At 39.4% G+C, this 72,089-nt stretch overlaps 1 protein-coding gene across 1 annotated transcript; it reads right to left on the bottom strand.

Moving 5' to 3' along the window:
* Nucleotides 1–11,874: 11,874 nt before the first annotated feature.
* Nucleotides 11,875–51,445, bottom strand: Lhfpl1 (LHFPL tetraspan subfamily member 1). The gene is made up of 3 exons (XM_021153962.2): nucleotides 51,063–51,445; nucleotides 36,548–36,646; nucleotides 11,875–12,090 (listed from the first exon to the last, which is right to left on the bottom strand). Exons 1-3 carry the CDS (start codon nucleotides 51,442–51,444, stop codon nucleotides 11,909–11,911), a joined length of 663 nt encoding a protein of 220 aa, XP_021009621.1. The 5' UTR covers nucleotide 51,445; the 3' UTR covers nucleotides 11,875–11,908.
* Between the last annotated feature and the right edge of the window lie 20,644 nt (nucleotides 51,446–72,089).

Genomic DNA, 72,089 nt, shown 5'->3' with positions numbered 1-72,089 from the left:
CCACTTATCAATGAATACATATTGTGTGAGTTCTTTTGTGATTGTGTTACTTCACTCAAGATGATGCCCTCCAGGTCCATCCATTTGGCTAGGAATTTCATAAATTCATTCTTTTTAATAGCTGAGTAGTACTCCATTGTGTAAATGTACCATAATTTCTGTATCCATTCCTCTGTTGAGGGACATCTGGGTTCTTTCCAGCTTCTGGCTATTATAAATAGGGCTGCTATGAACATAGTGGAGCATGTGTCCTTTTTACCGGTTGGGACATCTTCTGGATATATGCCCAGGAGAGGTATTGCTGGATCCTCCGGTAGTACTATGTCCAATTTTCTGAGGAACCGCCAGACTGATTTCCAGAGTGGTTGTACAAGCTTGCAATCCCACCAACAATGGAGGAGTGTTCCTCTTTCTCCACATCCTCGCCAGCATCTGCTGTCACCTGAATTTTTGATCTTAGCCATTCTGACTGGTGTGAGGTGGAATCTCAGGGTTGTTTTGATTTGCATTTCCCTGATGATTAAGGATGTTGAACATTTTTTCAGGTGCTTCTCTGCCATTCGGTATTCCTCAGGTGAGAATTCTTTGTTCAGTTCTGAGCCCCATTTTTTAATGGGGTTATTTGACTTTCTGGAGTCCACCTTCTTGAGTTCTTTATATATATTGGATATTAGTCCCTTATCTGATTTAGGATAGGTGAAGATCCTTTCCCAATCTGTTGGTGGTTTTTTTGTCTTATTGATGGTGTCTTTAGCCTTGCAGAAGCTTTGTAGTTTCATGAGGTCCCACTTGTCAATTCTCGATCTTACAGCACAAGCTATTCTATTCAGGAATTTTTCCCCTGTGCCCATATCTTCAAGGCTTTTCCCCACTTTCTCCTCTATAAGTTTCAGTGTCTCTGGTTTTATGTGAAGTTCCAAGCAAATGGTATGAAGAAACAAGCTGGAGTAGCCATTCTAATATCTGATAAGATTGACTTCCAACCCAAAGTCATTAAAAAAGACAGGGAGGGACACTTCATACTCATCAAAGGTAAAATCCTCCAAGAGGAACTATCAATCCTGAATATCTATGCTCCAAATACAAAGGCAGCCACATTCATTAAAGAAACTTTAGTAAAGCTCAAAGCACACATTGCACCTCATACAATAATAGTGGGAGACTTCAACACACCACTTTCACCAACGGACAGATCATGGAAACAGAAACTAAACAGGGACACAGTGAAACTAAGAGAAATTATGAATCAAATGGATCTGGCAGATATCTACAGAACATTCTATCCTAAAACAAAAGGATATACCTTCTTCTCAGCACCTCATGGTACCTTCTCCAAAATTGACCACATAATTGGTCACAAAGCAGGCCTCAACAGATATAAAAATATTGAAATTGTCCCATGCATCCTATCGGATCACCATGGACTAAGGCTGATCTTCAATAACAAAATAAATAATAGAAAGCCAACCTTCACGTGGAAACTGAACAACACTCTTCTCAATGATACCTTGGTCAAGGAAGGAATAAAGAAAGAAATTAAGGACTTTTTAGAGTTCAATGAAAATGAAGCCACAACATACCCAAACTTATGGGACGCAATGAAAGCATTTCTAAGAGGAAAACTCATAGCTCTGAGTGCCTCCAAAAGGAAACTAGAGAGAGCACACATTAGCAGCTTGACAACACACCTAAAAGCACTAGAACAAAAGGAAGCAAATTCACCCAAGAGGAGTAGACGGCAGGAAATAATCAAACTCAGGGGTGAAATCAACCAAGTGGAAACAAGAAAAACTATTCAAAGAATCAACCAATCAAGGAGCTGGTTCTTTGAGAAAATCAACAAGATAGATAAACCCTTAGCCAGACTCACTAGAGGGCACAGGGAAAGCATCCTAATTAACAAAATCAGAAATGAAAAAGGAGACATAACAACAGATCCTGAAGACATCCAAAACACCATCAGATCCTTCTACCAAAGGCTATACTCAACAAAACTGGAGAACCTGGATGAAATGGAGAAGTTCCTAGACAGATACCAGGTACCAAAGTTGAATCAAGATCAGGTTAATGATCTAAACAGCCCTATATCCCCCAAAGAAATAGAAGCAGTCATTAATAGTCTCCCAACTAAAAAAAGCCCAGGACCAGATGGGTTTAGTGCAGAGTTCTATCAGACCTTCAAAGAAGATCTAATCCCAGTTCTTCACAAACTATTCCACAAAATAGAAACAGAAGGTACTCTACCCAACTCATTCTATGAAGCCACAATTACTCTGATACCTAAACCACAAAAAGACCCAACAAAGATAGAAAACTTCAGACCAATATCCCTTATGAATATTGATGCAAAAATCCTCAATAAAGTTCTTGCTAACCGAATCCAAGAACACATCAAAACAATCATCCATCCTGACCAAGTAGGTTTCATCCCAGGGATGCAGGGATGGTTCAATATACGGAAATCCATCAACGTAATCCAGTATATAAACAAACTCAAAGACAAAAACCACATGGTCATCTCCTTAGATGGCAATTCTTATTAAGGAAAACTTTTAACTGCAGCTAGCTTGTAGTTTCAGAAGTTTACTCCATTTTCATCATGATAGGAAACATGGCAGTTTGCAGGCAGACATGGTACTAGAGAAGGAGCTGAGAGTTCTACATCTTGATCTGCAAGCAGCAGAAAGAGATAGTGAGCCAATAGTCCTTAGTTGAGCTTCTAAGACCTCAAAGCCTTCCCCCACATTGGCACACTTCCTCCAATAAGGCCACACTTACTCTGGCAAGGCCAAACCTTCTAAAAGTGCCACTCCCTATGGGCCAAGCATTCAGTCACTTGAATCTGTGGAAGCCATTCCTATTCAAACCACAACAAGTTATGGAGAACTAGCCAGTAAGCAGCATTCTTTTATGATATATACTTCAGTTTGTGTCTCCAATTAATTGCTTTACTTGAGTTCTTGTACTGGTTTGCCTCAATGATGGACTGTTATGAGAATATTTAAGCTAAACAAACCCTTTCCTCCCTGACATGGCTTTTGTCAGTGTGTTTAACACATTGACAGGAAGCAAACTGGAACATGGAACAGGACGTGAGTCATCAACATCTTAAAACTATAATTCATATCAGGCACTGGGCATTTTATTTCACAGCCTATGATGTCTACTCCAAACCTATTTTCAGGAATAACTAGTTGAAGGAGGAAGAGAGAAAATTGCTGACATCTTTTAGCACAGATTAATGTAATGTGTTTAAATCACTTCCTAATAAGCATGTAGATGAAATATCCTGAAGATATTTTGTATATCAAAAAGAACTATGTGCATTGGAATATTTCAGTATGAGGATGCTGAACACAGGGTATAGCTCAATGAGACTGTGCATGATTGGCACAAACAGGTCCCTGGATGTGATCATCAGTCCTCTCTGAGAAGAAGTTAAGCATAGACAGAGGAGGAAAAATAGAAATAATGTAGCCTGGAAAAGCAGCCAAGTAAAACCATCTAGTGGAAAAAAAGACAGCATTTTCAACAAATGGTGCTGGCACAACTGGTGGTTATCATGTAGAAGAATGCGAATTGATCCATTCCTATCTCCTTGTACTAAAGTCAAGTCTAAGTCAACCAAAGAACACCACTTAAAACAGAGACACTAAAACTTATAGAGGAGAAAGTGGGGAAAAGCCTCAAAGATATGGGCACAGGGGAAAAATTCCTGAACATAAAAGAAATGGCTTGTGCTGTAAGATCTAGAATCAACAAATGGAACCTCATAAAGTTGCAAAGCTTCTGTAAGGCAAAAGACACCATCAATAAGACAAAAAGGACAACAGATTGGGATCTTGACCAACTCTAAATCTGATAGGGGACTAATTTCCAATATATACAAAGAAAACAAGAAGATAGACTCCAGAAAATCAAATAACCCCATTAAAAATGGGGTACAGAGCTAAACAGAGAATTCTCAACTGAGGAATACCAAATAGCTGAGAAGCACCTGAAAAAAATGTTCAGCATCCTTAATCATCAGGGATATACAAATCAAAACAACCCTGAGATTCTATCTCACATGAGTCAGAATGGCTAAAATCAAAAATTCAGGTGACAGCAGATGTTGGCGAAGAGGTGGAGAAAGAGGGACACTCCTCCATTGTTGGTGGGATTGCAAGCTGGTACAAGCACTTTGGATATCAGTCTGGCGGTTCCTCAGAAAGTTGGATAAAGTACTACTGGAAGATCCAGCAATACCTCTCCTAGGCATATACCCAGATGTTCCAACTTGTAATAAGGACACATGCTCCACTATGTTCATAGTAGCCTTATTTATAATAGCCAGAAGCTGGAAAGAACCCAGATGTCCCTCGGCAGAGGAATGGATACAGAAAATGTGGTACATTTACACAATGGAGTACTACTCAGCTATTAAAAACAATGAACTTATGAAATTCTTAGGCAAATGGATAGATCCTGAGGGAGGTAACCCAATCACAAAAGAACTCACATGATATGCACTCAGTGATAAGTGGATATTAGCTCAGAAACTTAGAATACCCAAGATACAATTTGCAAAATACATGAAACTCAAGAAGAGGGAAGACCAAAGTGTGGATACTTTGTTCCTCCTTAGAATGGGGAACAAAATACCCATGGAAGGAGTGACAGAGACAAAGTTTGGAGCTGAGACAGAAGGAAGGACCATCCAGAGACTTCCCCACCAAGGGATCCATCCCATATACAACCACCAAACCCAGACACTATTGCATATGCCAACAAGATTTTGCTGACAGGAACCTGATATAGCTCTCTCTTGTGAGGCTATACCAGTCCCTGGCAAATACAGAAGTGGATGCTCACAGTAATCCATTGGATGGATCACAGGGCCGCCAATGGAGGAGCTGGAGAAAGTACCCAAGCATCTAAAGGGGTCTGCAACCCTATAGGAGGAACAACAATATGAACTAACCAGTACTCCCCAGAGCTGTGTCTCTAGTTGCAAATTTATCAGAGGATGGCCTAGTCTTCCATCACTGGGAGGAGAGGCCCCTGGTTTTGTGAAGATCATATGCCCTAGTACAGGGGAATGCCAGGGCCAGGAAGTGGGAGTGGGTGGGTTTCAGATCAGGGCGGGGGGGGGAGGGTATAGGAGACTTTCAGGATAGCATTTGAAATATAAATGAAGAAAATAGCTAATAAAAAAACCCTAACACTTCCAGAATGATGGCAAAATAAATAAATAAATAAATAAATAAATAAATAAATAAATAAATAAATAAATTTTAAAAGCAGCTAAGATTCATGCCATTTATTTACAAATATAGCACTAATTAGAGAGTAGTTTTTGAACTGAGCATGGTGATACATGCCTTTAATCTCAGAACATGGTAGGCAGAAGCAAGCATATCTCTGTGAGTTTAAAGCTAGCCTCTGGTCTACAGAATGAATTCCAGGACTCCCAGGGCTACACTGCTAAATCCTGCAGAGAGAAGGAGAGGAAGCTTTAAACAGAGAGGGAGAGGGAGAAAGAGAAGCAGAGAGAAGTTTTAGGTACAAAGGCTTGAATATTTGTAATTTGACATGCCTCATAGACATCCAAATAGACATATGGGGTAGGAAAAGTAGCTAGATACATTAGTCTGGAGCTCAAAGAAAATTTTCCTTGAGGCAATAATTTGGGCATCACCAATATTTTATTCAGTGTTTCTCATTTGTGGGTGCACATTGAAGCACATAACCTATTGCCGAGCTTAATGGCACGCCACTGGGTGAGTAAATCTTTCTAGGACTGCTGGAGTAGCAATCAAGACAATCAATATTTAGCAGCATGTTTTAGAAAGTTTAGAAACTGGAGAAGTTAAGTAAACTATCATAGGACACACAGCTAAGCAATATTTCAGATTAGACAGAGATCTGTCTGATTATAAAACCAGAGCTGCCCTCTGTTTGCCCTGTTGCCTGAGAGGAGAACCCTTTAGCACATACAGTACATAGACATACCTTATTGAGAAAGAGAGCAACACTGTTTTTCTGCAAGGAAGATGTTTAGTTCATTTTTTACCCTATTTTATTTATCTTGATCTTTATACTTCCCATCTATAACTGCCCAGCACCTCTTAAATAGCAGCGGGGCTATACAACAGGGAGCCAATACCAGGGTGCTGTTCACATGCTTGAAGGCTGGCATCCATATTCTCCCTCCCAAGTACTGTTCTTCAGGACTTCCTTTTGAAGAAGGGGAAGCAGCAGCACATAGTGCTGCAGTCAAAATCAGGCAAACATTTTTTTTGTCTCCTCCTACTTCTACCTCTTTACATATCAGCAGCTCCGTATAATGAAAGTCTAAATCATTTGTGTGCACACATAGCAACTGTTTATTTGCTGTTAGCTTTGAGAACTCAGTGGGGGTTTGATGCGTTTAGAAAAGAGATCAACCCTGGGAGAATCTAATTTCATAAGTAGACAAAAAGAAAATTGAAACTGCAAGTGCTTCTCTCTACAACCGAAGGGACAGGCCAGCAATAAATTATCCTTCAGCTCTACCCCCTCCAGTTTTGAAAATATTCTCAAACCAAGGACCTGGGGTGGAGATGACTTCTTGGAAGGCTCCTGCTTACTGGGCCTGGCTGGAGATTGATTGTGAGTTCTAGAAATAGCACACCTTTCCCCCCAGGCCACCAAGTAAGACACCATCCCCCTCTTATAAAATGCATCCACTATTACTTTCTTTGAAGCTTCTTTTTTTCCCCATCACCAAGCTGTCTTGGGATTAAAAAAAAATCAATCTTGAAACTGATTCATGCTTGTATTGCTATGGAGAGTGAATCCTAGACTCTAAAGAAAACATTTGCCCTGGTTTAGCTGTGGTTTTATCTCAACTGAAGGTCCATGAATGGTGAACTTGGCTTAAGGGACACAGACTCTTTTAATGGGATGGACATCGTGGGATGATTTTGAGTGTTGTGATCCATACCCTTAGAAGGTTTAAGATTCAAGCGGTTATCTTGTAGTTTTCATGAAAACAAATTATTATAAAAACCAGAGCCCAAACTAGAGTCTCTAGATTCAGTACCAAGGTATACTCTTTAAGTTTAACTGATGCTATCTGTCTTTAATATGATACCTCCAAAAGAGTCTTGAATAGAGCTAAGCCAATGCATACATCATGGCCTTGAACATCTACAACTGTGAACTAAATAAAGGTCTTTCCTGATAGGCTCATGTGTCTTGCTATAGAGACAAAATGTTATATCCCTGGTACATTCTGAAGAGATCAGATGCTCGTCAATAATGAGGCTTTTTTGGCAATTTAATGTATCTGATTCACAGAAGCATTCTTGCTCAAACTATGGGATATCTGAGGTCTCTTTTTCACTTATTCAGAATCCCACCGGACCATAGTTTCTTTTTCCTTTCCTCACAACTGCAGCCAGAAGAGACAGATTTAGTATTCAAGAATCAATTCCAGACCAGAATAGGTATGGAAAAACTGGGCTACTCCCAACATTTATGACAGAAAAAGACTTGGTAGAAAGCAACCAGGTACATGCATGGAAACTTTCCATTCATGATGAGAATGGAGTTGTTCAGGAATGTCTGCTTCCGATGAAGAAAAATCCTTTTAAAATATGGCTCCATTTACCTAGAAACATTCCGTCTTCTACATACAACTCTTTCTTAAAATTTTTCTTTTTTCCATACATCCTGACCCATTTTCCCTCCCTCCACTCCTCCCAGTCCCTATCCTCTAATATTCCTTCAAATTAGAACCATACTTCTTAGCATCAGTTCCCACCCTCACCCCCATCTCTACCAGTGCACATATTTCACTTTGTTTAGATATCTGGGCTGAAAGGGCAGCTAAATAGATACTTCTCTGAAAGCAATATAATAGGAAACATTAAATTAGGGAAGTACAAACCACTTATAAAATTACTGTTTTCCATTTATGCACATATCACCAAGCACCATTCTTTGATCTTAACCTGCCATACTCTGTAGCAAAGGAAGTTGACCTCAATTGACAATAGCCAAAGATTTCCTTGCCATTTGTCATATGGCTGAGTCTGGCAAATGGTGACCACTGTGTAAATATCAGACAGCAGAAAGATAGGGATATAATCTGTTCATCCTTTGTCACCTTCCCTTTGTGTTTCATTTAGACAAAAACTGGATTATGCTATCTAAAGCCACAGCTCCTACCAGGTCACCCCTTTCCTCCTATTATAGTTATTGCTGCATTCAAATAATGTCATTTCTTTTCTTTGCTTCTCTAGTCTTAAAAATAGGATGGTTACCCTTCTATTCCTAGGATGTTTATGCCTGACAATCTCTTTTGTTTGTTTTTTATTGCTTGTACATGCCCTTTACCTACATGCACCATCATAAGTGGTTCTTTAATTATACTTATCTCATCTAAACTCCTTGAGTATGAATGGTGTTTGCCTCAGGATACCAGTTTATACACTCACCTGTACAGATTCTGTCCCATAGAATTCCAGACAGTTCCATAGCCTGTAAAGTGAGATCACCTAGTTGAATTGACTTTTCTAAGAGTGATCTGCCTTTTCCTGTCTACTGAACATGTTCTTCATATACTGCACTCTCTTAAGACTGTATTAGAGTGTTTAATAAAACAAATAAGATGGTTGAGTTGGTTACAGTTTTGCTTTACCAAAACAGTCATCTTACTTAGGATAAGGGTTTGCAATGGACTCCTCAGATACTTTGCTTTCCAGAATGTCTAATCAGCATGCTTTACCTTAAACATTTAATCAGTTTGTCTTCTAGGAGCAATTCATTTTTGACATGAATATGAACATCACTTGCTTATGGCCTATAATCTCCATCTTGGTATCACCCCTATTCCAGAGTGATCACTGTTAATTTCACTTGGCCTCACCTACATGTGTTGACAAAGAATTGCCTTTCTAGGTACAGAATGGAGCATAAGTGACCCAATTGATTTTTTTCAATTTAAAAAATTATGTAGTAAACAAGCTAAATCCAACTAAAAGTATCCTTCAAAATCCAGCATGATTGGAATCCTTTGGAAATTTAGTCTAATGTTTTAGTGACATGAGGAAAAGTAAACTGAACAGGTATAAGTAATAATAAGCTTGGCACACAACCTTATGGTAAATTCAGAAATAAAAGCATACAACCATATAAATGGTTGAAATAGGAAATCAAAATCTTGCACCGGTGTTTTTTAAACATTACTAGTATACTCTAGTGAAAGCGAAATTACCTGTGTCTAAGAAAATAAACAGCAAGTACATATACCTGTTTAAGGTACCATATTTTATTATGTATCTTTGTTATGTTGTGTTTTGAAACAGATCTTGTGTAGCTCATTCTAGTATTGAACTTACTATACAGCCAAGGCTGGCCTTGAATTTTCAGAGTTCTTTGGATTTGGAATGTTGGCATAGATTATCTAAATTCCTCATTTTTAATCTCAAAAAAAAAAAAAACCCACCAAGTGTGGAACTTCTTTCTGAAGACATCGAACTTAACACTTGGAACTGTTTTGGAGTTGGAATTTTGGACACAGAGAGGCTCAACCTATACCTTTTCTTGTATTCGGTGCTCATTTCCACTCTTTGTTCCCAGCATATTCACTTGGCACATGGGTTATGAAAACGTCTCTAGCCTCTCTCACCTTACCCTCTGTAATTACCCTTGCTGTAGATCTTTGCAAAAGCACAACACACTCACATTACTTGCTTTAGGTGAAAGTGCAGATTCATTGCCGTGTGTTGTACAGATTCTGGCTACTCTTCCCTTTCAGCTTCACTTTGTCAACTTGTTTGTAAGCTTGGTCTATCCCTGTGCCCTTTTTGTCTTTGATGATTAGCTCTTTCTCTTCATCTTTCAACCCCATCTTAGTCATCACTCAGAAAATAATCTTCACCATGACCCCTTAAGTGACTAACTTAGCTTTGTGATTGCTCTTTGATCCTTTAACCCCTCCTCCCCTACTTTAACATTCCCAGCACTTAACACATTGACAACTATTTATTGGCATACCACCAAAAACTCACCACTATTCCTTTTAAGGTGAAAATTTGTTTTCATCATTGCTTAGTATGAGTGTACTTTTTATTTTATTTTTTTCCAGGAATCAATTTATTTATTCACTTTACATCCTGATCACAGCCTTGCTTCTCTCAATCCACATCTCACAAGGCTCCTCCCTCTAGGGAGGGAACTGGGTGGGAGAGGAGATAGGGAAGGAAAGAGAATGGGGAGATCAGGTATGCAGAGAACCAGGAAGGAAGGACCAGGAGAATGAGAGGAAATTAGGGGATGGGGTCTAGGACGTGCCAGAGACCTGGGATGAAAGTCTTTAAGGGTGACACTCGCTGAGATGCATAGCAGTGGGAGATATGGAGCCTGAGGTATCCACCTCCTGTAGCCAGACAGGACTCTCAGTGGAAGGAGACAGACATGAACCCACCCACAAAACCTTCAACCCAAAATTTGTTCTGCCTACAAGATGTGTAGGGATGAAGATGGAGCAGAGACTGTTTTCATCATTTAACCCTTATGGTTGGCACAGAATGTAGATAATTTAAGGATTGGCTCCTAAGCAGATGACTAAACTAATTATGAACGACTATGAATGGAGTATATGTTTGAATTAACTTATATATGTGAGGCAAGTAAAAGGACTCTGACTCTTTATGAGATGATCTATAATTGATGAAGCCAGTATTGTAAGTTTTTTTTCCCCCTCTTGGAGGACCAAATCCATGGTAGAGTGTTTAAGAATAGAAACAGATGAATTAGCCTTTTGAATTCCAGGCCTTCCCTAGTCCCAAAAGCTGGGGTTATGAAATAGTAGCACTGGCCTTAAAGGGGTGAGTCTGATTTTATTTTCTCCAGGAGACACCAAGTTCTACACCATCCATCAGCCTAGATCACTTTAGCCCTAGGTGACATCATGGCTGTATTCTCTCATAATCAAATTTAGCCTAGATGGAGGTGAGATGATTTGAAGAGCAGTAATTAAAGCAGGCAGAGAAACTTACATCACACTACAGATGGTTACCATGACAAACGTCACTGCAGACTTCCTAGTCTCTTATAATAAGCTTGGATAAAACTTTCAAGAATACAGCAAACACATCCTTGCCCCCATCACTGGGAGTTCATATTTATTGAACACCTGACAAATGTTAGACTCAATGAACAACATTCCTCTAGCTAGAATAGTTTAGGGAACACTTGCCACTATATTTTGATACCAGTCACCCAGCAAGAGTAGAAAATTAACTCCTATGAATATTCTAAAGCATAATGTGAAAGCTGCCCCATATTAGATGCACGTGAACATGATTAGTGTTTTCCCCACTGAAAGTTACCTTTCTACCATGCTTTCTCGTGCATAAGGAAAAAAAAAAAGAAATGAAGTATAGGCTTGAGAAATTCACAAATGTTTCAAATAGTAATTCTTGAGATGTGCTTGTGAGGAGCAATAAATATTAGGGGGAGAGCCATGCAAATGAATGGGTGCAAAATAGCTTAGTCTGTCTTCCAGTGCCCCTTGAGTACTACTGCTCCTGAACAGAATCTATGTTTTAAAGTAAGTGGGAAGTATGTGTTATAGAACTCTGAGGAGTTTCTTGGTTATTCGGTATCTTTTCAAGTAAGAATCTTACTTTGCATAAAGGTACTCAGTGTGACTTGGGTGACCAGTAGAAACTTCATTCCCGTGAATGTTTGAATCATTGTGCTGAAAAATTATCTAAATAGCCATGAACTTAGAGTTTTGGGCAAACATGAAAATGAGTGACACGTGTTTAAGGAGCATGCAAGCATTAGGGTATATGACTAGTAGATGGCTGCCTTGGCTTACTTAGTACATCTGTTCAGGTTTCTTTTCCCTCTTTAGTAAATCTTTCAAAGCTTAAGGTTTGAGGCAGTGATCAAGCTCCATGGCATAAGAATTGGTATTCCTCATGATGTTCTCCACCAACATAACTGGCTTGGGATTTCTTCCAGCAAAGCAAGAGAGCCAGGTGCAGATCAACATGGCTGCAGCAGCTCCACCCCCAGCACAGTAATAGGCCCAGCCAAGTCTACAGGTTCCTGTGAAAACAAAGATAGAAGCATAAATGTTGGTTTATGTTCTCATATATCTTCAGGTAATAAACTGTAATCTCTGAAAGTATATTTTTAATTAAGATGTAATTTCCATCTAATATCGTTCTTTTTTTCCCAAGCCCTACTTCCTGGCCTCTTTTCCCCTACTTTCTAGTGATTGTGTGTGTGTGTGTGTGTGTGTGTGTGTGTGTGTGTGTGCGCGCGTGTGCGCGCGCGCGTATGATTTCATAACTGACCACTTGGAACTGGATAGACAATTAGGGGATTCCTCCATGGGGGAAGACTATTTCTCCCCTACTCTCAACATCCCTTAGTTACCTATAGTTCTTTGTCTAGGAATATGGCCTCATGAGATTTTTCCCTTATAAAATAGTATACCTCTGATACATTTGCTTTGGCATAAGATGGTTAACATAAGGACACAAAATAGTGATGTAAGCTGAGTTTTCTAATTCCTCCTTAGTTCTTCGCTCTCCCGTGCCTTAGCAAGACCTTATAAAAGTATATTTACAGTTAGAGTAGGAACCTAAGACTGGTGCAGTGGTGACATTGCTGCAACAGTAATTACAATGACAACAGGAGAAAGCTAATAGTGTATCAAATATTATATTAAGTTCTTTATACATACACCACATTGATCTTGACAGCAACTTCATGAACAAGATACTTTTTTCTTATAAATGATGCAGCAGACAAGGCACAGGCTGGGAATGCTCACACAGCTAGAAAGCGCTAGTGTTGGACTATAGACCATGCTTAACTATTGTTCACAAGCACTACACTTTTAACCAAAGAGCTATACTACCATTCGTGTGCTTCTCTAAGAGATCCTTGTTCTAAAACATCAGGGGATGAGACAGAAAAAAAGCCAGTTCCTTTTTTCTTATGATGTCTCCATTTTACCCTAAGCATTTAATACTTATTAGAAAGTATATATTGGCATCAAAGGTAAGTTTATAAGAGAGTAGCTTCCATTTGAATGGTAGGAAAAAAATGTCACATGCTCAAACACATTCACCTCACCTGGTACCATTTTATAAAAGTAGGTCACCTTCTTTGACAGACCAATGCTTTTAGAAAAAATCTTTAAGGAAACATTAATGGCCAGAGAAAGAGCTGTTACTTAATGAGTTATTAAAGTGTCTAACTGCTATAATGAAATGCTTGAGCACATAGGCTCTGGAAATGTTGGTAGATGCCTAATTATACAAATCTGTAGAGAGGTCCTGGGATGAGAAATAGGCAGTGATACTTCTCTACCCTACATAAAGTCTGCAGAAAGCTAGTGTGACTTAAGTTTCTATTTAAATTGACTAACTAATGTGTCATGGAATGAGTTTAAGACAGGTTCAAGTAACGATACTTTTTCACTCACTCAATTTCCCACCTCAATTGTCCTTACACTCACAACTCATTGCTCATGCTTTCTCTCCTGTAAAAAATACCAACTTCTGTCTTCTTGTTCATTGATTCTTATATTACAAAGAATACTCTTCAGGACATGCCACCTAATGGAAGCTTTCCTTGCTTCATTGCCATAGGCCCAAGTCATCCCAGCCAAGTAGAGAACCCTGAATCCACCTGAGCATCCCATATATGGCTTCTTCTGCTGGAGAAAATGTTGAGAGGTAACTTTACATTTCACATAGTTTTGATCTTCCCGTTCCTCCCTTCCCAGTAAATGATGTCTTTGATACTTTTTTGATGAGGCTTCTAGTTTTTTAATACCATAGTGAGTACAATTTCAAAATGTCAGATCTTCTCTAACCACATTTTGAAGCTGGATGCACTTGAACTTGCAGACACCAACACAAAATACTCTCATCTAAATTTTCAATGACATTGAAAATCCAAAGTAATATTCTATTGATGTTTTAAGTGTCTAACCTTAAACCCTTTTACTCTAAAGCCTATGCACATTGTGTCTCCTCTGACTAAATGTTTCCTTCATATATATATATATATATATATATATATATATATATATATTAAATTTCCCATCATACTCTGTTTGGTCAATGTGCTATAGCTTATAAGATTTCATTAATTACCTCCATGAACTTTCTCTAAGCTACCTAAGTCAAATTCCCTCACAGGAGGCTGTCATACTATCATCTTTCCTTCCTTTTGAGCTTGAATAGCCATTCCCTTATCTCCTGTCTTGACAGGTGCAAAATAGCAGTCATTCTAAGGAATAGTACTTTGTCAATATTCCTAGGCAATCATAAAACTTTTAATAAACTTCTGTGGCCCCAGCCCAAAATAATGAGGAAAACTAGATTACCAATGCTATCAAAGAGATAAAAGTGTGGATTTAAAAAAATACTTTTAAAACTGTTTTTTTTTAATTAGCTATATGGTTTGAATAACATGGCTCTTATATGCTCATGTATTTAAATGTTCAGTCTGTAGTTGGTGAAACTATTCGGGAAAGATTAAGAGGTGTGGCCTTAATGGAGGATGTGAGTGTCACTAGATGGTGGACTTTGAGGTTACAAAAGCCAGTGTCATCCCCAGTTAAGTCCCTGCCTGTGTCATACCTGTGGATCAGATGTAAGGTCTCAGCTATTGCTCTAGCACCATGCCTGCCTGCCTATAGCCATACTTCTCACTGTAATGGTCATGGACTCTAACCCTCTAGAATCATGACCCCATATATTACATGCTTTCTTTTATAGGTTACCTAATAACCAAGACATTCATATACAAGACAATCGACTTTATGATTTTTTTCAATCATCTATATCATTATACTTTGTTATTATTTGTCCACATCAACCACCACCCTTCTCAATGATCCCTGTCTTGCAAAGGCATAGTTTTGCTAGAAATGCCTCCTTAGATGAAGGAGTGTACCTATCCCCAAAGTGGCTTCAACCTGAAAAAGATGGTGGCATATGGGGAGAGTACATTGTAGTCTATTTTGAAGTCATCAGCCAATATTTCTATGTCATTCCTTATCTTATTTCTCCATAAATATGAGAGAGATGTTTTCCTCAATTCATGCACACATTCAAAGCAAATTCTTTGAAATTAGCAAAGCAAACATTCTTCGGTGATCATTAGAAAGAATGTATATGTGTGTGTGTGTATATATATATATATGTGTGTGTATGTGTGTGTGTGTGTGTGTGTGCATGTGCATATATATACATATATATATATATACATGATATTATATTATATTATATTATCCTAACCATTCCAACTGGAATATAAGGCTTAGAAATAAATATGAGGCATATGAAATGTCTCAAATGCAGAAAGGCAGAAGCAGGATTTTGGCCACATCTCTAATACTCAGTCTCATATTGTGCTTCCCTATGGTTTTCTTAGCCTTACTCTGAATCTCTCACAAAGTTACATCTTATGACTTGATCAACTCTATTGATCAGCTCTAAAGTGGAGACAGCTAAATCAATTTACAACATACTCCTGTGAACCACTCCTCTAGCTTCTCCAATTTAAATGCACTAGCATTGTAGAATAGTTAGGAGCCATCTCTGAGATGGAGCCATCCCTGAGGTGTGCTAATTGCTAAGTAACTTCATGCCCCTCAGAATTTCCATTCTGTTTCTTCACTTCCCTGTCAGGTTGTCTCCTCATTACAACAGCAGGGATATTTTTATTAGGCACATGCACTCTGGGGTCAGGAAAAGACTTGCTTCTTTAAATGAAAATAACGTATGTATAGTGTGCCCTTCAGCTCTACTTGGTAAAGATATATCAAGAAAGGACTTGGTAAACTTTTCAAAACAAAGAACTAGTTACTACTGGGTGGTCAGCCAATGTCAAGGTGCTGCTATTGCCATCCCAAGTATACTCTTGAATTTCCTCTCTCAAACAGTCTTGTTAAGCCACTGAATAGCACCGAGTCCCAGCCATCTGCTCCTGTCCAGGATGTTAAAAGGAACAGAAATAGATCTTTGTTCCCACACCCTCATCATACCACATATCCTGCTTGAGGGAACAGGGGAGATGTATATCCGATATTGCAAAAGGAAAACAAACAAAACATTTAGAACTACTGTTCCACTTTGATCATCTCTGCCAGTCAACCTACCAACTGATAAAAGCATCCTCGAGAAAGACCAATGACTTGGCCATCTTAAAAGTCTCTGAGACAAGATATCAAGGGCAGGCTGAATTTAAGCTCAGCATCATGCCTTTTCATTTCACAAGGAGAAAAAATAAGGAGATATAAATTACTGTGATCTAATGTCATTTGACTGGGCCCTAGCTCCCCTACCTCTTGGTGTGTGTGTGTGTGTGTGTAGGCTAAAAGTCAACATGATTTTGATTTCTTCAGTCACTCACCATTGAACCAGGACTTTCCCTCTAACATAGAACATAGGACAATTTCCTATGACAAAAAAAATGGTTTAGCCAAAATATCAGTGTTATCAAGACTGAAAAATCCTCACCTAGGAGAAGAGCAGATGTTTAGAATTTAAATTCTCTTCAAAATACATCTTGATACCTGAAGGATCAGCCCAACAAGATTAAATGTTCATAACTAAAGTATTAGCCCAATAAAATGGGATGATCTCAGTTCTGAAGACTTATGCTTGGCTCTTGCTTAGGAAGTAATTGCCCAAGAAGGAAAACTGAGAAACCCTCACATTAAAAAATTTCTAAATGTTTTGAGGGAAAAATAGCAATTTCCTTAAAGCTTGGAAACTGTAGAATTAGGTGAAAAAGAAACCTGTTAAATACACTGTGTCTAACCCCCTATTAAGATGGGTAAAAGTAAGTAAGTATCTCCCTAAAAATGGGATACTAGAATCAGATCAGTTCTTAGAAATCTCTTGAGAAACAGTGATATTTACTGTTCCTTGCCCTTGAATGGAATGTGCTGCCTCTGAATCTCTGTGCTTCTAGTGCCTGTGTCCTCGGAAAAATAACTGCAGCGAATTGACCTCACACCTAGTGGTTTTCTCCACATCCGTACATGAGTGTCTGCTAAGAGAAAGATTGGGTAGCAGGATAGGGGAAGAGAATAGGCTCTTAAGTGCAAATGAGCTTTATGCAAAGTTTCTGGATGAGCACTGAGCTAAGTCTGTTCCATTTTGTGTGCTTCTGCCTCACTTTTAACACCCTTTCCGAGTCACTCTATTCTAGTGTTGAATTTGCTGTGACAGAATCTCTCATAAAAGTTATTAAATCATCACTCAGCAGTGGGCCTGACATTTAAATCAAGACATGTTGCTTTTATTCCAAGTTGCAAATCAAATTGGATTGGAGTTTGACTGTTTCCTTTGATTCAGCATTAAGTCATTGCCGTCTACTGTGAAAAAAAATGTTTTTAAGTCACTGGTGCCACTTAAGCTGGGCATCTTCTGTAAAGTCCCAGTCCTATGCTCTTTTATAAGTATGATGCCTGGAAGTTGCCTAGGTGTTCTAATGAGCCAGTGGGACAAATTAGATAAAAACTAAAACAATTTACCAGCATTAAGTACACTGTAGATTGTGGCTCCTGTGGCTTACCAGTGGTTACTGTGGATTAGCAGCTGTGTGGGTATCAAACGTTAGAATCAGAACAGGACAGCACCTGAGAGAAAGTCTGCTCTTTCAAGGAGCAATATTCTGAGCATCATCTTAGAAGTAAACAACCCAAAAAAGTGCTCAAGATCTATCTCAAAGAAGGATGTTCTTAGAGGAGGAAGAAACAGTAATGATGGAGGTAGACACACAAATCAAGCATGTCTGTCTTTTGAGCTTTCTTTGTCCTCTTTAAGTAGAAAATAATATGATGCTATTTCAAGGTCCTGAAAGTCTTAAGGAATAGGTGTGGAAGCAGGGATATTGCAAGCACATACCAAGTGACATCTTACAAACTGACTAGGCCTATGAGGTATATGAAACTATCAGACAGTTAAAGGTTTGATGCCACAGACCCTTTTTGGTCCCTGTCTGCATAGAACAGGTCTCTAGTTGCAGGTGGACAAGGAGTCATCGAATAACAAACAGAAGCAACACAAGAGATTGTGTAGAATATGAGTGTAATTTGTCAAGTCAAGCATCAAACTTTTTATACAGAAGAATAACAAGAAACCAGGCAAGATACATCCACCGAGTTACAGTGACACAAAACATAAGGAATGTATACATCAAAAGATGGTGGGGACCAGGCCGTTGCTGCTGCTGCTGCTACTGTTGCTGCTGCTGTTTACCACTAAGAAGGGATCCAGGTGTAATGCTAGTCTAATCTTAAGCCCACCACCAGGAGTTCTTACTAAATGCCTGATTGATGCTGTTTCTTTGGGCCTAGTGAAGAAACCTGTCTCAGGGGGATTCCCTGACTCTTTCATGGTAAACCCACCTATTTGCTAGGCCATTGTGAATTCCCTTGTCTGGGTAAGACTGGCTATTGTCCCAAGTAAACACTCTGCAGACCAGCCCTGAGCTATTCTGCTCCATTCTTTGTAATGCCTAATTAGTTTCACCATCTCTAATAGAAGTAAATTTGAATGTTACAGAATAGATAACCTTCTTACTGAATTCCTACTGAATTCCAAGTTTGTCTGTCAACTTCAAGGATTTTCTATGATGTTGGAACACTGGCCGAGACTTACCTATGTCAGAATTCAATCTTTAAAGGCACTTATAATAAAATAATACTAAAAGAGAGCACGTGGATCCATACACCAGATATCTTGGGGATAGGGTATGAGTATACAGGTTATGAGAATGCCTGGTTCCAGGAGGTTGAGTTTCCTTGAAACTCCCTGCCTCCTGAGTGCTTCCAGGCCTCTTGGCCTGCCAAGCAGACTTCACTGGAGTGTACGTAGCAGTTTGACTTGGAATAAGTGTTACTAAGGGTCTATCTCTGAAAATAACTACTGTTGGTGGGGTGGTCTGATGCTGCTATGTATTCAAATGGTAAAACTGGTCCACAAGATCTGGCTGCCCCCAAGGAGTAAATCCTCACCTACACCAAATGATGCTATGTAAACTTTGCTTCCTTCTTTAAAGCTATCAGTTAAAATAAAGTGACTATGGCAAATTACTGCAGAGAATAGAAGAGAATAGAATAGAGTTTCAGTTAACAGGCTGAAGGTCTCAGGTAGGGACCACAAGGAGGAAGAATAATGAAAGAGAGAGTGAAGGAGGAAGAAGACACAGAGAACAGGAGGTCTCCATTCAATATGATGAACTAGGAGCCCATGCCTGAGTGAAATGCACCCCCAGGACAGACTGATGGAGAGAAGTAGTCTAGATTCAAGCAGCAAGTATTTGGGGAGCACATCTGGGAATTAACATAATAGTCTAGTGAGTAGAAAAATTGATTAGGGGTAATGCCCCTGTAATTGTACATGAGGTGATTAAATAATCCATAGGATTATGCCTCAGTTATTGGGACCTGGCTGAGTCATATTAGTAATTAGTAGAGTATATTAAAATCCATTTACAGACTCCTCTAGGAAAAGACATGATTGTGAGACAGCATCAGTCATAAGGAGGCCTGGATATTGGTGGTTATTAGAGAGGATACCAGAAAGGATAAGGTTGTATAGAAGCTAGAAGCACTAGAATAGGGCAAGAAGGCATAAAGCTGTTTGGAGAATGTGAATAATTCAGAAATACAAAGAGAAATCTGTGTTTCTGTACAAAGAAGAAATCCAGCTCAGTGTGGTGACCCACAACTTTAATCCCAATACTCATGAGTCAGAGGCAAGTGGATCTTTTTGAGTTTGAGGCCAGCCTGAACTACATAGTGAGTTCCAGGCCAGCCAAAGCTATATAGTGAGACCATGTCTCAAAATTCAAAACAACATTAAAAAAAAAAAAAAACTACGAAATCCAAATTGTAAGGGTTCTTGGCATCAGAAGATTGAGGAACAGTTTCAGGAAGAACACGGAGAACAGTTCTGACATCTATTTGTCCCATTTGCTATTAGTCAAAGGACTGGCAAATTGAAGAAAGATGGACCAAAATAGGAGAGGAAGGTATATGATGAAACTGTATGTATCTTCTTCATCTCACCTTCAGTATAAAGAGAGGAGACAGAGAATTTTGTTTGTGAGACAACTCAGGTAGTTTTAGTAGTATTCCCCATGTCAAACTGGTCTGTTAATATTTATCCTAAGAAAAGGACTCAGCATACATAGACACCTAGACTTCCGGCAAAAATTAATGGGGTAGCAAGTGAGAAGGGCTAGAAGGGGATCAAAGACTAGAAAGAGACTATAGGGGGCAAAGGAGGCAAACTTAAGAGGGTTAGAGTATCGTGACCATGGTAAATGAGGACAAAGTTGGAATAACAGAGCTCTATCCCTATTAAGGATACAATTTTTCCAAAGCCAATGGGAATGAGGAAGACAAAGGTTTACAATTTTCTAATTTGTTATAGTTTTGCCAGACAGGCCTGGCTCTTATGGCAACAGAGACAATGGGGGATTATAAAGAAGCCAGTGGTCTCAGCTGTTCCATGATGACTTTCAATTTCAGACTTCAGGGTTTCAATAGGAAGTAACATAAGGAGATTTTTCAATGGAGCAGAAGTTAAATGAGCAGAGAACTTTCTCCAGTAGGTTTGAGCAAACACAGATGAATAATCTTCAAAGAGAAAGCATAGCCGATGAATTCAAAAACAATTGCCAAACATCTTACTTCTCCTACCACAACCTCCAGGAAAAAAGACAGCCACGACTATGAAAACATCTTTCTACTCACATTCCAAGCTGGGTATGCATGTCACCAGCAGCCTAGAGAGGATGCCCAGAACCCAGTGAATATTCCAGAAGTCTGCCAAGCTACCTTGGCAGAGAAGGAAAAAACAAACAAACAAACAAACAAACAAAACAGAGAAAAGAGAATTTCAGTACTTTAGGTAAGCACATTACTACTGGTAGTACTAACTTTGATCCAATCAGATCTGCTAAGGACATTCTAGGTTGGCAAACTCATCATGAGCCAACTGAATGCTCTAAAGGGAAGGAAAGACCAGTTGATGGCACTTGCAAAGAAACCAAATCCTCATGATGACAAAAATGTCCTCCATCTGATTTTCCTCTCCCAGACACACATTTCAACTAAACAAATTGATTCCTATTGAAATCTCCCTTGGCATTCTGTACTTCTTTTTATTGGGTTTCTTGTATAGTTATCATTTTTAGCTGTCTCTGCTCATCTTTTTCTTCAGTGGGGAGAAGCATGCCTCAGACCAATTTAAACTGTGTTTCTCTGTCTTTCTCCAGACTGACCTCCTGGACCCTTAAAAATTGCCCATATCATCATGTTGCCCTTTGTACAGCTCATTAATTCTACCTAGAACAGCTTCTTAGAATAGCTTTGGACATTCTCCCTAAGGAGAGAAGGTAAAAACCAGCTAAGCAAATATTAGACTGCTTTCATTCAGCATGAGCTCTCTAAGACACTTGGCTTCTAAGCAATTGGTCCCTCTCCTCTCATATATACTCAATAGCCCTCTGCTTGCATCGACTTGAACTTTCTTAGCACTAAGCCAATAACTGAAACAGAAGTCGTTATTATTGGTCAAATACTTCCTCATGCCTGGCACTGTGGTAAGCTCTTTCAACAAGCCATTCTCTCATAGGTAAGATTATTAAAATACAAAAAAATAAATAAAAACAGGGATTAGGGTGAGGAGATGTTCTCACTAATATGGCAAGTGCTATGATGCCAAGTCACACAAGGATGAAGATGGGGATCAAATTCATTGTAAAGGGGACAAGGATGTTTTGAAGAAAAATCAGAAATTAAGCAGGCAAGGAAATGAGAAGAGGCAGTCTTATGAAACACAGTGACAGCTGCAAAATTGAGGCAATGGGGAGGAACTTGGGTTTTCTGGATAACTGACATGGCAGAATATGTGTATATCTGAGGTCCCTATAGGCCTTGTTGTGGAGTCTGGACTCCATCCTCAAAGTAATGGGGAATTATACTTGGTAAGACAGAATGGCATCAGATTTGCATTTCATAAATATCACTTTAACCTAAGATGGAGATACCAAGGGACCTGTATGTAGGATCTCTAACAATCTAAAAACAGGAGATAAAGAAGAAGAGGGAAAAGAAAGAAGAAGGGGAATAATGAGATGGAGGGAAGGGAAGCAAGAGATGACTCTAGTAACCCAGGGTAGAGTGCAAATTAAGAGAAGAAAGATAGGATTCTAGAGTTCTCCTTATGTGCCTCCACATTATCACATCTACAGGTGCTGATGTCATCCATTTGGATTAGCATCATTATCAGTTATTTGTTATATAACTGTACAGTTTATCTCTTGAAACAAACTACAATCTCTTTGAACTCTGCATTTTATACTGATTTATTCAATACTTTATAGTGAACATCCAAGATAGAATAATGAGTATTATCTCTATTTTGATAAATTCTTAAATACTAAAAAATGCTAAAGGCTCAGTCCCAGAAACTTAATCTACCCTAGAACTTAGGAGTGAGTGAACCCTCATGCAAATCATTTACTGAGACCTGTACTAACAATGCCAGCTTGAAGCATTTGCTGTTTCTATTCAGACTCCAGTGCCTAACAGATACCTGTCATGGAGGCTTATAAAAAATTGCCCTCAAATACCTCAGAAATAACAAAGTCCCCAAATTATACCATCCAATATGAGAATAGTACTTCACAACTTACAACATACCATTTCTACTTACTCTCCCAGTTAATCCTGTTTCCTGAGTTTTAGCCATTTGTCAAGTTGGAGCTATAGGCAGGAATATTATTCTACAAGAAGGACTTAACAGAGAGATGAAGCATGTCTCGAAGTTCTCCCATTTCATCAGGAGGTGTCTATAGTAGCTGGAATTATTCAACTTTGGACCTAGAGAGTCGACGTGGTATAGGGAGCAGAGCCTGACATGACAGTTACAAAGAACTGCATCTGAAAGCATGTCCTGGCCCTTCCAAACTGGATCCCCAGGAGCAAGCCATTTACCCTTATTGAGCATCTCTTCCTCATGGTAAAAAATAAATGTGACTACTCACTTTACAATACAGCTAAGGGGGTAAATACAATGGTATATTAAACAAGAAATCAGTGCAGAGCCTAGCATGATGAGTACTTTTCAGATCACCTGTCTGCTAATCCTAGTCTCTGCAAATACCTAAAAGAACTTAAGATGCAGATATCTAGGCTTCCCTACAGATCCCTCACATCCATAATTCTGGGGAAGAGTCCAGTAGATTCCTAAGTCCAGCCCAATGGGGCCCGAAGTAAGGTATATCATTTAGCCTATTAAAGAAAAAATGTGGAAAGTTATCTACATTTCTTTAAAATTTCCCTGTGCTTGTTGCCATGCTAGGGGCATTCACTTGAGAGAGATATTTTTATCTTTCTCACCATTTCTTATAATTCATTTAGACGAGGTTTAGTGACTATTGTCTGTAGGAAACCATATGACATAGCTCTAACATATAGGTCTCTCTTCCCTGTAATCCCAACCTCATCAGGGAATTTCTCCTAGGAATGTAGCTGTTGCTTGCTTTGCTCTTTTGCAACAGTTTCACTTTATTATCAAGCCTCTGGGTTAGTCTGACCTATACCAACAACAGCCATAATCATAACAGTTGCCATTCACATTTACAGGGTGTGGGCCCTGAGATGAACATATATTGTATGGTATCTCACGCCATCCTCACTGACTGAGCCTCATGGCTTGGATGCTACACTGTTAATATCTGCTCTTAAAAGTAAACTCTGGCCGGGCGTGGTGGCGCACACCTTTAATCCCAGTACTCGGGAGGCAGAGGCAGGCGGATTTCTGAGTTTGAGGTTAGCCTGGTCTACAAAGTGAGTTCCAGGACAGCCAGGGCTATACAGAGAAACCCTGTCTCAAAAACAAAACAAAACAAAAACAAAAACAAAAAACAAAACAAAACAAGTAAACTCTGAGATTCTGCTTTTAAACAAAAGCTTAAAATTCAGCACCATTTTATAGGGAAAGGACTAACACACAATAAAGGTGAAAGAGGAAGCAGAAATTGGCACTGATGCTTACAGAAGCAACTCCAGGGGAGGAAATGGAAGCAAAGAAATTGTGATTCACATTCTAGAAAGTAAAGAGCAAAAGTGCTAAACCAAATGAATTTGCCTTGCTTTACTGCCATCGTGTGGTTGTGTGGTTGATAGACAACCAGCCCCTAGAACTTTATTTCTGTTCCTGAGCCTGGGAGGCCTCAACAAGACAACAGGAAAATAAGGCCATGCAGTGGACTTGCCCTTGAGGCCTTTGGAAGAACCTTCTCTTCCTCTGGGGTTGCAGAACTGCAACCGTAACAAGCAACTAATTCAGGGTTGAACACCCTTTCTCACGTGGATTATTTCAAGAAAAAGAGAAATGTTTATAAAAGCACCTCTGTTATTTCTTCTAGTCAAAACGAAAATCACTTTATATCCCCTGAGATGTATAGAGTGTCATTACCCTAAATTTCTCACTATTTTTAATCTAGAAGCTGATCAGTGAGAAGATCTAACCAATTAGAGTTCTAATTTCTACCTCTCACAGGCAAGATTATTGTTTCAAAACTTTTTGGTGCACTTCTCTAACACAATAGCAGAACCGGTTCTGAAGATAATTGATTTCTCACATTGCCTATGGGTAAAAGGGTTTAAAGAAGTGAAGTGGATCATCTATGGCCAGACAGTAAGATAGGGATAAAGCTACTGCACAATGTAAAGGTGTGTTAGGCAGCAGACATATGCAGTTGAACAAAGTTGTTTCATGACCCATTAATTTTTTCCGGTCTCCTCCAACTTAGCTCAATTTCTCCTCTGTATGGACCCACATCTCTGTTGTTCATGTACATAACTCTGAGGTTTTCAGCAATGTCTAAGCCCTGAATTTCCCAGGACTGTCAACCTTCCAGCTAATGCTTCCCCAAAAGATAGTGGCTCTGCGCAAGGTCCTTAGCTAAATACATTTTTCTCTCAGACAGCTACCAGCAGTGATTCTCAAACTATTATTGTGTATCAGATGATTATCCTAAGTACATTGCTGTTTTACTGTATATTTTAATGTATAAAAGATGATATTTTGATGTATATGTAATAAAATAATTACTAGTTAAACAAATTAATATATTTGTCTCCTGCTACAGGTATGTGTATGCTAAAACACTTGAAAATATACTTTTTGAGAACAGGGGGGAAAAGACAGATATGAAGATAAATGATTAATGGAGAGCAAGTCATAACAGGGAGCTAAGTAGGTATATAGGACCCTTGGTTTTCTGAAAGTGGAAAAAGATTCACATCTACAGGCAGGCTTTATTACTGGAGCTAGTAACCCGGCTACTCACCCACCTAGTACAGTGCTCTGTACATGAAAACAGAGTAGCCAGGTCTCAGAGTGGGGAAGTGATGTGCCCAAGCAAGCCTAGGAAGACTGAAAGCAGAGTAAGCAGTTTACCCTTGCCAGGCTGACTTCTCCCACACTCTACTGCCCCACTGTGGATGCAAAGATGCTTGCTAAGCCAGCTGTGCTCTGGTGAGCACAGCAGACTATCCACAAAAAGGCTGTTACTTGTATGTGGGATATGTTCTTCTAGCTAAGCTGCCTTGTCTGGCCTCAGTGGGAAAGGAAGTGCCTAGCCTCACAGAGACTTAAAGTGCAAGGATGAGGGATACCCAGAGGCCCCACCTGCTCAGAAGAGTAGTGGAAGGGGATAAGGGAAGGACTGTGGGAGGGGTGACTATGAAGGGAGCAGTGAGCAGGATGTTAAGTGAATAAATAAATAAAATTTTAAAAAGAAAACTGAAAGAAACAAAAGGTAACAGGAAATTCCTGGAAACTGAACCCTGGAAGGTCAAACCCCAAGTCACCATAAAAGGCTTTGAACTGTCTAGAATGGGCGGAAATGTTAAGAGAGCAAGGGAAATGAACCACCAGAGAAAGGAACTACAAGGAACACACACATGACCTTTGGTTATCCTCTATCACCAACCTTGGTCAAGAGGGATGGGCCTTTCCTTTCTTGTCTCCATTAAAGTTTGGGTCATCTCCTCCAAAGGGACTCTGACAATAACAAGTTGTATTAATGCAGCATTGTGCTTTGTATCTAATGGTGACTTTCCTCTATCACCCCAATCCTACAAGAATCAATACTATTAACAATCCCCATTGATGATATACTGAGAAGTTAAGGAGTGTGCCCAGATTTGTACAACTAGTAAGTGGCAGGGCTCACATTTGATGACAAGTCCAGCACTGCTAACCTGTGAATTTATTCTTCATGTTATATAGGCCACAGATTATAAAGCTGTTGGCCACGGTCCTATGGGGTCATGTAACAAAATATGGGAGGGTAATGAAAACCTTAGCAAGAGCAAATGGTTTCTGAAGGCACAACGAACATAAGTTAATTCAAAATCACACTTATAATGAATCTGAGGTGTTTATGGCAGCACCTTGACCAGGCTCCATCATGCAACGTCAGTGCAGTCGTGATTCTGAATTTACAACATGGTGCATTTAGTACTGTACATTCTCTCACCTCACACCATGTGACGGCAATAAACACAACCTGGAACATGGGCTTGGATTCAGTACTGTCGTATATTATAAATTACAAGGATTTTACTATACATGCAAAGTTTGCTGATCTTGCAGAAACGGTGATTCAATAAAGGAAAACAGAATCTTTTAATATTCCCCGACTGTCATTCTTTAGTATGTAAGCATTGAAATAGTATATCTTTGGATTGGATTGTGTTAGTAAAGTTGAATTTTAAAAACTGCTACCTTTATGCACAGGGGCTGCACAAGTCCAAACAGATAGGATCCCAGCACAGAAAGGGGAACTGAACTTGAGGTCCCATTTCTACCACCAAAGCCATCTCCAACTGATAACTGCTCACAAAGGACTAAGCAGTGTTTGTCTGTGAAGCCTCTCTGGGTATACAAATCGCTCTTTAAGGTTAGACCCCAGGATGCGGGGTACATATCCAGCACAAAACAAACTCAGTGGTATTTTTGAAGACCCTTTTTCTTGTGTTTTGTTTAGGCATTTTTTTTGCCCTAACCATCTTTTGTTTATCTATTATAGTTTCCAAGTTTGATTTTTTATGAGTTTTTTTGTGTGTGCATGCGTCTACATGTGTATTGTTTCTAGAGGATTTTTTTCTGTTTGTCTGTTTTATGTTTTATTCTGGTTTGTTTGTAATTTTTATTGGTTTGTTTTTTGTTTAAAGAAAGAGAGTGAGAAGGCATGGAGTTGGATGGGCAGGGTTCTGGGGAGAACCTGGGAGGAGACACAGGAAAGGAAATCCTGGTCAGAACATACTGTAGGAAAAAAAATGTGCCTAATAAATAAATAATATAGCAACAAAGCATAAAAATGAAAACTGCTGTTTGAGTTGATGAATTAAATTTTAGAAAAAGTCAGTGAATTTTGGCTTGACTTTAACACAGCACTTGCGGTAGCTTCTGAAGTGGCCCTAACAGGTTGGTACTCCATATTTATGTGAACTTGTCCTCCCAGCACCGATAATTACAAAAGCAAAATACCAATCAAATGAAAACTATGGAAGATGCTATAAATACTTTCATACTCAATATTCAGCCAATATTTAATTTTCATGTTAAGCAAGCACATCATTTCATTAGCATACCAATTAGCTTTCTTCTTACTAAATGGTAAATAAATAATTGGTACATCAAAGGTTTTTTAAGTAATAAATTGATTTCTTATTTCTTATTAGTTTTTGACATATATCTTTTTTTTATTTCTAAGTGCCTGGGGTTGTTAGAAAATTTGTTCAGATAATTTTTAGAAGTAGAAAATTAAGGAAGTCCTATAGATATAGGATATCTCTATCTCTTAATTGATTCCTTTTCTGAAAACTAAAGCATAAGACATTACATACATGTTTGTCTTTGCTCCAGCCAAATTCCCAAGAGATACAGTCCCTCATGTCGGAGAAAGCATCGCAGCAGGAAGCTTGCTCACAAGTAGGTAGATCAGGACACACATACAAGAATACTGGGATTCATTTGACTGGTTCTTTTTTTTTCTTCTTCTTCTTCTTCTTTTTATTCTGGCTAAAACCCCGGCCTGCGGGAATGACTCTACTACATGCAAAGTGAATATTCCTTCCTCAGTTTAGCCTCTCTGAAACACCCCCATAGACTTGCATAGAGATATATGTCCCCTAGATACTTCTAAAGCTAGTCAAATTGGTAAAAAGGCCTAATCATCACACATGAGAATACTACTTTCATTTTAATACTGGGATCAAGATGAGGAGGAGGAGGAGGAGGATGAAGACGATGAAGATGATATCACACAGCAAACAAGGAATGTGTAATTTCCTCAACTCACTGAATAAACTGCTGAATAACTTTCCATAAACCAATTTACATGTTCCAAGGTTACATCATTATAACAACAGCATGGTATGATCAGCTATGCATATATTTTCCTTCTGTTTGTTGATTGTCATGAAAGTTTAGTACAATTTTGTTTGTCATAAGATGTTTTAAAATAAACATAAATAATAAAGAGTAACCCAAAGGGGTATTATTTATACTTTCATATGGGCTATCATCTTAAAAAACTAAAAGAGTAAGCAAAAAGATATCAGAGTAAACTGGTACTTGCCCTCCTATTTCTACCTCAACTCATCTTTTAAGTCCACTGTAAATCCTACTGGTTTTATAAGCCAATGCTCTGTATCCTTTTGAAGTATGAAACTGTAGTGATATGCTTCATCTCAAGACACTATAGAACTTACCTAAGGATTAAGTGTTCTGGATACCAGTCTTTTCATTAAGAAGTGCTATATTCTAGCCAGTCATGGTGGTGCGTGCCTTTAATCCCAGCACTCGGGAGACAGAGGCAGGCAGATTTCTGAGTTCCAGGCCAGCCTGGTCTACAAAGTGAGTTCCAGGACAGCCAGGGCTACAGAGAAACCCTGTCTTGAAAAACAAACAAAAAACAAACAAACAAAAAAAAACAAAAAAAAACAAAAAATTAAAAAAATAAAAGAGAGAGAGAGCGAGAGAGAGAGCTATATTCTATTAGAAGTATTTAGATTCTGTAACTTCTTACTAGGAACTACTTGTGTGTTTCTGCCTATGGGGCATTGAGAATGGGGAATGGTAGTTCTGAATTTGAGAGGATTTTGAAATTTTTAACAAAGCTGAACTATGTATTAGTTACGTGTTCAAGTCTCTTATCTGGATTTCTTTTTACTATCCTAAAAGAAAAACTCCTCTTCACTGCTCATGTACCATATTCTCTCTAATATAGGATCATTCCCTCCAATGTTCAAGCATTTCACCATTTTAGAAAAAGATTCTCTTCATCCTGTCACCCCAGATACTTCTCAGAATTCTCAGTTCTCCTCCATGGCAGCAGTTTGTCAATTTTTAAGAATGAATTTTTAAACAGAAAACTTCAAGTATGAGTTTGTTTATTTTATAGTAATAGAGATCAAATCCATGTGCAAAAGCACTACCAATGAGCTACAAATGCAGCCAAACAACAAAATATTTTCAAAGAGGTGTCTACACACAGCACCGTCATTTTTCTTATGTCCAACAGCTGTGCTTCTATGAATGTTCTTCTTATAAGTTGCCATTGTCAAACTGTCTATGAATACAAACTTTCAACAGCAATAAAAAATAACCACACCCTTTTGGCATACTCCCCAACTTTCTTAATACTTTTTGAATTTTAACATATATATATATATATATATGTTTTGTCTGTGTGTCTGCGTACCACATGCATGTCTGGTGCAGCCTCCTCTGCAGAGGAACATAGCAATTAAGTTCAGAGAGTCCCAAGTTATGCCTTGCAACATGATCACTACCTGTCACATTGGAGCCTTCACATTTAAATTAATAAAAATAAATTACATTAATAAAATTAAGCATTTATTTAATAAAATTAAAATGAATAATTGAACCCTATATCCCACCAACCCAATTTGTATTGTTCAAGAAAATGAGGTAGTTCAATCATTGGTGAAATGTCAATCGAATATTTCTCCATGGCAACACTCATAGGACTAGAACCACAGCTCTGCTCCTCCACCAGATAAATAACTTTAAGCAAGTTAGTCAGTCTCTCTTAACCTTGTTTTCCATTTCTGTAAAATGAAGATTCTAGTGTACACTACAGGGACTTGAGAGGTGGCTCAGCAGTTAAGAGCAATGGCTGCTCTCCAAAAGGACTTGGATCTAAGTCCCAGCACCAAACTATTGCCTCACAACTGCCTGTAGCTCTAACTTCAAGGTATCCTGGGATCCAAAGTCCTCTTATGCTACAAACACACACACATACACACACACACACATGCACGCGCGCATGCGAACTGTCACAATGAAAGTATTTTATACAGTTATTGCAGGTTAATCAATTTCTATTAGTTCTTTGAAAATTTTGTGCAATGAGTTTTTACCATATTCATTACCTCCAACCCTGTCCAGATCCATACACCCTTTCCTACTCACCCAATGTTGTATAGTCTTTTTTTCCTCACCTGTTAAGTTCAATTTGAGGTTCCCATATATTCACAGTTGTGTAGCCTTTTCACAGGAACATGATCTACCTACCAATGGCAAAAACCTTAAAGACAAACAACTCCCCATTTTTATCAGCTATTAGTTGCCAATAGCCCCTTGGTTAGGGGTGCCACTTTATATCCACCTCCTCTCATACAAAGAATAAGAGCTTTCAGAATGCCCAGCTAAATGCCCTTCTCTCAATATTTAGGGATCATTGCAATAAGGGGTAGGCGGGAAGACTACAATACCTATAGGCAGAGAATGAATACAAAGAATTATTACAGTATGCACAAGACCCATGTGAAAACAAAAAGGCTATTCTGGATACGGTTTGTCCCCCAAGAAAATTATGTGCTGAAAATATGGTCCTCACAGTCAGTGATGAGGTAGTGGGATCTTTAAGAGATGAGGCTTAGTTGGTAATGGCAGCTCCACCAACATAAGTGGGTGGATGCTGTTTTATGTCAGATCTCCAGAGCCCAGACTAGTTACCAAGAATGAGCAGGTTGTCAGAAAAGAGCCATAGTTGCTCTCTTTATCCTTGCACACATACACAAATTTTCTGTACAAACTCAATTCATTTTCTGCTTCCTCACCATGTCTTGATACATTCAGACACTGACGTTATACCAAGTTAAACATTTTGTCTTTATATATTATCCAGTAATGAGTAATCTGTTGTAGGAAGACAAAATATATTAAGACACAGGCTAATTAGCAGATTGATGCCAAGATATAATGGGTTGCTATATGGATAGTAAATGCCACATAGGTATTTTTATTCACTGAAAAGGGGTTTCCCTCTGTAGCCCTGGCTGCCTTGAAATTCACTCTGTAGATCAGGCTGAAACTCAAGAGATTTAACTGCTACCACCTCCTGTGTGATGGGATTAAAGGCATGTACCACCACTGCTCAGTTACATACTCACTAATTTTATGTGCTGGGAATTTCCAAGACTTAGAAGAAGCTTTCTTTTTACTCATTTTCCACAGCTGAGTAGATCTTCACCAGGTTGAAGCTCCATAGGAGGAACAACAATATGAACCAACCAGTACCTGCCAGAGCTCCCAGGGACTAAACCACCAACCAAAGAGTAACCATGGAGGGACCCATGGCTCCAGCTGCATGTGTTGCAGAGGATGGCCTTGTTGGACATCAATAGGAGGAGAGGCCCTTGGTCTTGAGAAGGCTCTATGCCTCAGTGTAGGGGAAAGCCTGGACAGGGAAGCGGGGGTGGGTAGGTTGGTGAGCCGGGGGAGAGGGGAGAGGATAGGGGATTTTCAAAGGTGAAACTAGGAAAAGGGACAATATTTGAAATGTAAATAAAGAAAATATCTAATGAAAATACAATAAATAAAATAAAAACTAAAGCTATCTTGATTGAAAAAAAAAAAGTAACTTCACCTGTTTGTAAACTAGACATTCACAGGGTGCTAGTCATTGTTATCACATTCCTCTTTGTAGCCATATTATACACATGCTAAGAACTCCCAATTTCTCAACTTATGGACAGACTCCTCAGTGAGCCCGATGGTTCGACATTCACATTTAGGCTAATAGACACAACTAACAAATGTCCGAACTGAGATTCCCTTTTCCTCTTCCAGTACCAACCACAGCAACTTCTCTTGTCTTCCCATTTCTAGTCTTCTCCTACCCACACCAATCCTATTATCTTTCACAATGGATGGAACATTTTAAAATGCACTCCTGTCCTTCACAGTCTACTGAAGATTAGGTCTAGCAACTCACACACAACTGACAGATATTCAAATCCCTGATATAAAATGGCATTGGAGCTTGATAGGAATCATACATTCTTTATGTATATTTTAGTCATCTCTAGATTACTTATAATATGTAATTCAATGTAAATTTTATGTAAGCAGTTGCTATACTCCATTATTTATAGATAAATAATGAAAAATGTACATCTGTAATACATGCAGAATTTTTATCAAATTTGTTTTTTCCATACTTGACTGAATCCAAATATAAAGAAACTAACCTGTGGATGCAAGGGACAAATATACTTTTCATTAAAAAAATTACATATATGGCTGTTGTATTCCTATCACCTTCTTCTCCCTCTTCTCCTTCTCCTTCTATATTCCCCATCAAATTCAGGATCTCCTTTTATAATTTTTATTGTTTTATGCATGCTTATATGTGTGTGTAAATATATATATATATATATATATATATATATATATACATACATACAACCTTTCAATGCTTGTGTGTGTATGTATTGTATTGGGAACTGACCACATGGAAATGGACAACCTACTGAGGGCTCACCCCACCAAAAAAATGATGAACTCTCCCTCTCTAGGCAGCCATTAATTGCCTTTACCCCTTCATCTAGGGGTGGAGCATTGTGAAATTTCTCCATCCCTGTTAACATGTCAAATGATGTTGATAAGGAATATTTGTAATCAGTCTACTTTATTCAGATAGCCAGCACCTGGGTTTTTTTTTTTCTGCCTAGTCTAAGACTATCCTCCTAACTGACTCTTCCACTTTTGCCATAACTTTCAAAATGATTCTCTGTAACTCCATCACAAGAACGTTTCGGGGGTGTAAATCACATCTTGTCTCTGTCCTTCATAAAATCGTGCAATGGCTTCCCATTTCAGATAAGATAAAACACAAAACTCTATAAAGTTGGATTGCCACTCACAACCATTTGGTCATCTATTATACTTCTTGTCACTCATTCAGCTTGAGTGAGCAACACTGATCTTCCAGTTCTCCAATATCTAAGTAATTTCCAATATATAGAATATTGTCCTGTCTCTGTGTGTAGAACTCTCTTTTTCCTGAATTTCTCCTGGTTAATTCTACCAATCTCTCAGGTTTCTTCTAAAAATCACAGATTGTTAGGGAGGTCTTCCTAATGTTTTCCCAATTGATGTAAGAATCTCCTCTACTATTATCACTTATAGAAACTGTCCTCCTGAGCTAGAGAAAGGACCCAAGAAGCTAAAGGGGTCGGCACCCCTATAGGAAGAACAACGATATGAAATAACCAGTACCCACCCCCAGAGCTGTGTCTCTAGTTGCACATGTAGCAGAGGATGGCCTAGTAAGCCATCATTGGGAGGAGAGGCCCTTGGTCTTGGAAGATTATATGCCCCAGCACAGGAGAATGCCAGAGCCAGGAAATGGGAGTGAGTGGGTTGAGGAGCAGGGCATGGGGGAGGGTATAGGGGACTTTCAGGATAGCATTTGAAATGTAAATGAAGAAAATATCTAATAAAAAAAGAAAAGAAAAAAATAAACTGTCCTCCTTGTCACAGCAGTGACAACACTATAATTTGGCACCATGATAGTCCCTGTTCCTTCAAGAAGTGATGCAAAACCTTTGAATCCTCACTTGAAAACACAAGAGTGTTAGGTCAGGAAACTTGTATTGTGTGATCAGGTTTTTTGGCCTCTGATTCATTGTCTTTAGCTTGAAGAGGTAAGAGCAGATTTCTTTCAGTGTAAAGTATCATGCAAAAAGCATGATTTGTGTGTGTGTGTGTGTGTGTGTGTGTGTGTGTGCATCCAAAGTCTCTTCCATCACAGCACATCCATCCCAGTAAGGAAAACAGATGGGCAAATATGAACAAATGATTATACATTATGTACTACAAAGGAAACATATATAAATATATGGTAGTGAATGAACTTTGAGGTTTGTGTGTATGTGTATGGCCAGGGTGCTCGGGTGTTGGACTGTCTTCCTCAATCATTCTTCATATTACTTTTCTTGAGACAGTGTTCCTTCTGTGAATCTGGACTTCATCCATTAGCTAAGAATACTGCCCAATAAGCTTTTAAAATATGCCTGGCTCCAGGACTCCCAGTAGAGCGATAGAGACATCAAGCCAACCACAAAACTTTCAACCTAAAACTTATCCTGTATCCAAGTAATGCAGGCACAGGGGATGGAGCAGAGACTGAGGGAATGGCTGACCAATAACCAGCCAAACTTGAGACTCATCCATGGCTAAAAACCAATCCCTGATACTATTAATGATACTCTGTTATGCTTGCAGACAAGAGTCTAGCATGGCTGTCCTCTGAGAGGCTCCACCCAGTAGCTCACTCACACAGATGCAGACAATGACAGCTAAACAGCAGATGGAGCTTGGGGACTCTTATGGAAGAATAGGAGGGAGGATTGCTGGCCCCAAAGAGAATAGGAATTGCACAGGAAGATCAACAGAGTCAACTAACATGGACTCTTGGGGCTCTCAGAGACTGAACCACCAACCAATGATTGTACATGGGCTGGACCTAGGCTTCCCCACACATGTGTAGCAGATCTGCAGCTTGATCTTCATGTGGGTTCTGAACTACTGGAACGAGGCTATCACAAAAGCAGTTGCCTGAAGGTGGGATATGTTCTTCTAGCTGGGCTGTCTTATCTGGCCTCAGTGGGTGAGGAAGCACCTAGCCTTGCAAAGATGAGAAGCAACAGGGTGGGAGAATACCTGGAGGGGGTCACCTGCTCAGAAAGGAGAGGGGGCAGGGGGAAGCATCATGGCGGGGGGGGGGGAGAACATGACAGAAAGGAAGGCAGTGAGTGGCATATAAAGTTAATAAGTAAAAAATAATAATAAAATTAAATTTAAAAAGAGTGGTGTAAGCAGCAAAGGCTGCTCAGGACTGGAGGTTTTCTGGAATGTGGAATTTTCTGTGACAAATTCAGAAAATCTAAAACTACTTGGATTGAGATGGTCACCATTATTTAGAATTAGATTCATTGCAAACCAACAGTATCAATGGACAGCAAGTTGAGAATCACTGCCATAGATTAACTGCCTAATGGGCTCTCTCCATGACTCTCATGATATGAGCTTAAAACTTATTGGAAAGATGAAAATAATGCTACTACATAAAAGAGAATAAAATACAATAATGAATATAATGTTCATATACAATCACCATTTTGAGTGTGTATAACCTTTAAAACATGTAAATTACAGGTAACAGTTTCTTCTGCTGGAGACATAGTGAGATGTATTTAGGGTAGTGTGTGTAAAAATATCAATTGTATTTGAAGTGTTTTTTCTTTTTACTATTTAATATATAGAGCAGTAGATTTCATGGTTACATTTTCTAATGTATATCTATCAATATATTTTATACTTAGTCTCCTCATCCACAATGTTCCTCCTCTCCCTCTCCTTAGTCCTCTTCCTCCCTGACAGTCATTCTGTCTCCTGTCTTCATGTTTCAAACAGTCCACTATCTCTTCTTGCTCTTTTATCATTCTTTTATCTTTAATCATTCATTTAGACTTCCTCCACTCCCAAAGTCCTCTTCTTAGTTTGATGTCCTATTCACACAGACATAGATACCCTTAAATTCAAATTTAGGTTCAACATAAGGGATAAATTTATGATATCTTTCTTTGTATGTATGTGTCTTCTCCAGAAGTTGCTCCTTTACCCATTTCTTCTCTGCTATCCTCACTGGTTGTAATATAATCCATCTTAAGTATTATAAACATTGCATTTCCTCTCTTCTAACCAACACACAGAGGAAAGCAAGAAAATATGAATTCTGTGAATGAATCTCTCTTTTTCTGTCCCATTCTTTTATATTTCTCCTCAGGTAAGTGATAGAAAATAACACATACCAAAAATTTGTCTGCATGCCACATACTTCGAATTACTCTATAGTTACTTCCTCTACACTGACCAAAAGAGCCTGGATAAAAATGTATAAATCACATAGAAAGAGAATTAACAAAGGGGAATTTTAAAGCCATTCCCTACAAGTTTAAAAAAGCAAAAGAACTCGGACGAACATACCACCTCCTACATGCTGACAGCAGGACAATTGCAGACAAGTGCCATTAGTCACAGAGGACTCCACAAGAGGTAAATGTTTGAAGACATTTTTCCCATAAACCATCACTGCCATTCTGGCCATCCAGCCTTACCTAACTGAAATTGATTGGAGACATTCCCGCATGTTTGCATTACCTCCGGGCTGTTCCATCCTAAAGGATATAATGCACAGCCTGCACTTATCAGCAGCCCTGGAAAGAAAAGCACAGGCACATGTAGAAAAATAGAGCAGTTTTCCAGTCATCCTGACATCTACCCTGGGCTGCTTCACATTAATTCTGCCTTCCCAAAGCAGGCCTGACACTTAACTTTTTACTCTAAAATGCTTGATTTCTATCATACTGTCAATTCGACAGAATTCCTGTGTCATACCATAGGTAGTGGAGTGAGATAGATAGATAGATAGATGATAGACAGGAAGAGAGAGAGAGAGAGAGAGATCAACTCAAAGACAGAATAGTATAGGAAACTAAGGTTCATTTTACTCTTATAGCCATTTTTTCTTTGTTTTCATGCAGGGTTTCACTATGAGACCTTCTAGCAAACTCTCCATGAAGCTACTGAGCAGAGCTCCAAACTGCATCCATGTTGAGGAGGCTTCATGTGGTAAACAGGGCCCTATACTCTCTCTTTTTCAAAGTATTATTTCAACCAAAATCCAAGCCTCTTTCCCTCCTTTGACATCTATGTCCCTGCAATGATTAACTTTGACTGTCAATTTGGTGGGACTGAGAGTCACCTAAAAAGTACATTGCTGGGCATATCTGTGTGGGTCTTTCCAGAGAGATAACTGAGATGGGAAGAGACACCGTGGATGTAGATCACAGCATTCCTATGCATCAGTGTGCTGGAGCAAGTAAAGAGGGGAAAGGACGAACAGGAGCATTCATCTCTCTCTGCTTCCTAACAGAGCATGCAATGTGACTTTACACTCCAACCACCACTTGGAGGGGAGTTCTCAGTGCCACTGATTCTCATTGTGAGCAGAAATGAACCTCCTTAAGCTGTTGTAGGCTATTAATACAAACCCATTTGATGATCTCCCATTGGTTTTTTTTTTTTTTTTTTTTTGTCATTATAGGGAAAGCCTATGGAATTTTAATTACAATCTTATTCTAAAAGCCACAGTTATAAGTCTGGGTTTACCTGCCACCATTCTATCCTAGGAGCACCTGATTCACATTTTATAACCCATGTCATGCCAGGCCTTTCACTTCAGTAATTTGGAACAAACACTGTCACATGGCACAAAATTCAAACAACTTAATTGGTTGGCCAGTTCTGGGTGCTGTTGCAGCCAGACCTCAAGAAAAGCAGGACTAGATTTTGACTTCTGAAATTTTTAATTAAGAAACATACAATGCATGATGGTGCATGATGGTAATCTAGGTCCTTTGGGAACCTAAGGCAGGAGAATTATGCTTCACACTGGGTTGCATGGCATGTTCAAGAGACTAGCCCAACAACTTAGGGAGATCCCGTCCTAAAGTATGAAGAAAAGACAAACAGGTAAGAGAAAACAAAACAAAACAAAACATAGAACTCCTAACATAATTAGCAGATAGCACAGACACGGGATAGAAACAAGGACCACGTAAGGGAATCAAGTTTCTGTGAAGCTAAAGTCACAATTTATGATCCCAGTCCGGGTAAGTTAGGAAAAGCAATTGGTAAAGCAAGTAGTGTCATTTCTTCTAGGTAGGTTTCTGGTCCCGATTTCACATTTCCTGATTTCAAGACCACCTGTAAAGTATGTACTGGCAGGAAGCAATGGACAGCAGAACACGGAAGCAGATGTGTGAGTAGTGGTGACTAAATGTCAAATTTGTAAGTTCCTGAATCCTGGATTGAGCTGGACAGTGACACAAAGGCCACTCACAGACTTCTGGCTTCATGTCACCTTCATTTCTCATTCTTTATCATAGACATCCTAGGAAGTTCATAGGGCACAATTTGCCTGATGAGCATCTTTAATTGAGCAACTGAGTTTGTCTGGCATATGGTAATCAGCTTTTCTCTGTCCCCAGTGATGCTATAAGAGAAATTAAGGAACTTAACATATAGCAAAAAGGGTTTAAAAATGGAAAGAAGAACTTTCCTGACAGTGAGAAGAACTTTGGAGACTAAAGAAAGGTTTAACACTCATTAATGTTTAACCCTCCCCCCTTCAATGGAAATCTTAAAATTAGAAAACATTCCTATCTGTCTTATAGTCTTCCAGGAAATGAAACTGGTCACTCAGAGACCAGACTTCTGAATTTATCCAGGGGCAATAAAACAAGACCCTTCCTTTCACCCTAGATAAACTGAAATGCTGTCATATGAGATAGTTCAGAGTACACACCATGGATAAAGACAAAAGTGAAAAGGAAAACCGAGTCCTTTCCTGTTGCAATAGGAAGAGTTAATAAGACTGAGAAGCTGGGTGTGGTGGCTCTTGCTAATAGCCTTTGGAGTCTGAGGCAGGGAAATCAGAATGGCTAAGTAGCTTGGGCTACACAGGAAGTAAGCTTTAGCTATAGAATATAGTCCTATCTCAAAGAAAAAAATGAGAGGGAAAGAGAGAGGGAGAGGGAGAGGGAGAGGGAGAGGGAGAGAGAGAGAGAGAGAGAGAGAGAAGGAAGGAAGGAAGGAAGGCAGGCAGGCAGGCAGGCAGGCAGGCAGGCAGGCAGACAGGCATGAACACAGGTAGATGAAGAAAGACAAACAGACATTTCACATTCTATCTAGAAATAGCTGGCCTTCTGAAGGAACTTTCTCAGTCAAGTTGTGAGATAATTCTGAATAGCTAGTACAATTATGGCATCTTTTCTAAGACATTGTGTTTATTTTTTAATTTATTTTTGGATTCCTTTTTTATTTTAAGAACTTCATATATAAGTACTACATTCACTTCATTTCCCTCCTCATTGTCTACCCTCCCACCTCTTCTGTCATAAAATCCTGCATAGAAGAAGACCTTTAGATATTACATCTGCATTCACAAGTTTATGTAGCTAGTTATTGGCAAGAAGTTTCTAATAAAAAAAAAGTAAGCCCTTACAGGCTCTATTATTCTAGAATTCATTTTTTCAAGAATGACTGCCTTTTAGGAAGAAAATCTCTACCATGCTTAGGAAATTTGAACACATGAGATCTGGACAGAATAACATGGCTTAGGAGAACATGTTCTGGAATCTGCCAAGAACTCAGTTAAAGTCCACCTGACTTTTGACAAGCTACTCGCTCTGTCTCAGTTACCTCCATTTTAAAATGGAAAGCATAAAAATACTATATCCTAGGCAGACACTCCAATGGCCAATGAGATTAATACATATCAAGTGGCATGTATTTCAAGTACTCAGCTAAGATTTGTTATTGTTAAACAACTACATTTTCCTGTAGCTCCTCTCCCAATTTCTAACCATATTCCTCTAATTGTTTCCTCACTTTGTTTTCATAACAGCTGAAAAGCTATGAAGTTGACCATTATTCCACTAAAATACTGCCAAATTAAAGGGATTATCTTGCAATTTTGCAGAGGTACATAGCAACAAAGCAGATGTCTTTGTGATGCATGGGTCCTGTCCCAACACACATCAACACACGTGGGTATTGCCTCAATTCCCATCCCTTGTAGAGTCTTTTAGATGCTAAGTATAATAGAATGTAAATACACTTAATGCACATATTTGACTTGTGACTGACTCTTAGTCTCAATACATTTTATTGTAGCTAGAAAAATTTGTCTTGGGAAGATGCATTTAAGAGGAAAATGAAATCACATGACAATCCTTCCTTAATTAGATTGACCCCAACAGTTGTCCTTGTCTATTTGGGATTATAACTAGCAACAGGGAAGCCATTTGCTAGTGCTGGAACCTGCAACTTTGTAAGAGAGTGACAACTGATTAAAAATGTACATTTGAGTTCTTTTGAGATTATACTCACTGATAAGTGGATATTAGCCCAGAAACTTAGAATATCCAAGATACAAGATACAATTTGCAAAACACATGAAACTCAAGAAGAACGAAGACCAAAGTGTGGACACTTTGCCTCTTCTTAGAACTGGGAACAAAACACCCATGGAAGGAGCTACAGAGACAAAGTTTGGAGCTGAGACGAAAGGATGGACCATCTAGAGACTGCCATACCCAGGGATCCATCCCATAATCAGCCTCCAAACACTAACACCATTGCATACACCAGCAAGATTTTGCTGAAAGGACCCTGATATAGCTGTCTCTTGGGAGGCTATGCCGGGGCCTGGCAAACACAGAAGTAGATGCTCACAGTCAGCTATTGGATGAAACACAGGGCCCTCAATGGAGGAGCTAGAGAAAGTAACCAAGGAGCTAAAGGGGTCTGCACCCTATAGGTGGAACAACAATATGAACTAACCAGTACCCCCAGAGCTTGTGTCTCTAGCTGTGTATGTATCAGAAGATGGCCTAGTAGACCATCATTGGGAAGAGAGGCCTCTTGGTCTTGCAAACTTTATATGCCTCAGTACAGGGGAACGCCAGGGCCAAGAAGTGGGAGTGGGTGGGTAGGGGAGAGGTGGGGGAGGGTATGGGGGACTTTTGGGATAGCATTTGAAATGTAAATGAAGAAAATACCTAATTTTTAAAAATGTTGAAAAAAATGTACATTTGATATTTTTGTCTTGTTTCTTTTTTTGTTCCTTTTGATATGTGTGTGTGGTGATTTCTTGGCTTTGCAGGATTATTTGAGAGAGAAAGAATATGAAGTTGAGTGGGTAGGGAGTTGGGGAGGATACAGGGGGATTTGAGCAAGGGGAAGTATATGATCAAAATATATAGTGCATATATTTTAACATAATAATTTAAAAGAAAAATTTAAAAATAAGCTAAAATAATAAAGTGCATTTGGCTATACACATGAAGGAATCTAAGTCAGCACATTACAGAGATACATGCACCCCTGGTTAGCTGCAGCACTATTCACAGTAGCCACGCTATGGAACCAGTCCAGATGTTTATCAACAGATGAATGGACAAAGAAAACATAGCACATATACACAGAATGGGATTTTATTCAGCCATGAAGAAGATGTCATTAGGAGAAACCAAATAAACCAGACTCAGAAAGACAAATGCCACATTTTTTCCTTCATCTAAGATACCAAATTTTTAAAGTTTATACACAGGACAAAACGTAGATGGACAGCCATGTAGAAAAGGAAGGGTCCAAAGATAGAATTGAGGAGAGATGCCATAGGGGTATGTATGAAAATTATCATAGTAAAAGCTGTAATTCTCATGCTATTTTATATAAAATAACTTTATAGTTATTAGCAGAAAGATATGCAGAGTCTTGGGCTTGTCACAAGGTATTTAGTTGTAGCCCAAGAATATTCATTTTTTAAGATTTATTTATTTATTGTATGTAAGTACACATGTAGCTGTCTTCAGACACTCCAGAAGATGGTGTCAGATCTCACTACGGATGGTTGTGAGTCACCATGTGGTTGCTGGGATTTGAACTCAGGACCTTCGGAAGAGCAGTTAGTATGCTTAACCACTGAGCCATCTCTCCAACTCAAGAATATGCATTCTTAAAACTCCCTGTGATTTGAAACTCTCACCCTAGGTGCCTGGAAGTCAGTTTTCCACCAGCACACTTTCGATGAAAATATAGAACTCTCAGCTGTGCCTGTGCCATGTCTGTCTGGATGCGTCCATGCTTGATGATAATGGACTGAACCTCTGAACCTGTAATCCAGCCCCAATGAAATGTTGTTTTTATAAGACTTGCCTTGGTCATTGTTTCTGTTTATAGCAGTAAAACCCTAACTAAGACTCCAGTCATGGATATAAAACAAAATGAAACAAAATCTTGACTCAGAGCAGGGTTATGCTGACCATGTACCCTGCTATGTTCTATAAGTCACGAGGTTTGTTAATCTTATGAATTTCCACATCTATATGTTTCACATAAGACCTTTCAAATTCAAGGTCAATATGAACTAAAGTCTAAAATGGCTTGAGTCAGGGCAGCATTTCCAGCCCTTGTGCATGAGCTCTTTGTGGGTTTTGTTGTTGTTGTTGTTGTTGTTGTTGTTGTTGTTTTTCATGGAGCTTACCCTAAGAAATGTCTAGCATACAGTTTTCAGCTGTTGCCCTGGTTGTTCTGTCATGGGGTGTGCATTCAGTAAACCTTCCCTGTTTAACTGAAAAAAAAAAAAAAACCCTCCCTGTGATTTAGATGTACCTGTTTCTGATAGCAACACTAATGAAAACAAAGCAAAACCAAAAACAAACAAACAAGCAAACAAAGATAAAACAAAACAAAGCAAAACCAATTATAGTTGTAAAAGCAGGCTACCTGATAACAGGGGTGGGGGGGGGGATCTAGTTTCAAGTCCTAGGCCTTCCACATGTAAGCTGTCATTCTGATTTGTATTATTACAGCTTGTTCTTGCTAATTCCTACTTTTATTTCCTTTCTAACCATGAAATCTCTGCCTGTACTGGTATCATGGGAGGACAAGGACAATGAGGAGGACAAGGAAGAGTAGAAAAAGAAGAGAGAAGCAAGAAGGGAGAAGGAGGATGTCTTAGTCAGGGTTTCTATTCCTGCACAAACATCATGACCAAGAAGCAAGTTGGGGAGGAAAGGGTTTATTCAGCTTACACTTCCATACTGCTGTTTATCACCAAGGAAGTCAGGACTGGAACTCAAGCAGGTCAGAAATCAGGAGCTGATTCAGAGCCATGGAGGAATGTTCCTTTCTGGCTTGTCTTCCCTGGCTTGCTCAGCCTGCTCTCTTATAGAACCAAGACTACCAGCCCAGAGATGGCACCACCCACAAGGGGACCTCCCCCCTTGATCACTAATTGAGAAAATGCCTTACAGCTGGATCTCATGGAGGCATTTCCTCAAGGGAGGCTCCTTTCTCGGTGATAACTCCAGCTGTGTCAAGTTGACACAAAACTAGCCAGTACAGAGAAGTAGGGGAAGGAGAAGAAAGGGGAAAAGGAGAAGAAAGAAAAGGAGAATAAGGTGAAGGAGAAGAAATAGTAGTAGTGGTGTGTACTGGTTGGTTTTATGTGTCAACTTGACACAGCTGGAGTTACCACAGAGAAAGGAGCTTCAGTTGAGGAAATGCCTCCATGAGATCCAGCTGCGGGGCATTTTCTTAATTAGTGATCAAGGGGGCAGGGCCTCTTGTGGGTGGGACCATCTCTGGGCTGGTAGTCTTGGGTTCTATAAGAGAGCAGGCTGAGCAAGCCAGGGGAAGCAAGCCAGTAAGTAACATCTCTCCATGGCCTCTGCATCAGCTCCTGCTTCCTAACCTGCTTGAGTTCCAGTCCTGACATCCTTTGGTGATCAACAGCAATGTGGAAAATGTAAGCTGAATTAACCCTTTCCTCCCCAAATGCTTCTTGGTCATGATGATTGTGCGGGAATAGAAACCCTGACTAAGACATGGAGGTAGTAGTAGTCTGTTCCAGCTTAGTCTCATTTGAAAAAAAATAGACTTTTGGAGGGTAGGATTATCACTCCTCTCTCCTTCTAGATAAATAATTTTCAATGGACCATCATCTCACCATCTCATGTCCCTTCACCTGTTCCCCATCTAACATAGCTGCTAATACAAAATGTATTACTGTAATTAGAATTCCCTTCACTGACTACACAGAGACCTGTATTGATCAGTTTCAGGCATTACAGCAACAGAAACATCAAAACAAACCCTCTTAGGTGGTAAATCTCAACCAGCATGAAACTCTCCAAGTACATTATATTTCTGTCTCAGATTCCCTAGTCACCCAGAATAACTATTTCCTGTGGCCCAACAACTATAAAACCCTCATTCCAGTACATATTCCCCAATAGGTCGGTGTCTGATGCTTATTTCTGACAATTATTAGCCATTTCACTGAATATTACAAAACTGCTTCATCCTTGTTCCCCATTTGTAAGTGAACAGCCACGTTGTTACAAGTTCCACCACTATCATCAAGTCCCCTGCCTTTCCAATCAAGATAGTTATGGGGCTTGAGTGGACTACTCTGACCTTCTCTGATTCCAACCTGGGGTGAATCACCCCTCCTTAGGCAACCTGGTGATCTCCCACTCCTGTAAAGTCACCATATTGAGGTTGAACTTAGAGCAGACACCAGATCAGCATAGCGCACTACAGCCCAGAACTCCTGCACTCAAGCAATCCTCGTGTCTCAGCCTCCCAAATGACTGGGACTACATGCGTGCTCCACTGTGCCCAGTGAGTGGACTACTCTGAACAAGCACAAAGTTGGTGCTCAGAGTTATTAACTTGTTCAGCTCATTTCTCTCACAACAACCTCAAGCAAAGCATTACTCTAGAAAACATGATTCTACAACTATATATATATATATATATATATATATATAGTCCTTCTACTTCTCCTCCCCCATTCATTTGCCCTGATATTCTCTGTCAATGCTATAGGATAGTTTGTATCAGCTAGAGATGGTGAAATTTCAATGAATCTTCACATAGAGGCATTGAATTGGATCTGGCCTTTGAGCAATGAGCAAATATCTTCAGGAAGAAATGGTTACAGAAAGAAACAATTCTATGAACAAAAGGGAGAGAATTTCCTTAAACACTTTTAGGTTGTACTGTAATCATGCTTAAAGCTTTTACAGTGGAGACCTGAGAATGAGATTTCAGTATGCAGAATGCTTCGGCATCATCTGTACTACTGTAGTTCTGGATTGCACATGTTTGAGACATCTTGTAGTATATGTTTAAAACTAAACCACCCTGAGAGGGTGTGTGTAAAGTAGATCACCAGGGCCCTGGTCATAGCTGAAGCAATCACGAATCTACGTGAATCAACAAACACCATAGGTATTTCATATGGGTGTGGTGCACACTCTGTCCTGCAAATCAACCCAATAGAATTTCTTTCTAAAAAGGAAAACAAGGAAAATTGAAGAAAACATTTGTGGACTCTTCAGATGATGCAACAGGTAAGGCACTTGAAGCTAAGCTGCCAACCTGAGTTCAATGCTCAGGGCTCACATGGTGGAAGGGAGGGGTAAGTGAACCAAGTTTTTCAAGTTGTCCCTTGACATCCACAGAGTGTGTGTGTGGGGGGGGGGGGAGTCAGACAAAATAATAGAGTGTAAAAGGTACTTTAAGGACCTAAACTTCAGTTTTCTTGTGACTACTGACTAGTAGGCAAACATCCTCAAGTATTATTTAACAAACAGAAGGCAGCTTTTTAAATACATTCTCAGCATAGGAAAAATAAATGGCACAAAATCTGGTAAAACATCAGAAGATATTTATAATTTCAAGATAGGTTAGTGATTTTCTTTTAATTGGTGTAGAACAAACTTGTAGAATTACATTTAGATAGATTCTGATGCCCTATTGTATGCTAGTGTGGTAATAAGTTAACAATAAATGTAATAACTGTATGTTTCATTTCAAAATAAGTAAGGTAGTGGTATGAATCATTTTTACCCAAAGTAACTGATAAAATATTTGAAATGATGGAAATCTTCATTGCCCTGATTGGGCCACTGAATACTGTACACATGTATTGAAAGATAACAGTTTTCAGAGATGATATCATTCCTGAGATCAATTTCTCAGTTATCTGCCTTCAGTGCCAACACTGATTCAGCTCAGAGCACATAGATATGCACTGGTGACTGTTTTAATCTGTTAAATTCTATGCCTTTAACAAAAAGTATGTGTCCAGGGCAATGAGTTGCTTTTGGGTTTTGGAAAGACTCCATCCACCTCAGAGCCACTGGGAATATTTTTTTTAAAAAACACACAGCTTTCCACCTGTTGCTGCATATATCAAAATGGAAAAATAAACTGGAGACTTGGAGAGTTCATGTTCTTCTCAGCATTCCAGGTGATTCCAATACATTTTCTGTTCTAGAAAGATTCTTGGCTTTCCTCAAGTAACCTGATCCAACATCTTACACTTTTTTGCCTGCCAAGAAGTCCCTTACATTTACTTCTCACCTTTTCCCTCTTTGTTTAGTTCTCACTGAAGAGAAAAGATAATTCACAAACATCTTACATATATATACATGGGGGAATGGGAATAATGATCATTTTCTTGGGGACTGAGAGCCAGCTGGTTGAAAACCTCAGCATCCCCAGTGTTGAAATAATCTCCTGGCCAGATGTTTCCTTCACTGGTTGGAACAGGGCACAGAGGCCCCAGTGGAAGACCCTCTGGACCCTAGCCTGGCCAACTGGATCAGTTGCAGGTGGAGCAAATGGGACCCAGGGGCCCCATCAGGTCACCTTGCTGAGTATGAGTCAGGCCAGCAGCTCTTTATTTCTTCCTGTCTCTCCCACTTCCCACCACTCATCTCTGTGGGCAGCTGCCAGACCATGGAACAAGAGTCAGGCAGGGGGAGGAGGGATTTCTTAATGGATCTTCCATCTCTTCAGTGGTTTGGGGTCTGGCAGAGATAATCCAGACCTGAAACAAATTGGCTCCTCCCCTGATGTATTTCGGTTAATGCACTAGCTGCTGAGAAGCAGTCAGGCTTAGGGAACAAAATCAATTTCCCCTGACTGCACGAGAAGCACAAATCGAATCCCACAGCTCTTTACCTTCCTATCTATCTACCTATCTATCTATTTATCTATCTTTCTGTCTATCTATCTATTTGTATGTCAGTCTGTTTACTATCCATGGAGCTACAAATACTGCCCATGGTTGCTTTCCTGCCACTGATGAAGCCTTTTTCTCTCAGGGTCTGACTCAAATACTCTGAAGAGATGGCAGTGATCAAATGCAAAGTGAATCCTAGAAAATTTGATAATCCAAAGTACTCCTCACCATTCTTTCCCATGGAATACAACCTTAACAGTCACCAGTCTCCATAAAGGAGGTTTGGATGGCTGCTTTCTGGCTAGTTACAAACAGGGAAACTGCAAAAGTCTAGCAGTCTATTGCAATATCATTTCTCTGTCTGGGGATAATCCTGACAACATATCCTTACTCTTTTTCTCCTTAAACTAGCATCCAAGGTATTCTGTTTCATTAAAGTGTCTTCAAATATAATTGATGTTGAACTTTGTATGCTATTCTTCTCTTGTATTGTACCCCAACCTTGTACCCTTCCACCTCTGATAGTCCAGGTCACATGTGTTCACTAGCCCTCCCTCCTTCCATCATTCAGCACCTCTTTCCCACTTCTTCTCTTCTTTTTCTTCTTGTCATCTTCTTTCTCATTTCATGATCTACATCCGTGTGTGTGTGTGTGTGTGTGTGTGTGTGCGCGCGCGCGCGCGCGTGCGCGCTTACCCGAGCATATGAATATATATACATTAAAAGCTAGAATCTGCATCTGAGAGAACTTGCAGCATTTGTATTTCTGAATTTGGGCTATCTCACTTAATGTAAAGTCATAATACATTTATTTTTCCCAAATTTTCAGTATTTCATTTTTTCAGTACAGTCGAGTAAAATATTGTTGTGTGTACATACCGGTATTTTCATTGCCAATTCATCTGTTGATAGGAATATAAATGATTTTATTTTCTTACTATCATGAAGAAAGTCCAGCAACAAACAAGGATGTACACTCTCTGAAGTAGAACTATAGTCCTGTAGGTGTATGCTCAATACTAGTATAGCTAGTTCATATGGTATTTCTTATTATTAGATTTTGAGAAAAACAAACAAACAAACAAACCTCTAAGCTTATTTGCATAGTAGATTCAGCAGTCTATCCTCCTTCCCACATTCTCATCAATTTCTTGTTGTATTTTTTGATGATAGCCTTTGTCACTGGGAGAGATAGACTCCCAAATCAATTTTAATTTGCATTAACTGATTGCAAAGGATATTGACCACTTTAAAATATTCATTGGCCATTTATGTTTCTTCTTTTGAGAACTGCCTGGTCCTATCTTATTGATTGCTAGATTATCTGTGTGTGTATATGTGTGTTTCTTTTTTCAGGTCTTTGTATAGTCTAGATATTACCTCCCTGTCTGAAGTAGAGCTGACAAAGAATTTTTTCTCATACTGTAGGCTTTCTGATAATCTACTGATTGTTTTCTTAGCTGTGTAGAAGCTTTTTACATTTCGTCTAACATCATTTGCCTTTCTAAGACTACTGAAGATACCACTTCACTCTTGATTTTAAAGACACTTACCTAGATGTAAATGTGGTTACTATATTCCTATGAACAAGTGTCTTAGGGAACATAGGTTGACAGAATCATTTGAGGCCCAAATGTGATTCATTTTTTACTTCTTTTCAAACAATATCTGTCACTTAGCAAAGTTTTATTCCAGACAGCTTGGAAATGTCAAAATCTCCATTATCATTTTACATCTTGCCTCAACATTTCCCTTCAAATTTCTAGATCTTTTAGATGAGATCAGCAAAGATGCTTTATACAGAGATTCTTAAATATAAAAGTTTCAAATGGGCTCCAAAGAAGGAGGGGGCTTAGAGGAGAAGTTGCTAATACTGCAGTTTTATAGATGCTGTTGCTACTGTCCTCCCCTTTCTACCCCTTCCAGCCTCCTAACTTTCATCTGGATGCTCTTAGAAATCCAAGTGAAGCAAAGTTGTTACATAGAAGTGATGGGTGCTCAGACATAATAGGTATGAAAAAGTCTAGAAATAGTGGGGCATGATGATGTATGCCTTTCATACCAGCACTCAAGAGACAGAGGCAGGCAGGTCTCCATGAGTTGGAGGCTAGCCTGGTTGACAGATCCAGTTCCACAGACAGGACTACACAGAGAAATGCTGTCATGATACAACCCAAGTCTCATATGTTCCCATTGTCCCAACAGATAGCAAACACCACATCTCTTATCAGTCAAGTTTTACTTTCTGAAGAAATCTGCTCAAGGACATGGTGGGTTAACTTCAGTGTGCCCACAAATATAGGTAAAAAGTGAGCCAACAGCTGGTTTGTAATACTCATGGAACTTTCCATGAGAAATTAGTAACTAGTTGATACTACTGTAGAAATCAACCAGATTTTCTCTAGGAAATCTTTATCTGAAAAAAAAAAGTAGAAAAATTAAGACATACGTGCAAATAAAATAACAACTAATCTGAAAGATTTGCAGTAAATCTGAATAAAGAGGGAACTAGAAAGCAAGGGGTTTCTCAGTGGCACTTTTCCTGAATTTTAATAACTACAGTTTCTCCAGACATAACAAATGCCCTTTATGGGAAAGAGGATATAGGACTGCATTTAGCTGTTCTTGGAGTAAGATTGTAATGATGGACTGATGCAATTACTTTAATCTTACTCCAAGAACAGCTAAATGCAGTCAGACATTGGAGAGAAAAGCAAAAATGCAGATATGAATCATATTTCCAGGGAATATGTTCAGCTGAAATGAAGCATAGAAAAATTCATATCATTTGCATAGGTCCATGTCATAAAACAAGTGAAATCCACGTCTCCTAGCCTTTCTCACCACACTGTGATGCTAATAGAAATAGTATGAATGGAGTGGATGAGGAGTCCAAAACTTGTATCAACAAGCTTCAGCAGTGAGTTTTACCAGCAGTTTTTAATAATGTCCCATGGAAGCATACAAAATAGTGCAAATGTTTACATACATTTGCCTATCTAAACTTACCTTTTATTCTTGGCTGAAATTAAGTTAATCTCATTGCCTTCTTGGAATCTGTCCAGCTTTGCCTTTTGCTTTTTTTAGACCACCCTCCCGCTACCTGAACCCTAGGACAACTGCATTAAATAAAGGAAAACACAAAATAGGGTAGATCAGAGCCACAAAAAATCTGGGTAAACTTATTTAATGGCTACCAGATGGGGCTAGCCTTGACTGTAGACCAAAAAGTAGTCATGTGTTGTCTGTTTAGATAATAAATAGCATCTTACTATTAGAGGTATATTTCATTGGTGGGGATAAATGGTATTTTAGCAGCTGTGTATATGTTTATCTGATCATTATCCTCTGAGATAATTACTAATGAGAAAAGTTCATAGACCTCACCTTTATGTGGGGGTAGTAATATACTAGGGTATTATGTTGTTATTTGAAGGCAAAATGAATAATAGTCATTTTTATTAACTTCGCTACATTCAGAACTGTTATATTGCATAGATTGTAACTATGCACTAAGCTGAACTATGTAATGAAATATGTTTTCTGTTTGGTATTATTTTATTGTTAATTGACACATATCTAGAAGAACTCAAGATCTTCTCATTGAGTTTATATATTTAGATAATTAAATGCTATTGACTCCAGTCTCTATACTGCACTATAGAACCAGAATGTATTCTTCCCACTCAACTGTATTTTCGTGTCTGTTGTCTGCTCTCCTTTATCTCATCACCCACCTCTACTGATCATTGTTCATTTCTCTTCTACATTAACATCTATTTTAGACAATATTATTATGTGGACATCCTCTAAGTGTCAAAAATAGACAAATTCATTAATATCAATTCTATCTGCTATCTTATTTTTCTGTGAATTTCAAGGAAATTCTTATTCATGGCCTTGGACTCAAACAGAGTAAAAGAGTTGAGTGTATTTTTCCATAATATCATAGTTCCCAAATTACCCCAAATTTCTATCACCCCAAATCTCCACATTCTCCTCCATCCCTGGGACAGTCTTACCTCCTACAAACTGTGCAGCTCCCATGCAACGCCCCATCATTCTAGAGATGAGCTCTTCCATACAGCATCCTAGGACAGCAGCCAATGCCACCAGAAGCAACAGAGCACAGCCAGCACCTGTCACCACCGTGCACATCTGCCAGGCCAGGCTTGGTATGGCGGTGAAGCTGGCATAGCGCCCACATTCCTCCACCATGATCAGATTGTGCCCATCTCCCCGCACAGGGTAGTTGCATCTCCTGAATGTGCTGAAAGATACTGGCTTTCCAAGCTGTGATCCAAACAGCCAGTAAGGAAGGAAGTAACTGGTAGAACTGGCCACAGCGGTAACTAGGGACAGGAAGGCCCAGAAGGTGCCTACCATAGTAAGGCTGTTCCTCATGGTCTCGGGGTTTCTGTGCAAGGATGGAGAGATTAGATGGTTCACAGCAGAAAAAATCAAGTTATGATGTAGGCTCCACTGGCCTATTTTCATCAGGTTGCCAGGTCCTGGGACTCACAGGTATGCTGTACAGATCTTGCTTCTTGAGGAGATCGTTCTCTCAAATGTCATTTGGGTCTTTGTGAGATATTGCTTTCCATCATCCTTTCCTTCTAAGTCGCTAGGCTGCAGTAGAAAAGTCACAGAATTGAATTAGTGACTGCTATGGCAACCCAAATGGAACCTAATCAGCTAGCTAGCTAGCTTACAATGCTTGACATATAACATGGAACCAGTTATGAGAAGGAAGTCTGAAAGTAAGGCTGTCCCAAGAGTCCCTGAGGACCCAGCTGAATGACTTTGTGACTCAGTTTATTTTATAAAGTAAGAGTAAGACAAGTCATAGACTTGCCCCTTATCCTATTTAAGACATAAGAGGGCAGTTTAAGATGTTTCCTTTTGATTTAGAGTGACCAACCATGTGTGTACTTTTTGCAGAAATACCAAAGTGAAACTGGTAGGATAAACATTGCCTATTTTTGTTTCCTATATCCCTCACTGGGTCACTTCCCATGAAAGGACCAAGAGGCACTTACACCCCAGCAGCACTTACACCTAAACTAACTACCAAAAATTCATCCACATCCCTTACTGGATACAGCAGAGAAAGCATCTCATCTTCTGAAATATTTCAAAATAAGTTTTTCTCTGGAAAGGAACACACACACACACACACACACACACCACAACACACACATATGCATGTGCATGGGCCTTTCCAGATTCCCCTTGGAACAAGTAATCTTAGATTCATACTGGCTTCCCAGGGCTAGTAGCCTCAGTCCAGTTCACAAATGGCTTTCCCAGATTTCCTCTGTCAAAAATCAACCACTTCCTTTCCAATACATTAACCTGCCATTGCTGTCTGGCTAGTTTCTCTACTAACGCAACAAGAGTGCACACTGCAGCTTGATGAAAGCACTGTTAATTGTCTCTAGGAAGCAGATGGCAGAATGTTTCAGAAACTTCTGATTCACACCACTGCTTGGAGTTATAAGTAATGATATTGAAAATTGGGGACCCATATCACAGGAAGAGTCAGGGACTACCTGTATGAGACCACTATAATGCTAATTCTGGAGACCAACAGGAGCAAATATCACTTGTATTTGGAGGTCTCAGAATCTAGCTGTAAGTGATTTTATAAGCATCATCAAATAGTGCTTGGCACAGAGTAGTGTTACAATTCATGTTTGCTTAATGAACTTCTTTTTAAAAGATCATCAAACTCCCAGATTGGCAGAAACTTTCATGAATCACTTAATTTGGACTTCTGGCTTTACATATGGGTGAGTTTGGCTCAGTAAAGCAGGAAGTGCTTTTTTTTCCCAGTCACAGTAACCAGACACACCGGAACCAGAAACCTGATCTGATGATTACTAGACCAGAATGTGGGGACCACTCAATGCTAGCTTACCCTCCCCCATCATTTTTCAGATGTGAGTATGAGAAGGAAGTTATTTACCCAAGAGTAAACGCTAGTGAGGTACATAAGACACACCAGAATCTAGTTATTTTTTTCCCAGTATTATGCTCTGTTTTTACTCCATCACAATTCCCTTCTTGATACATATGTATTTTATGCTGTGTGTTTTTGTGCAGGAAGGAGTCGAGATCATAAATTGCAGGTGCTTACTTTGGAATGTTAGGGTTTGAAAAAAATTACCAGGATCTGGTCTCCCGAGGATGAGGCTTTTTGGCCTGAGAGTTGAGAGAATGAAAGAAAGATGTGGCGAGGGATTGAAGGCTAGTGGGGGAAAGAATGGAACTGGTTTGAGTAATTGCTGTTAGAAGTCGGGTATGCTTTACCACAATGAGGTAATGCATCTGCTTGTTAGGTTGGCGTTTGTAAGAATATGAAAAGCACAGTCAGTGCCCCATGATGGACTTCTTTCCTAATGAAGATGCTTAGACCAGATGGGGAAAAAGCAAAAGCTAGGAAACAGCTACCAGCATCATCATCACAACATTTTCTGGACCCATTCTTTCATGTGCAGTGCTCAGAAATCTTCTTAGGTTTGTATGAAAAGTAGTAGCCCTCCATTTACAAATAAGCAAACTGGGGGGGGGGTGTCAGTAAGCCAAATGACTTTCCCAAGGATGCACATTGATTCATTAAAGAGTTCTCATTTCTCACTCCCCTAACTACCACCTTCTCCTCCTGGGTAGTCTTCCACTCCACACCCCAAATTTATAATATCAGTTTGTATTATTAAAATTAAAAGCTTCCTTAGTTTCACATTCACATTTTCAAAAGTATTTCAGATTGGACGGAAGAATTTCAAGGAAGGCAGAGAAGTTAAGAGGAATGCCCATTTCACAAGACATAGAGTATAACAAGAGCATAGGCAGATGCAGGCCCTGCACTTGAACTAATGTCTCCCATCAACATCATTATCTTAAGATGAAAAGTTCTAGCATAACAACTAGGATGAATGGCAGAGAATATGAGACAGAGAAAGAGAGTATAAGCAGTGAGTAGTTCCAGACTATGATATTAAAAAAGGGAAGAAAGCCAAGCATACTGGTACACATACAGGACTGCAGAGAGTAAGAGAGTTAAGTTGGGAGTTTGAGGCCATCCTGGACTATGCAGTATGTATTCTCATACATTCTCAGATGTATGAGAATAGACAGGGAGAAAAAGATTCTGATATAATACAGAACTCATCTGTGAAAAACAAGGCTGTTAAGTGAAGTATAACACTACCAACCATTACAACCTTGATTTTCTTTCAAAAGTGTAATTCTGAAGCCAAGGTATAAGAAATAAAACCCATATATAAGTGACCCTAAAAATTCCACCAGAGAACTCCTAAGCCTGATAAATAGCTTTGGTGAAGTAGCTGGATATAAAATTAACTCAAACAAGTCAATGGCCTTTCTGTGCACAAAGGATAAACAGGCTGAGAAAGAAATTAGGGAAACAACACCCTTCTCAATAGTCACAAATAATATAAAATACCTTGGTGTGACTCTAACTAAGGAAGTGAAAGATCTGTATGATAAGAACTTAAAGTCTCTGAAGAAAGAAATTAAAGAAGATCTCAGAAGATGGAAAAATCTCCCATGCTCATGGATTGGCAGGATCAATATAGTAAAAATGGCTATCTTACCAAAAGCAATCTACAGATTCAATGCAATCCCCATTAAAATTCCAACTCAATTCTTCAACGAATTAGAAAGGGCAATCAGCAGATTCATCTGGAATAACAAAAAACCTAGGATAGCAAAAACTCTTCTCAAGGATAAAAGAACATCTGGTGGAATCACCATGCCTGATCTAAAGCTGTACTACAGAGCAATTGTGATAAAAACTGCATGGTATTGGTATAGTGACAGACAAGTAGACCAATGGAACAAAATTGGAGACCCAGAGATGAACCCACACACCTATGGTCACTTGATCTTTGACAAGGGAGCTAAAACCATCCAGTGGAAGAAAGACAGCATTTTCAACAAATGGTGCTGGCACAAGTGGCGGTTATCATGTAGAAAAAATGCGAATTGATCCATTTCTATCTCCTTGTACTAAGGTCAAATCTAAGTGGATTAAGGAACTCCACATAAAACCAGAAACACTGAAACTTATAGAGGAGAAAGTAGGGAAAAAAGCCTCGAAGATATGGGTACAGGGGAAAAATTCCTGAATAGAACAGCAATGGCTTGTGCTGTAAGATCAAGAATCGATAAATGGGACCTCATAAAATTGCAAAGCTTCTGCAAAGCAAAAGACACCGTCAATAAGACAAAAAGGCCACCAACAGATTGGGAAAGGATCTTTACCTATCCCAAATTGGATAGGGGACTAATATCCAATATATATAAAGAACTCAAGAAGGTGGACTCCAGAAAATCAAATAACCCCATTAAAAAATGGGGCTCAGAGCTGAACAAAGAATTCTCACCTGAGGAATACCGAATGGCTGAGAAGCACCTGAAAAAATGTTTAACATCCTTAATCATCAGGGAAATGCAAATCAAAACAACCCTGAGATTCCACTTCACTCCAGTCAGAATGGCTAAAATCAAAATTTCAGGTGACATCAGATGCTGGTGAGGATGTGGAGAAAGAGGAACACTCCTCCGTTGTTGGTGGGATTGCAAGCTTTTACAACCACTCTGGAAATCAGTCTGGCGGTTCCTCAGAAAATTGGGCATAGTACTACTGGAGGATCCTGCAATACCTCTCCTGGGCATATATCCAGAAGATGTCCCAACCGGTAAGAAGGACACATACTCCACTATGTTCATAGCAGCCTTCTTTATAATAGCCAGAAGCTGGAAAGAACCCAGATGCCCCTCAACAGAGGAATGGATACAGAAAATGTGGTACATTTACACAATGGAGTACTACTCAGCTATTAAAAAAAATGAATTTATGAAATTCCTAGGCAAATGGATGGACCTAGAGGGCATCATCCTGAGTGAGGTAACCCAATCACAAAGGAACTCGCACAATATGTACTCACTGATAAGTGGATATTAGCCCAGAAACTTAGGATACCCAAGATATAAGATACAATTTGCTAAACGCATGAAATTCAAGAAGAATGAAGACTGAAGTGTGGACACTTTGCCCCTTCTTATAAATGGGAACAAAACACCCATGGAAGGAGTTACAGAGACAAAATTTCGAGCTGTGACGAAAGGATGGACCATCTAGTGATTGCCAGATGCAGGGATCCATCCCATAATCAGCTTCCAAACGCTGACACTATTGCATACACTAGCAAGATTTTGCTGAAAGGGCCCAGATATAGCTGTCTCTTGTGAGACTATACCGGGGCCTAGCAAACACAGAAGTGGATGATCACAGTCAGCTATTGGATGGATCACACGGCCCCCAATGGAGGAGCTAGAGAAATTACGCAAGGAGCTAAAGGGAACTGCAACCCTATAGGTGGAACAACATGAACTAACCAGTACCCCGGAACTCTTGTCTATAGCTGCATATGTATCAAAAGATGGCCTAGTCGGCCATCACTGCAAAGAGAGGCCCATTGGACTTGCAAACTTTATATGCCCCAGTACAGGGGAACCCCAGGGCCAAAAAGGGGGAGTGGGTGGGTAGGGGATTTGGGGGGTGGGTATGGGGGACTTTTGAGATAGCATTGAAAATGTAAATGAGGAAAATACCTAATAAAAAATAAATTTAAAAAAAAGAAATAAAACCGTTAAATGTTAATATAAATGTATCTAGCTAAAGAAAAACTCACTGTCTTTTAGAATTTAAATTAAGTGCTTTAAAGCTGAATTTCCATAAGAGAGATGTGAGGCCTCCTATAGCCAGGCAAGACTCCCAGTGGAGTGACACAAACACCAACCCACCCACAAAACTTTCAACCCAAAATTTATCCTGTCAGCAAGAAATGCAGGCAGAGGGAATGGAACAGAAACTGAGGTAATGACCAACCAATAACTGGACCAACAATGAGATGCATCCCACAGGCAAGGACCAATCCCTGACACTATTAATGGTTCTCTGTTATGCTTGAAGACAGGAGTCTAGCATGGCTGTCCTCTGAGAGGCTCCACCCAGTAGCTCACTCACACAGATGCAGACACCCACAGCCAAACTGTGGATGGAGCTTGGGGACTCTTATGGAAGAATAGGAGGAAGGATTGCTGGCCCCAAAGAGGATAGGCATTCCACAGGAAGACCAACAGAGTCTACTAACCTGAACTCTTGGGGCTTTCAGAGACTGAACCACTAGCCAAAGATCATACATGGGCTGGACCAAGGCCTCCCCACACATATGTGGCAGGTATGCAGCTTGATCTTCATGTGGGTTCCAAACTACTGGAATGGGGCTATCCCAAAAGCAGTTACCTGAAGGTAGGATATGTTCTTCTATCTGGGCTGTCTTATCTGACCTCAGTGAGAGAAGAAGCACCAAGGTGAGAGAATACCTGGGAGGGGGCACCTGCTCAGAGAAGGGGAGGGGGGAACATGACCAGGAGAGAAGCAGTGAGTGGCATATAAAGTTAATAAGTAAAAAATAAAATTAAATTTAAAAAGAGTGGAGTGAACAAAGGCTGCTCAGAACTGGAGGTTTTCTGGAATGTGGAATTTTCTGTGACAAATTCAGAAAATCTAAAACTACCTGGATTGAGATGGTCACCATTATTTAGAATTAGAGTCATTGCAAGCCAACATCATCAATGGGCAGCAAGTTGAGAATCACTTCCATAGATTAACTGCCTAATACACTCTCTCCATGACTCCCATGATATGAGCTTAAAACTGACCAGGAAATTCAATATTGGAAAGATGAGATATAGATATTTTTGTCTATGTCTCTCTAAATCATGGGTGCTTGACTTACCAGGCAGGAGTTTCATTGCTTATTTTTTTTTAATCTGGAAAACTAATAAAAGTGGGCTGAGCTTACCCACAAATAGACAGAGACTCTACAGAGCATGTGGAATATGAGTGCATGTTCCCAGTGGCTGAGCAGGGAAGCACAACCTAGCAATCAGTTTTACTTGCATCACTTGCAATAGACTAATCCCCTTTCTGACAGCCTCCTAAAGCAATCCAAGGGCAACTTCATTCCCAGAACCTGGTTAAGTCACTTTATTCTCACTTCAATAACTATCGAAATCAATGGCATTCTTCATTTTATCCTAATGCCCTGTCAACTTTGTTTCTCTTTCTCTGTCACTTACAGATAAACTGCATTATAAAAATCCAGGCAATACCATAGTACTTCCATTGCCAAAGCATTGATGGGTAGAACACTTAATTTGCTGTGATGTGTCCCTTTATATTTTCCATCCCTCAAATTGAGTTCTCTATCTGTCTGTGCCTGTCCGCATTTGTCTCTCTTGATCTCTTGCTCTCTCTCTCTCTCTCTCTCTCTCTCTCTCTCTCTCTCTCTCTCTCTCTCTCTCTCTCCCAACAATTACCCATTTTTTCCTTGGGCAATTAATATCAATTAAATTAGAATCATTTTGTGCTTACATTTTTCCCAGTGGGAGATGTAAGCTGACTCCTGTGCCTAACTCATCTCTTCTCCAGCCGTAATAGAAGGACACCAATCTGTCCATTCCCGTTAGAGCCCATTGTACACATTTTGAGTTAGAAGGAAGTAAAACTGTTCCCAAGGGCAACAGGATTCAGACAAAAGCATCTCTGAGCTGTAGGTACTGTAGCAAAAATGGCTGCAAACATGTTTGTATGAAGAATAGGTTTATTGGTATTGGTGTAAGTAAAGAAGTATGAACAGGTCGTTTTCTTCAGCTTCTAGGCAGTTTTTACATGTATGTACCTCTTCTTCAGTGATGCCATATTCTTAGGAAATGGGCAAGATGTACAGCCATATATGTCTAATAGATATAGTTCTCTTGTATCAGGCTGGGTAACAGGCATAGACAGTTTACCCATTATAGACCTTTCTCATTTAAACATAACTTTGAAAAAAAAAACTGTAACCAAATCATTGTTCTACAACCTCTTGTGCCACTTATATTCTTAGAAGCTTTTCCTCTTCTACAATAACAATTGCTCCAAGGTCTTCTGTGCTTGATTCTCCCTTAAGATGATGTTGCTCAATGGGCTTTATTCTCTACCAGTAGCTTTGTGACTCTAAGAACATCTCACTATTTTTGACCTCGGTTTTCAAAACTGCTAAAATGCCTCCTGGGCCTCCCACCTCACCCATCCCTTCTCTTTTCTTGTCTGTCATAGTAAGACTTGCAAAACCAGATGGGTTGGGTTAGTTTGTTTATTTACCTGGATCTCATCATCCCAAGGTACAGATCATTACAAGCAAATGCGAGACTCAATCCAGGAAGCAAGAGAGTAAGTAGATACAGAGAAAGAACCACCTGAGCAATCAAAAATTTAGACATTTGAGACGGTTGTTTTGATACAACCTTGCCCCTGAACCTTTGTAGTGCACTCAGTCAACTTAATCAAAAACCTAGAGGGTCACCTCTACATAACAGAGTTAGCTATACAGAGGAGGGGAGAGTTTACAAACAAAACTAAGAAAACAAACAAACAAAAATGCTACATTAAATACTAGACCATTCTCTTTCTCCAATGTTCGAGGTTGAAAATGTAGGAACTTGTGGCTGGAGAGGTGGCTCAGCAGTTAAGAGCACTGACTGCTTGCTCTTCCAGAGGTCCAGAGTTCAATTCCCAGCAACCATATGGTGGCTCACAACCACCTATAACGGGATATGATTACCTCCTCTGGTGTGTCTGAAGACAGCTATAGTGTACTTACATACATAAAATAAATAGATTTTTTTTTAAAGAAAATGTAACTCAGGTGACTTCCCTAAATTCTATATGGGCTTCTCCTGATCCTAAAATGCCACTTCCTGAACACTTATCTGTCTATGCTTCATCAAACAGAGAGGAATCTAGCTGCACAGAATCCCAGTGCCCTATCTTCAATGGTGGTCTGTTTGTGTAGGGAATTTCCCACAGACCATCAGGCCATTCTAAGCTGCCCCTCAGTTGCTCTTTCAAGATAAGGATAAAGCCTAGCGATAAGGGAATGAATGATTGGAAAGGCATGCATTTTTCCACCACCTTTAGGTTCATAACTACCATGCTATTGCTGTGCAGTGAACCTTCTATTCCAGGTCCTCAGAATAAAATGCCACCACAGCTAACTAGAAGGCAGGTAAAATGGTTTCGCACTCAGTTCAAAATAGCTAGGATGCTGCATGGCACAGGAAAAAAAAAAGGTCTCTGAATGAAGAGTTCTAACTCCCCTGCATCAAAATCACTCTAGATGCTTTTTCAAAGTAAATCACTCTAGATGCTTTTTCAAAGTAGAAATTGTGATATCTCTCTCTCTCTCTCTCTCTCTCTCTCTCTCTCTCTCTCTCTCTCTCTCTCTCTCTCTCTCTCTCTCTCTCTCTCTTTCACCGAACTTGAGTTCATGAGAATTTGCAATTTTTCTGATGGAAACTCAGGACTGAAGCAGGAATACTCATTTAGTGGAAATGAGTGAGATTTTGGAGTCAAATGTGATGCAGACTCCTGAAGTCTTCCCCTTAAAGTGGTGTGAATATGGGGCGTGGTGGGGGAAAATCACTTCAACCCTGTGGGTTTCTGTTTCATCTAAACTAGAAACAATGGCATGAAATACAAGTAAAACCTATCATACATGGTATAAATTCCATAGCAACAGGGTTGCTAGCAAAGAAGACAGCATTGTTGAATAATAGAGATAACTTGATGTTACTCAGAAGAAAATCAGCCCCTGTCCACGCCATCCTGTCTCCTTGAATCCCCTCTAACAGTTGTTGCTCCTGGGCTTCTATTTTTCTTTCCCACCAAAAAATAAAACCACTTGGCTAAGTGTTCTTTCTTAGCATGGATTAATAATTAACACCTTTCAGCTTCCTTGTAAATCACATGTGGCACATAGTAGGAACTCACAGCTACCAAATGAATGCCAAGATTTAACTCCAGCCCTACTGACCTCAACATCTGCACTTTAGTTTAACCTGATTCTTGTTTCAGTCCTGTAATTTCAATTTAAGCGAGTCTAAGACATTGCCCTACCACATCGGGAAATCAGATCCGTTTTTTACTTGGATAGACAAGTCAGAACAAAATCCCTCCCTCTACTCCCAGGGAAAGTCTGCCTTCCTCTCCTCAGGTTACCAAGTCCCTTGGGGGAACACAGCTTGCTCTTAACCCTTAGGTCTTCAAACCTTGTCAATATGAAATAAGAATCCAGCACTGATCCCCTCATAAGACTAGGCAAACAACCAACTATGAGGAAGTAAAAATACAGCAGGCTGCCCTTGGGAAGAAAACCAACTTCTCTGCACTTTGACATGAAAGGACAGGAAGCCTGAGAAAGGAAGCAGGCAAGAAGGGCTGAGCAAGGGGAGAGCAAAGCAGGGGTCTTTTCCAGCTGCATCAGTTGCATTTGCCCAAGCTGCATATTTACCTTCTAACCACGAAGGCTGATTGACTTGTTCCCTTTCGCCTGGTTCAGATTTGAGAAGAGAGAGAGAGAGAAAATAAGAACTTCTCACAGCTTGTCAGACAGGGATGGGATTCCCAGTTGCTCTTTGCAGTGATGCCTGAAAACCTTGCTTTACCTTTGGGAGAGAGGGGAGGAGTCCAGCTTAATGGGAATTAACTCCAACTACGCTGGAGGCTTCAAACTCACCCTCTGACATGCAGGCACTTGAAGCAGAAACCAGCTCAGCGAGCACTGGGCTCTCACCCTTTCACCACCCACATCCCAGCTGCCAAGGGCTGGCGCTCTCTCTCTCTCTCTCTCTCTCTCTCTCTCTCTCTCTCTCTCTCTCTCTCTCTCTGTGTGTGTGTGTGTGTGTGTGTGTGTGTGTGTGTAGCCACTCTATGGCTCTTCCTCACTTGCTGAATGGCAGCTGTGGAACAGAGGTTCTCCCTAACTTTTCTCCAAACACCCAAATAATCTCTACCACAGGTACTAGGCATTCTGGGGCAGAGAGTGGTAGACTAAGAGAATAGAATTTTCCCTCAAATTGATATCTATTGTTTTGGGGAAAATAATACTCTGATAGAGAAATTTGTGACTCTATGTTAACACAACCTGACCTTTAAGAAAACAACTGAGGACTGGAGAGATTTATGTCCATGTATCAAAGGGCTTTCTACACAACCTCAAGACCCATGTTTGATCCTCAGACCCTATGGTAGAAGGAGAGAACAGATTCTTGAAAGTTGTGCTCCGAACCCCATAAACGTGTTCTGGCATATACATGCCCATATTCACACTCACATAGGTTTCACACAAACAGGAATAATAATATGTAAAATTAATAGACACAAAATGATGAAGAACTACGTGTAGTGGCACACCACTGTAATCCCAGTGTGTCAGAGCCTGAGGCAGGAAGATCACAAGTTCAATGCTAACCTGAGTTACCTAGCTAGATGATCGTGAAAACAAACAAAACCCTAAGAACTTACTCAAGCCATACATTGAAAGGGTAGTAATACCTATTGAAATAGGAGTAGAGCCAAACATCAGTGCCCAACTTATCTAACAGCACCGGAACTGCTCTTTTCCACTTGGAAAACGAACAGAGTGATCTGAAAAGGAATGAACCTTGTCTGAGGCTCGGCCCCGGGATAATGTCATCTCTCAGGTATGAGTATCCCTGGCACACTCTACTTATCTTTGGAGACCTATCATCATCTCCATTGTGCACTTCTGCATGCGGCTCTTATTCCCCCTTCAGTCTAGATGCCTTGTGAAAAAGGAACTTGACTTAGCTGATCCAAAATACTGGTGCTTCCTGATTGCCTTCAAAAGTATGGTCTGAGCACTATCAATCTTGTATTTCTGCATCTTACACCAAAAGTACATAAGGCAAAACTAAAGGAATTAGTAGTTTGATATATTCATTGGGCTATAATTATTTAATGAGCCTACTAAACTTTTCTCATCTGCCTAGATATATGCATAAATCCTGCCCTGTCTTTTATCATCTATATTCATGCATATATTCATTTATCAAGCTATTTCCCATCAGCAGTTTTTAACCATGTTTTTTCTTCCCAAACCCACTGATAAATGACATTCCCATCTGTAATAAGAGCTTACTGAGGCACTTCCTGCAGGGAGGGCCAGCTGACTTCTTGCATATAACTTTTAGTAGTCTGACATTTAGTAGTGTAAGCTCCCTTGAAATTTTAGACACTCTCCCAGTTGTTATCTGCTTAGGAGTCACTGCTTCACATATAGAACTATGTGTGTAAATCAGTTGTTTTCAACTTGTAGGTTTATGGCGGGTTGATCTACCCTTTTGCAGGGGTCACATATCAGGTATCCCGCATATCAGATATTTACATTACAGTTCATAACAGTAACCAAATTATAGTTATGAAGTAGCAACAGCATAATTCTATACAGTTAGAGGTCAAGACAACATGGAGAACTCTATTAAAGGGGTTGCAGCATCAGAATTGTTGAGAAACACTGAAGTAGAGAGGGGTGTTATGCCTTCTTTCATTAAAAATAAGTGTTAACTGTCTTAGTTAAGGTTTCCATGGCTGTAATGAGACACCATGACCAAGGCAAGTCTTAAAAAGGACAACATTTCATTGGGGCTGGCTTACAGGTTCAGAGGTTCAGTCAATTATCCTCATTGTGGATACATGCATGTATGTAGGCAGGCATGGTGCTGGAGAGGTTTCTCTGTGTAGCCCTGGCTGTCCTGGAACTCACTCTGTAGACCAGGCTGGCCTTAAACTCAGAAATCCACCTGCCTCCGCCTCCCAAGTGCTAGGATTAAAGGTGTGCGCCACCACTATTCAGCGAGGACTTCCTTTTATATGTCCCAATTTTAAATCTCTTCTCAATGAGCTTCCATTTCCCTGGAATGGAATAATAGAGGAACATAGGTACATACTAAATAATGAGACAATTTATTGGGCAAATGTTTGTTTTTCTTATTTTTTTAATTTAATGGTTTAAAATTAATTATCTCAAAAAGAAATAGGTTTCATTCTTATGGGACCAGATTTCTACTTATTTGAATATGCCATTCAGCTGGCATGAAACCCATCCCTATAAGCCTGGGACTCTGGAGGCTGAAACAGGAAGATCCCAAGTTTCTTGCCAATCTAGCCTACATTACATAGACTCTACCACAAAATCAAGACAAAATAAAGCATGGTTTTAAGCCATTCTTCAAAACGACATTTGGGATAGAATGAGAAATACATACTACTTGTAATATTCTGAAGTGATGGAATGATATACAATAGTTATAATAATGTTAAAATTCTTACTGAACAAGGAACAATCAAATCCTCTATTTAATCTATATGAACTAAGAGATACAAAGAGAACAAATGGATGATAGGTGGTTGTAATTCATGTGTCCGTTCCCATCCCTAATTTTGTAAATAGTGCCTTATACATACAGTAGCATTTCTCAAGCAAGAATAATACTCCCACAACATTTTGCTGTCTAGACAAGGGGTCAACAAGCCAGAGCCAGTGCATGACAAATCTAGTAGACTGTCTGTTTTTCTAAAGTTTCATGGGCTCACAGCCATAGCATATTCATTTCTGTATTATCTATCGCTGCTTTCATGTTACCATGGCAGAGTTGAGTAGTTGTAAAAAAAAAAAAAAAAAGGGATCTTATGACCCACAAAGCCTGAAGATTTATTAGCTGGCTCTTTACTGAGAAAATGTGCTGACTCCTGGTAGAGACTCATTATCTATAGATTATGCAAAGACATAGTACTAAATGTAAGGAGAGAGAGGGGTTAAAATGGAAGAAAGGAAAATGCAAAAAGGAAAAATGTCACTTGGTTCAGCTTTGATATACTGCCAACCAATCTGGGTGGTTCTTTACATTCTACCAACTAAGAATGAGCTGTAAGAATGAGTGTTTTATTTAGGGTTTCAATTGCTCTGAAGAGACACCAGGACCAAGGCAACTCTTATAAAAGACAACACCTAATTGGGGCTAACTTACAGGTTCAGAGGTACAGTCCATTATCATCAAGGCAGCATCCAGGCACACATGGCATGCTGGAGGAGCTGAGAGTTAGATCTACATCTTCATCCAAAGGAAGCCAGGGGCAGCAGGGCATCCTCAGGTAGCTAGGAGAAAGGTTTCAAAGCCCACCCCACACTGACACACTTTCTCCAACAAGGCCACATCTACTCCAACAAAGCCACATTTCTTAATGGTGCCATTCCCTGAGCCAGGCATATTAAAACCATCACAAGAGTGTTCACTACAAGCCAGTGAAACCTCTATTCAGCTATCCTTTAAAGGTGTCCTTATATTTTTCATATTCTAATTTTTGCTTTAGTTGTAGAGCTATTTCTTCTCTCATAGTTACTTCCTTGTTTTCTTTCCTTTTTTATGAAATGTATTATAAATATGGATTCCAAGGAGAGCCCATTTATCTTAATGTCATTTGTACACCCCCATTGCCCTTGAATTGTAAGAGTTTGCATGTAAGTGCTTTTAAATTTTAAAAACACATACACTCCATGACCTGTCACCCATGGGAGTTGAATACAGAAAGATTCTCAGGTCAGTGAAAAAGCTTTAATTCTAGGGGCTGATAAGGTGAGTTGTTTGGTAAAGTGCTTATCACACATAAATGCCTATGTCTGAATGCTAGTCGTCAAATAAAACTAGCGTGGTGATGTGTACTTAGAAGCCCAATACTAAGGATATAAAAACACACAAATCTTTGAAGATTTATGGCCACACACACCCTATAAAATTTCCCCCCAATTTTTCCTATTTACTGAAAACTTAGAAATGAAACTCATATTTTTAAAACAAACATCAGACCTAGGGACTATGGAGATTGTTTAATGAGTAAAGGCAATCCCTGATATCACATGGTACAAGGAAAGAACTAATTCCTCCTCCACTTGTATGTGTTTGTATATGTGTGTACACATAAAAAATATAGAATAAATGTAAAAAAAACTGAAGAAAATCAGAAGTAACTTATATACTGAATTCCATGATCAATTGTTGGGACTAAATTGATGGTAAAGGTGACTTCAAGATGAAAGGTTTATTTTGGTTTAGAGTTTGGCTGATACGATTGATTATGGTAGTGAACATATGGCAACTGGAACTTGTTTATATCTACATATATCAAGAACTAGAGTATATGTTCATGTGGTATGTGCTTATATGTATGAGCATATGCACATGGAGACATGAAGCCTATGCAGCGTCTTCTTTGATTACTCTCTACCTTATGGATTGAGGCAGGAACTCTGACTTGAGCCCAAAGCTTGCGGATACACAGCTAGTCTCACTAATCAACTTATCCCACTGATCCTATCTCCACATTTTGAGAGCTCATCCATCCTTCACATGGGTTCTGAGAAACCAAACTCTGGTCTTAATGCACGCACAGCAAGTGCTTTAATCACTGATGGCTGGGTACCAACCATGTCTCTCCTTAGTTTAAACCTCTCTGGAAATGCCTATACAGACCTGACCAGAAGTATATGTCTTGGTGATAAGTGACTCTACATCTAACCAAGTTAATAATGAGTATAAAGCATCACAGCAATGCTATGGCATAACAGTAAATGTTTAATAACTTCCTTCCAAGTATGAAGATGAGGTGCAATGAAGCACTGACTTGCGACATTACTGATGCATATGGGCAAATCATGTCAAAATTAAAGTTACTAGCTTGATGCCATTGAGGGTGAAATTTGGAAGACATACACAATCAACTTTCTTTTTTTATAGAAACAATTTTTAATTAAATTTTATTTTTAATTTATCTTTACACTCCATATTCCATTCTCTGCCCCCATCCACACTTGGTCTGCTCCACATCCCACACCTCCTCCCCACCCTACCCTGTCTCCACATCGATGCCCCCACCTTTCACTCCACCTGGCCTCTAAATTCTTTGGGGCCTCCAGTTTCTTTAGGGTTAGGTGCATCATCTCTGAATGAACACAGACTCTGAAGTCCTCTACTCTGTGTGTTGGGGGACTCCTATCAGCTGGTATATGCTGCCTGTTTGGTGGTCCAGTGTTTCATAGATCTCGGGGTCCAGATTAATTGAGACTGCTGGTCCTCCTACAGGGTTGCCCTTCTCCTCAGCTTCTTTCAGCCTTCCCTAATTCAACAACAGGGGTCATCTGCTTCTGTCCATTGGTTCGGTGCAAATAACTGCATCTGATTCTTTCAGCTGCTTGTTGGGTCTTTCGGGGGGCAGTCATGATAGATCCCTTTTTGTGAGTGCTCCATAGACTCAGTAAAAATGTCAGGCCTTGGGACTTCCCCTTGAGCTGGATTCCACTTTGGGCTGTTGATGGACCTTCTTTTCCTCAGTCTCCTCTCCATTTCCATCCCTGTAATTGTTTCAGACAGGAACAATTTTCTGATAGCCAGAAGTTGGAAACAACCTAGATGTCCCATGACAGAATTTACACAATGGAATACTACTCAGTTATTAAAAATGAGGACATCATGAGTTTTGCAGGCAAATGGATGGAACTAGAAAATATCATCCTGAGTAAGGTAACTCAGACCAAAAAGGACATGCATGGTATGTACTCACTAATAAGTGGATATTACCCCCCACACAAAAAAACTGTACAGAATACTCAAGAAACAGTCCACAGAACTCCAAAAACTCAACAAACTGAAGTGCCCAAGTGAGGACTCCTCAGTCCCACTTGGAAGAGAGAAGAAAGCAATCACAAGTGAGGAGGGAGGGAGGGACCGGGGAGGGAAAGTGGATGGGGGTTGAGGGAGGGAAACCTTATCTGATATTGGGTGAGGGAAAAGGACCGAAGGTCCAGCAGAAAGAATGTAAACAGGCAACCTTTGGATGTAGGAGGTGGGGGGACCCCCAGAATGTACCAGAGACCTGGGATGTGAGAGACTCCCAGTACTCATATATATGAAATGCCCTAGAGTGGGGAGAGGGAATTTTTAGAGCCCACCTCCAGCAGGAAGACAGGACATCAAGTGAGGGATGGGGTTTCCATCCCACAGTCACATCTCTGACCCACAGTCAACTTCACAAGCTAGTATAAATTAGCTCCAAAACACCACTGGAACGTACAGTTAAAAAGAAAACACACACACACACACACCAGTTTTAACTTTTATCAATTTATAGGCTACATACACTATTAAAACAGAGTAGCTACCTTACATATACATTGGTTTCTCCCCCACCACACACTATTTTAGCACTGAAACATTATAAAGATGTTTTCTTGGGTACCAATTCTTAGCATGCAATTTATGTGTTACTTGGATGTAAAACAAAAATAAAAAAAAGTTAAAATAAAGTTACTCCTGCTATTGTTGCTTACTTTAACAGCCTTTGAAGGATGATATTTATGATATTTATAACAGATGAAAATAAACCAGAACTCCTTCTTTAAAAACGTAACCAATGTACCAGATATTTTGTTCAAATTATGTAGAATAAGTTAAACTAAATTGAATTATATTTGTTCCCATTAATATATGTTTATAGTAAACTATAATTTAAAAGCAAATTTAGAGAACATTTCCATTGGGCTGTTAAATTTTTTAACAATTATTATATATAGTACAAAGATTCATCACTCATGCTGATTGTTGCCAATAGCAACCAGTGAACACTTATTGCCTTCATTTGAAAGTGTCTGCTCTAAACTTCATATGTTATCAGTGTGATGATGGTAGCTTTAGGGATTGATAAGAAAAATGTGGCTTCAGTCAGTATTCAGACTCTAGCCTTTCCACATTTGGCTGTGTGAGGACACAATGATCCTTCCCTATAGCCTTCCATCCTTGTTGTTTGAAGATTTTATTTTTCTGTTCAATGAGATACAGAAATAAGTCCCAATTTTCAAAGAAGAGTTGCCTTCACCAGAAACTCAATCGTCTAATGCTTTGTGGATATCTGATCCTCCAGAACTATGAGAAAATATATTCTTTTTATCACAAATAACTAGAAAAATTTTGTTGTATTAATACAAACAAATTAAGCAGTTTGGTAATGTCCAACATTGTAGAAATCTCAAGAAGCACAGAGTTAAGAAGATAAACAGGGACCATTGCCTTATAATATTTACACTCTTATCAGGAAGATAGAGGTTAAATAGGAAAATAATCAACATAGGAATAGTAACAAACTGCATGAGGTACAATATTGTATCTTAAATGAAGCCATTAGGGAAGGTTTCTCTGATGTACCAAAGGATAATAAAGGCTTGACAGTGAAATGGCTCCCAAAGGCTTGGAATTATAGTCTAATGGCTCTTGAATTTTGAGAAGGTTGCATGTAAATGCTTTCAAATTTATATATATATATATATATATATATATATATATATATATATGTTCCATGACCCATTAACCATGGACACAATATAGGAAAATACTCCAGTAAGTTAAAGATTTTAGTTCTAGGGGCTAGGAAAATGACACAGTTTTTAGAATGCTTGCAATGAGGACCCGGGTTTGAACCCTAACAGCCATGTAATAAAGCTTTCTGTGGTGATGTATGTTTAGAATCTCATCACTGAGCATGTGGAAACACATGTAATCCTGAAATTGTCTGTCCAAAGACATCATATAAATTTTCTTTAAAACTTTTAGTTCTATACTGAAAAGTTGTGTGTAAAACTTACATATTCTACATGAAAATCAAAACTGGAAACTGGTGATATTTCTCAAAAGGCTCTTGCCAACATGTCACTATGGTCCATGATGGTCAAACTATGTCCTGAGGTGGCAATAATATGGTCCACATGGTGCTGGTTTTTCAAGAACATAAAATCCAAGATTGAAGAAGTGTCTTAATTAGAGTTTTACTGATGAGAACAGTTACCATGACAAAGGCAATTCTTATAAGGACAACATTTATTTGGGGCTGGCTTATAGATTCAGAGGTTCAGTTCATTATTACCAAGGTGGGAGCATGTCTATGTCAAGGTAGGTGTGGTGCAAGAGGAGCTGAATATTTTATATCTTCATCTGAAGGCTGCTAGCAGAAGACTAACTTCCAGGAAGCTAGGCCGAGAGTCTTAAAGCCAACTCCCACAATGACACACCTACTCCAATAAGGCCACACCTACTCCAGTCAGGCCTTACTCACCACCTAATAGTGCTACTACTCCATGGGCCAAGCATATACAAACCATCACAAAAAGTAATGGAGTCTTGTACCTTAGTTTTTGAGGATGGGTAAATTCAAATAACATGTTCCTTTAAGGATTCCTGGAGAGACCACTTTCAGAAGTTGTAAAGGTGATACCTAAGAAATAGTTGACATCCCAAAATGTTGGAGAGAACAAAACCATGGGATGTCAAGCAAAGAAAGCTGCATGCCTGCTGGAGCTAACTCCCAAATGAAGCACTGTAATGATACAGGCAGCTGAACTGGAGTACCGGGGCTACTTATGCCCTTTGAAAATGAAAAGTTGTAGATGTTCATGATTTGATGTTTGTCCTGCTGGGTTTCAGCCTTGTCTAGGTTTGGATTTTTTTTCTTGCTCATGACCTGTTGGTTTGGGAAAGTATGCTTTACATCATTGTATACAAATGTACAGGGGTTCATGGTACATGGTTAGTCTGAAGAGACGTTGAAGTTTTGAATAGTGGTGAAGACTTTGGAAATTAGAATGAATGCATTTTGTATAAAAATATAACAATGAAGCCAGGTATGATAGTACATGCTTGTAATCCCAGCACTTGAGAGGCAGAAACAGGTGGATGTCTGTGAGTTCTAGGACAGCCTGATCTACAGAGCTAGTTCTAGGACAGCCAGGGCTACACAAAGAAACCCTATCTCAAAAAGCAATAACCACAAGATAGCAAAAGTATGGGGACTTCAAGTAGAATGACATAGTTTGAGGTGTGTGAAATGTCATGCATAGACTCAAATGTTTGAATACTTGGTCCCAAGCTAGCAATGCTAATGTTTGAAAAAGCAGTGGAACCTTCAAGAAATGGAGGCTTCTTGAATAGATGGGGTCAATGGAGCAATCACTGAGGCTTTGTATACATTTACCACATACAATTCACTCTCTGCTTCCTGAGGCTGGATACAACGTAACTAGACAGCCTGGTCCTGCCACCATGTCTTCCCTACCAGGTTTCATTTCACTCTCATCATAATAGACTTTATCCCTCTGAAACTGTAAGTGAAAATTAATCTTTTGTTCTTTAAGTTGACCTTCTATCCCAGCAATAAAAAATGTGTAAGATAAATTAGAAGCAATAAAGATCTAAAAGAAACTGTAAAGACTCAAAGAATGGAACTGTCATGGCATGTCGAGAAGTTGGAAGATCAGTGGGGCTCAGTCATGGTAAAATGGAGACTGGTGCCAGGTGAAACTAGAAAGAGAGACGGCAGAAGAAGAGTTTCTTTTATACTGGATGCCTATAAACAATTTCATGGTAGCAAAAAAAAAAATCAGAAATAAATACTGTGTCAAAACAGGATAAAGCATACGTGCCTATGTCCCTTGTTTTTATGGTTTCCCCTCAAAGACTGACCACATGACCTTTGACATATCTCTGTGGAAACTGGATTAGCTACAGGAAAATATCTACCAATTTTGTACTTTTACCTTGCGGATTTCTTGGAATTACTATTAACATGCTTAGTTAAAAATAGAAGTCATTATCCTTGACAGTTTGACATTCCACCTGGCTTTCTGGTCTGGCATAGCTCAGACTAAAGGGAAGCCATGGAGTGCTTTAATAGGCTTTCAACATACTTAGGAGCTATCTTTTAAGCAAGTCCATAAAGCTGTAGTGTAGACAATACAAGGCTACAGTTTTTATTCCTCAAAACTTCCTTTTTCTCTCAGTGAGCATCTTGCATTTAGAACCCCTAAACTTCAGTTTCCATACTTCTTTTGATTTCTGCATTTACAGTACCCTATACTGAACTGGTTATCAAATTGGTTTGCCTAAAAGCAATCTACCCTCTCATGCTCTAGTCAGTGAACGATTCTGTAGAATCCAATTTCTAAAGTGGCAACCTGAATCAGAGTTCAGAACTCAAAGGAAATGGCCTGTCAACACTCTCAATGATATTTTCT

The sequence above is a fragment of the Mus caroli genome, unplaced genomic scaffold (genome assembly GCF_978045245.1).
Source record: "Mus caroli unplaced genomic scaffold, Mus_caroli_1 scaffold_5, whole genome shotgun sequence".
Taxonomy (NCBI): domain Eukaryota; kingdom Metazoa; phylum Chordata; class Mammalia; order Rodentia; family Muridae; genus Mus; species Mus caroli.
The sequence above is the reverse complement of the archived record's forward strand: the minus strand, read 5'-3'. Positions and strand labels throughout refer to the sequence as shown.

Bases quoted from the DNA above. Each gene is read 5' to 3' on its own strand.
- Lhfpl1 (XM_021153962.2), bottom strand. From the start codon at position 51,444: ATGAGGAACAGCCTTACTATGGTAGGCACCTTCTGGGCCTTCCTGTCC. The intron at 36,647-51,062 runs GTAAGACTGTCC...TTTTCTTTCCAG, and splicing joins AGCTGCACAGTTTGTAGGAG to GGCTGCTGATAAGTGCAGGC. The intron at 12,091-36,547 runs GTAAGGCTGGAT...TTGTTTTCACAG, and splicing joins CTCCAATCAATTTCAGTTAG to GAACCTGTAGACTTGGCTGG.